This window comes from Beta vulgaris, chromosome 9 (assembly GCF_026745355.1).
Source record: "Beta vulgaris subsp. vulgaris cultivar EL10 chromosome 9, EL10.2, whole genome shotgun sequence".
Classification (NCBI taxonomy): domain Eukaryota; kingdom Viridiplantae; phylum Streptophyta; class Magnoliopsida; order Caryophyllales; family Amaranthaceae; genus Beta; species Beta vulgaris.
In genome coordinates, this window is record NC_079210.1 from 16,854,383 (window position 1) to 16,926,471 (window position 72,089).

The 72,089-nt window shown below is 37.2% G+C and overlaps 3 protein-coding genes across 4 annotated transcripts; 1 reads left to right on the forward strand and 2 right to left on the reverse strand.

Moving 5' to 3' along the window:
- Nucleotides 1–10,996: 10,996 nt before the first annotated feature.
- LOC130590165 (uncharacterized) lies at nt 10,997–17,070 on the reverse strand. Its single transcript, XM_057392182.1, has 7 exons — nt 17,064–17,070; nt 16,676–16,973; nt 15,475–15,663; nt 14,221–14,327; nt 12,285–12,477; nt 12,139–12,162; nt 10,997–11,204 (listed from the first exon to the last, which is right to left on the reverse strand). The coding sequence occupies exons 1-7, from the start codon at nt 17,068–17,070 to the stop codon at nt 10,997–10,999; spliced, it is 1,026 nt and encodes a 341-aa protein (XP_057248165.1).
- An 8,249-nt stretch (nt 17,071–25,319) lies between these two features.
- Nucleotides 25,320–29,176, reverse strand: LOC104907694 (transposon Ty3-I Gag-Pol polyprotein). The gene is given in 4 exon segments (XM_057392183.1): nt 25,320–25,706; nt 25,908–26,315; nt 27,954–28,976; nt 29,072–29,176. Coding segments are annotated over 4 exon segments (1,923 nt in total).
- A 4,328-nt stretch (nt 29,177–33,504) lies between these two features.
- On the forward strand, nt 33,505–51,746 carry LOC104903109 (hypothetical protein). Of its 2 annotated transcripts, none has more exons than XM_057392130.1 (6): nt 33,505–33,852; nt 34,777–35,960; nt 38,750–38,824; nt 40,223–40,437; nt 42,242–42,465; nt 50,715–51,746. In XM_057392130.1, the coding sequence occupies exons 2-6, from the start codon at nt 34,838–34,840 to the stop codon at nt 51,370–51,372; spliced, it is 2,295 nt and encodes a 764-aa protein (XP_057248113.1). In that variant the 5' UTR covers nt 33,505–33,852; nt 34,777–34,837; the 3' UTR covers nt 51,373–51,746. The 2 variants fall into 2 exon arrangements, with proteins under 2 accessions (XP_057248113.1, XP_010689399.1); XM_010691097.4 differs by having other exon boundaries at nt 33,505–33,679.
- Nucleotides 51,747–72,089: the final 20,343 nt, after the last annotated feature.

Below are 72,089 nucleotides of genomic sequence, written 5' to 3' on the forward strand. Positions count from 1 at the left end.
AAATTACTAAAATACCCTTTGCATAAAATATTTATTTTAGAAAATAAATAATTAATTATTTAAATAAATACTAAAAAATATGGGGTATTGCAAAGAATCTTCGGTGAAGAACTCTGAATGCTCAATACAGATCAAGTACATTTTAATCAAGGCTCAAGAGGCCTAATTCAAGACAAGCTTACCAAAACAGCTTTCGAAAATCATTCTATTTGGTGGTTCCTCCAAATCAAATCAAACTCAGGGAAAGTTGTAATATGCGGATCTCACTTGCCGACCTAGGTTATTTACCAAAACAGTTTTCGAAAATCATTCTATCTATTTCTGAAAATTTTAGCTCTCTACTTATCCAGATTTTTTAACCTTGCATAACCCTGACCTTGCATTACATTTCATCTTTCATTAGCTTTCCACAACCCTAATCCTTACATAGCATCTCATGCATCCTTAAAAAGTATAAGTTTGCATATTTGCATCATTATGTGCCTTCTCTGAGTTGTTTGCACATATCTGCTAACATCTTTTTCTACAGGTCATCAGATTGCTTATAGTTATTATCCTGCATATTAACTTTGTTTTGCAGAGACCAACTATATATAGATCAGTTCTTCATCCCGACACCGTATACTTTGGATTTTTGATTTTCTGAACCTAAGTCAAATTGGGGGCTCTATAGACACATAATTGTGTCTTCTCATTTAAGGGTCCAATAATGAAACATACCCGCAGTCTTAATTGGTCTGACCTAAGGGGAGAGCAATCCAAAGAGCCAGGCTCAAAACGATTTTGAAGTGTGAAAGCCGATTTTTATGAGCCAAATCCTATTTTAAAGCCCAATCAATTAACCCTGATAATTAATTGTATTTCGTGTCCTGTTTAAAATATTTTAAGCCCAATTATTTGAAAAAGCCTAATTGATTGTTCAATGATAATTGTTACGTAGTGCTAAACTCGTATATAAATACTACTATCCCTAACAGTAGGTTCTCTAATAGGAGACTTGTGCTACAATGTCTGGACTGAAAACCCGAACTTGAGCTCCGCCTTGAGACCTGCAAAAAGGGACTCACCTTGGAGGTTTGGGTGGTATTTCCCCCTTCGAAACTTAAGTCAGGTATCAGGAGTAGAAAGGAAACTTTTATAGAGAGAAAGTAGAGAGAGAGAATTTATGGCAGAATAACAGTACACTGCTCTGAAAAACGTACTTTTCCCCTGATTTCAAGGAATATTTATAGTGCCTGATTTCAAGCAATCATGTGATGACACATGGCGATCATTGATTGGAGAGTACACATCATTCACACCATAAAAATGTCCTTTGTCTTTACAGTGCCTAAGTATAGGTTGGGCCAGAAGAAGGGCTAGTACAACTCTCTTTATTCAGAAAGGTGTACTTTAGGCCATGCACCTTTCTGGACCATGTACTTTACTGCAACAGCAAAGTGCCACGTGTAGGGTTGTGATGGAGCCATGTGTCCTACTTATAGCCGTTGATTTTTAGGCTACAACAGAACCCATTGAATATTTAGTTTTTGTGATATTATGAATACTTAAGATATAGTCATAATAAAATAATATTAAACTTTAATTAATTAGTATAATGACAAATTATCTTTTGTTGGGTTTTTATTTGACAATTATATTATCGTTATATAACTCAAATTTTTGTGTTGACTTTTTTTGTTTTTTGCAGTATCTTCAAGATCTCTAAATCAAATTGTATCAAAACGAATTAAACAACAATGTGCAAGGCAAAAAAGAAAACTAATATTGTCACAAAGACGTGAAAAGTTTTCGACCAATTTAGGGACGCCGAAATCCCTATATAATTCCAATATTTGTTGTCATTCATCGAACGATATAGATTTGTACTATAAAGGTTACTATTATACGAAATATTATCGTAAGTTAAATGTAAAATTATTTTATCTATTCATATTATATTCAGATGGATCCATTTTTCATTCACCTTCAATAAGCACAGTATTTAATGATTCAAGTATCGTTTGTACTACTCCATTGGTGTATAAGGTAAATATATGACAAATTCCCTTTATATGCTAATTCAATTTTAATATTTTTATTAACATAAATTAATATACCAATGTTTATTGTTCTTGATTTGCAATCATCATCCTCTCAGTCGTCTTTTGAGGCACTATTAGACACAATTATTTCTAACAATAATCCTACCAGCTAGTATTGTTATTAATGGTATATGATTTACATATATTTCGATTTTTTTGGGATTATGATTTATAATTAAACGATAAAATAAAATAATATGCAAAATCTCATGATCATATTTATTTGAAATTTACTCTGGTGAAACAATCTCCTTCACATATCGCCAGAAATAAGAGAAAATTGATTTTGTTAGAAAAAACAACTAGAGGTATGCATTATCTACTTTTCAAAGTCATGATGGTATTCGATAATTACATCCATTTATTTGTTTCGATTAACTAAAACACAAAAAATAATACGCAACTTTATGGTTTCTGGAGACATGTTGGAATTGGCACAATCTCATAGTCAGGTTAGATCTAAGAGATATGTGGTTCGAAGTTCAAATATCCTTAAATCAGTTACACGCAGAATTACAAACGGTATTAATTTATTATTTATTTATTTAATATAAGTATGTATTATTTGCATTACTTTTCATATCAAATCTAAAATGTATTATTGTATATGACTGCTCTAGAAAGATGAAAATGTTGAATCAACTTCTCATGACCAATTCAATACTACCGTTCAAGATGAGTATGTTACAGAAGACGATAGTGACAATGACGTCAATTATATGTGTTATTTCCCTAGGAACACTACAAGAGGGGGAGTGAATTGTATGTGTAGAAATAAACGTAACTTTTTGCGGAAATTTAAACTTAAACAAATAAACAAGCTAGAGGAACACAGGGATTTTTACGAGGAAAAACTTCTTGGGCCCAACAAGAAGAAACAACCTCGACCACTAGGGATTTTAAACTCAACTCTTTCACTAATTAGGCCAAACAACTTTGTTACAACCTAATTATATTCTCGAGCCACACCTTGAGTTCCTAAACTGAAGTTCCTGAGCCACTGTTCCCTTAACAGTAGTTCCTCTCAACTTCACTCGAAGTTTTCTCACTCTTACTAGCTTTACTCAAAGCTTCTCTCTTACAGAACTTCACTCAAAGTCCCCTTACCCCAAAAACAAAATACAATTGATCGAAATAAGCTTAGTGGAATTAGAGTAAGAAAGCAAAGAACAAATGGCTATTATGAGAGAATGAAGGCACTGACACTTAATTAGTTAAACTCACTTAATTATTTAGTCAGACACACATTTGGAACTTTTTTTTGACTTCAATATTTATAGTGACAAGCATATAGAACGTGGGAACTAAAATCGAGTTCATGTTAAATCCATTATCCCATAATGTTCCTTCCCTTAAGGAACGCGTTCCTTAACATATCCCATGATCCCATGATCTCCTTTTGGACGTGGACATGTTTTAGCCACTGCTCCTAAAGATTAGGAGTTTCTTGAGCTTTATCCGAAAATCAGTTAACTTTAAAACAGATTTAAAAACTGAATTTTAATCTCTAAGAAAATATTATCTTTTAAATAAAATCCTCTTAAAAACAGGATAATTATTTGCTTTTCTTTTTCGAAAAACAAAATCTTTTCTAAAAAGATTTTCTATTAAAACTGATTTTCACTTAGATAAAAACGGTTTCCTATTATTTAGGCATGACTTACTCAACTTCATAATTGAACTATACTGCTTCAAGCCTAAGTCTAGTTCCTTTTATATGTTTAGTTCCTTTAACAGATTCGTTTAGTGCCATTTAGTTTGTTCCTTAGAAAGGAACCAACTCTCATTCTCAAATAAGACTACCAATGTTCCTTACCATCCTTACTTGTTCCTTTTACAATGGAACTAGAAAATAAAACGCCTTGCTTTTATCTTTCTTGATCCAATGCTGCTCCAGTATCACTTTTGGGAAACATCTTCACTTAGCCTTCGAAATCCTTACTTGACTTCTTCCTTGACTTAGTATTCTCTTTGTTCCTTTCAATGATACCTTAGAAAATCATACACTTAAATAACTCATTAGTTCACTACTTAGTTTCTTTGTCATCATCAAAACTAGGGTTCAACAATATGGATATCGTCACAGGTTGGCATATAAGAGCAACTCCAATGGTTGGGGTGAAGGACTTGCTAGCAATTAAAAAAAATATGGGGCAACTAGCTTAACCATTGGGGTAGGTTGCTGAATTTTTTTTTTTGCTTAACAACTTGGCTAAACTAAGCGAATTTGCCCAAGCAAAAGTATGTGGGGCCATGCTGATGTTGTGGAGAGAGACAAAAAACAAGCGTGAGTATCACATCATTGCTGAAGGCAGGAAATGGTAAAGGTGATGTACACGCACCTTTGGAATGCTGCAAATGCTCAATGAAAGCAAACGGTGGGATGGCCCACATGCAAAAAAAATTTCCATTGCAACATGATATCCAACGGCTAGAGAATAGTGTTATTTTCATTACTTTGTTCAATTTTCATTATTTTTGTAAAGGTGAGTATCACACCATAACGGATAGTTTTGTAATTTTTTTTTAATAAATTTAAACAGTAAATATTTTGTGTATATATAGTAGAAAATTGAGTATAAATTTATCTCCAATTCTAAATTCTTCTTTCTACAAAATAAATTATTTTACTTCATTTCATTAGTAAAGTTCCATATTCTATAATATGGATAATTCACAAGATTATTATGCTCAATACTACTCCTACTTGGAAAATTCTCCCAATTTAGATAATCAAAACACCCAAAATCCAACCCAGAATGTTTCACCAAATCTCCAAACTTCTCCAATTCGTCCAACTCCTCTACATTATAATATTCAACATCACTCATTTCCTCTTGACTCGCAAATTTATCACCACCTCGGATACTATCAGCCATAAAATATTATGTTGGTTAATCCTCCAATGAGGCCAAACTACTACTCCCGTGCTCCGTATCCTCATGAACCATATACAGTTCATGATAATTCAAGAAGGGAAAACTTTGGAGGTAGTAGCGTACACCAAGATTTTGAAACTCCAGATTCGGGTAGTGACCCTCAAACTCCTCAACGTGAAATCAGTGAAGAGGACAATATCGAAGGAGTCGAAAAAAATAATATGAAAGGGAAGGGCACAAGTGAAAAAAGGATCAAGTGGAGTCAAATACAAGATACAAATTTGTGCTTTGCTTGGTTAACAACTTCGAATGATGGTGTAAAGGGAACTGATCAATCGTTCAATAATTACTGGGAAAATATTGTGGCTTACTACAACCAATATAGGAAGGAAGGTCCAGTAATGACCCTAAATCAAGCCTCCAATCATTAGTACAAAATGAGTGCCGATGTTTCCAAATTTAATGGTTGTTACATACATGTGGCATATAGCCACCTAAGTGGTCATGATGATGATCAAATCATGGCTATGGCCTTGGATCTTTGGAGAAGTCATTACGTGATAGGCTAAAGTCGTATCACCTAATAAAAAATAACCTAGGGTCCACTAACTAGTAGTCAGGGAAGTCAGGATCGAATCCACAGAGAACGATATTTTTATATCTGAACTCTAGTATTACACTAACAAAATCAGATGAAAAGAGTTGTGTTACTAAACTAAGCAAATAACAGAACTAAATAAGAAGGTGTAAATATATTAATAAAGCACTAGAATCATGGATCACTATGCATACAATTCGGGAAATCAGGGACGAATAATAACCACCTAGAAAGTCAAAGTGTCTAGGGAACATGTAATTTCTCTCGAACATTACCTTCCTCAAAGATCACCGAGCCGCTCTCGCATAGTCAAGGGTCACTTTGCCTAATAATTGAAAGCCTATACAGTATCTCTCCTCTCAAAGCAGATTCGGTATTGCAGCAATAGAAATATAAATCAGGCCTAACTTATAATTCTAGCATGAAGATTCAACCATAGAAAACAATTGAATTACAAGGCAATCAAACTAATCTATCAATCCCTTATTGCATACATAGATCCCCATAATCCTAGAGATAAAACTACTCACTCATAATCATGAAAACAATAACAAAATTCATGTAAAAACTCATACTTTGAAACATTGTAAATAACTAAGAAAAGAATCTAATTAACAATAGAAGAAGTAATAAAGAAATAATGAAGAAAGATTACCGAATTATATTGAACTTGTGAATAAGAAAAGGTTTGATCTTGAATTGAAATCACAAAGCACTAAATTAAGGTTCTTTAATCACTCTCTAGAGAAGACTAATAATAAAAACCAAGATGTCATATAATAATTCTGATTTTTCTATTTATACAAGCCCTAAAAACAATAGCAAAAAGTCTCGAAAAACGGCCATGTATTCATTAAAAAGCGCGTGGCGGACTGTCTCCCGATCGGGCCAAATATGCCCGATGGAATCGGGATCCAAAACAGAGGAACAAGACCAAAATCCAAGGCGCCCGATGGAATCGGGCTGACCCGCCCGATGACATCGGGCGACCTCTAAACACAGCAGCTTCACTTCAATTAGCCAGGGGAGCCCGACATCGGGACATGTCGCCCGATCTGGCGAAACATCGAATCACGACTGGGAGTCCAGCTCCCGATCGGGTCCGCAACAGAGTCAGTCATCCTGCTTCTTTGCCAGATCGAGCTGTGCCACCCGATCTTATCGGGCCGGTTAACTTACGCTCGTTTCTTGGTTCTTCTTTTGCTCAAAGTCCCGGAAAGCATCCTAAGCTCGGGATCTTGAAACTCAGCGTCCAACTCTCTAATCCAGTGTGGGGTCATCTAGTCAGATGTAAAGTAGGTAATAGCTCCCTAAAACCTACAATCCAACACAAAACAACAAACCACAAGTAGATAGAAAGAGTTAGTACAAAATGGCTCCTAAGAGCACCATAAACATAACTTTTAGCATATAAATACGGGAGAAAAACACTATATAAAATCGTAACATCAAACTCCCCCAAGCTAAACCTTTGCTTGTCCCTAAGCAAAACCATGACATGAATATGGTTATGATTGCTTCACCCCTTTATATATGAAAACAAAGATCAAAATCTTTTATAAGGCTCATAAATCATTCAAGCAGGCACAATTCAAGTTCAACTGTTCAGATTACTCTAATTGCCAATCGCCCTAATAAACAATCAAATGCAGCTGCCTTATATGAAATGCAAGTCTCGAAAAGGCACTCACTAGGATGCCACTCCTCACAACATTTTTGTGGCAGGCGAAAGATGTGCCCGATCACTCACCATCCCGACCATAATAACCCGTCCCACTCACACTTTCATGTGTTTAGAAGGGTAATAATGCCACTCATCCTAATCATGTCGACTCAAGTAGCAAATGTATTCTTTAACCTTGACAAACTGACTCCATATAAATCCAATAAACAATGTAGGCACAAGCTCAAGATGACTTTTTCTGGGTTGTAATGGGGCTTAGGTAAGGGTAGGAAATGTGTATAGGGAATGTGGTGGAAAAAAACCAAGAATGGGAGAGCACAAGTCACTAGAAGTAATAACCAAAACATAGTCAATAACCATATCCCAATTCCATAAACCAACAATTTTCAATAAACCGAACCTTGAAGCAGTGATGAATTTTTATTTTATTACAAGGTTTTTCTTTGCAAGCAATTGTGAAGGGAGGAATTCTCAACTTTTTGTTCAATCTTTCAATCTTTCTTTTCTTTTTCCTTGCATCTTTTTGATCCAATAATCACATGTATTTCACTTTGCTTATTCTTTTCTTTTTCTCAACTTTTGAACCTTAATACAACCATCTCCATCCAAAGTAACTCATAAAAACCATCTCACATAGTAACTCAGACAGATGCTTCCCCAAGCTAGGCTTGGGATTAATATCAAAATAAGGGCCATGGGCATGTAATGAGGTTTAGTATCATGAAATAGTCATTAGGATAAGCGGCGCTAAGGAGGATAGTAGTATCAAAAAATCACTTGAGGCTCAAAATAGCCAAAAGAACGCCTCTATCACAGCAATTGCCACAAGTCATCAGATATCAATAAGTACGTTGTCAAAGTCAAGATCAGTCAGCTAATGAGGAACTAACACACAAGAAACAAAATGGATATAGAAATGAATCCATTGGCAAGAATGAATCCTCACAGTCTAACCAATTCAAGTATGCAGTCAAGATAAGCGTGCTATCATCAAAAACTCATTAAGGTCAGGCATTTAAAGTTCACATTCCAGCATCACAATCTCAAGTTCACTATCCAGATGAAGAGCCAAATACACTTTCAAAGACATCATGGGGCACAGGGAAGCCATCACACCAATCCAGTCAAATCGTATTTTTGGTTTTTTTTTCCAGCAATATTTCATTTTTTTTGTTGTTTTTATTTTTAAGGTAAAGCAATTAACTAACTTAGCTAGCCTAAGAACATAGTAAAACTAATCTATCTAAAAGCAGTAACAGTGAGAGTAGTACTTACAGAATTCCTCCCCCAAGCTGAACGTGGCAATGACCGCATTGTAACAAGGGGAAAGAGGGACATGGATATCAGTCATCCATGTGAGTTTTTCACCATCGTCATCTCCATCATACTCACCGCCGTTGCCTTGGTTACAGGAGCCCGAGTGGTTGTAGCTCGGGTTCCAAGTGTACCAAGAAGGGTGTGCATCATGCTCAGCAATGCGATGAAGGCGACAGTTCTCATCGTACATCGAATACAGAGCCAAGTGCTGATCATTGGCCAATGTATCGACCCGCTAACTGAGGTTTTGAAGAAGTACACCATTGGCATCAACCTGCTGGTTGATACCCTAGATGGCCGTCGTGTTGGCCGTAATGCCAGTCTCCATACGCTGGAGCATGCTCATCATCTCCTGAAAATCAAAAGAAGAAGGAATAGTAGAATATGGGGGAGGGGGAGCGTCAGAAGTGGAGGGGATATCCTCAATATGGGGTGGACGACGATGGTAGGTACGTTCAGGTATTGGGGGATGAGGGGTAAGAAAGTCAGAACCGACAATGGGAAGGTGGTAATGAGGTTGGCCAGGTTTGATTTTCACTAAAGGGTTGGGCAGTTCGACGGAGGGTCTTCCGTTAATGTGCCACTGGTAGGTATCCGCACTCCGATCCAACCAGTGAAGGCGAGTGAGGTAGGCGTAGTTAAGTAAGGTAGGTCCTAAGGCCGGTTGGTAACGAGTCTCATCGAAATGAGGGGTGGCCCGAGCAAACAGAGTAACCAACCCCCCATTCACGCGCCGCTTAGGGTAGGTGGTGGCAATTCGCTCCATTTGGAGCCCAACGTGATGAGGTATATTATAGTGAAAGCGGCGGGGAGTGCCTCGGTACATGTAAATACCTATCAGATAAAGCTCATCCCCCCGAATAAGTTGACCTTCAACCCGCCCAAACAAAGTCTTTGACATAAAGCGAACCCAAATTTTGAAGATGGGTTGGTGGATATACTTAGCATGACAATGTTGAAGGGTGAAATCAGTTTCATCACCCTTAATAGCATAGTAAATATCACGGTGATGGTAGTCAGGGGGATTCCCAATCTCCCCCCGATTGAGGACACGGAGTATTCGAGCAAACTCCGGGAGGGTGAGGGTGAAGTCCTAATTAAGGAGCCTATATGACACATGAGAGATCGGTCCCGTGCGAGGATGGGTGACATGTAGACTACTGTAAAACTCATAGACAAGCACCGGGTATGTGTTAACATGGACGAAAAAATGGTTCCATGCCAATTATCTTCATAAAGTCTTTAAATTCAGAGGAAATTCCCAATTTACTTAAAAACTCGATGTCAAGAAAAGTGGTAGGACTTACCTCGCTCCCCTTGAGGCGCTGAAATCGTTCTCGTTGTTCCTCGGTGGAGAAGATGACATCCGGAAAGATGTCGTCTCGGGGGATGACTGGTGGTGGTTGTGGTAGTTGTGAGCCGGTGGTATTTTTTCGCCGCCTGGTAAACATGGTGCTTGGATGTTCAAGATTGTGAAGCTTCTACTCACTCTTTAATGGTGAAAGGGATGAGAAAGCTTGTTCACACTCAACCTCATTTTAATGGTGGAAGGATGGGAAAAGGAAGATGGAGGTGAGAGATAGAGTGGAAGAAAAGTGAAGAAAGTGAAGTGAGAGATGAGTAGGAAGTGATGAGAGAGAGACATTTGTGAGAGTTTGAAGATGTGAGTGGGAGTCTTCAATGGTGGACGGGAAGTTTGGAGAAGAAGATGGGAGAATTTGGGGGTTGGGGTTTGGAGGAGAGAGAGTGTGTGAGAGAAAGTGAGTGGAAAGAAGGGGAAAAACCCCTTTAATTTCGTCAGCCGACCCCCGAGCCCGATCGGGCATGTCTTGCCCGATGAGATCGGGCGTCTTTTTTTCTGGAATTTCGCCAGTTTCGTTGCGGGCCCGATCGGGCGTCTGTCAGTTGTTTTCTTCCTAAACCTGGATTGGTTACGGGCCCGATCGGGCGTCCATTGCCCGACGAGATCGGGCATCATTTTTTTCTGTCTTTCCATATCTGGTTGCGGACCCGATCAGGCGAAGTCGTCCAACCCGATCGGGCGAAGTCGCCCAACCCGATCGGGCGTACCCTGCTTTTCTTCGATCTTGTCGCTGTTGAGTTTGACGGAGGTCCGCCCGATAGGCCCGATGGCATCGGGCGTTCGCAATTTTCATGAACTTCAGTTTTTCGTTGCGGGCCTGATCGGGCGAGGCCGCCCGATGACCTCGGGCTTTGCTCCAGTAAGCAATGGCGCAAATTTTTTCATGAACTTCTCCAGTTGGTCACCAATCCTGCACACATATAGTCTTAAAAGGGGTATCAGTACCCTCTCACTCTCTCACTAAACTACAAAAATTAACAAAAAACTACGAAAGAAAAGGAAAGAAATCGGGTTGCCTCCCGATCAGCGCTGGTCTATAAAAGGTCCCGCACGACCATAATGCTTCATCCCTCAAACAGAAGGGGATGGGGGTTGAAGGTATAACTCCTCCACAGACCCAACAGGAATTCCCGTATTGTACAACTTCAAACGTTGTCCATTAACTTTAAACTTCTCACCTGTTGCATTCATCACCTCAATAGAACCAAATTTGTTAGTATTAGTCACAGAAAAGGGACCAGACCACCTAGACTTCGGCTTACCAAGAAAAAGCTTTAGTCTAGAGTTGTACAATAAAACCTTGTCACCAATAGAGAATGTCCTGCTCAAAATTTTCTTATCATGCCATCTCTTAGTGCGCTATTATAGAGACGCGAACTATCATAGGCATTCAATCTAAGTCCATCAATCTCATTGATTTGCAGTAGGCGTTTTTCTCCTGCTCATTTAGCATCAAGGTTCAACTCCTTAACAGCCCAAAAAGCCTTATACTCTAGTTCGACAGGTAGGTAGCACGCTTTTTCATAGACTAGTCGATAAGGGATGGTGCCAATAGGGGTCTTAAAAGCGGTTCTATAAGCCCATAATGTGTCATCTAACTTATCACTCCAATCCTTTCTAGACTTAACTACCACTTTCTCCAAGATAGTCTTTATTTCACGATTAGACACTTCTACTTGGCCACTTGTCTGAAGATGGTATGCTAGGCCAGTCCTATGGTAGACACCACACTTTTTGAGTCGGGCTTCAAAGGTTCTTTTGTGAAAATGGGATCCACCGTCACTAATGACAACCCTTGGTACTCCAAACCTTGGAAAGATAATCTTTTTGAACATTTTCATGACAACCTTAGAGTCATTAGTTGGTGATGCAATGGCTTCTACCCACTTAGATACATAGTCAACAACAACAAGTATGAAATTGTTGCCTGAAGAAAAGGGAAAAGGACCCATAAAATCAATACCCCACACATCAAATAGTTCAACTTCCAGAATGGGGGTTTGGGGCATCTCATGTCTACGAGAAATATTTTCTGTTCGTTGGCATGCATCACAAGACTTAACAAAAGTGCTAGCATCATGAAATAGAGTCGGCAATAAAAACCAGATTGAAGTACCTTAGCAACTGTTTTAGAGGGCCCAACATGGCCTCCACATGGAAGGGAGTGAGAGTGCTTCAGATTTTCATGCACCTCCCACTCTGGGATACATCACCTGTAGATGATGTCAGCACAAAGCCTGTACAGAAGAGGATCATCCAAAAAGTACTTCTTGGCATCATGGAGAAATTTCTTCCTCTGCTGGTAGCTTAGCTCTGGAGGAGTTTGTCCACTCAAAAAAAATTGGCGAAGTTTGCATACCATGGGGTAACGGAAGTGACTGCCAGGAGCTTATCATCAGGAAAGGAGTCATCAATGGGTAGACCTTCTTCCATATCCTCGTACTGCAATCTGGACAAGTGATCAGCCACTACATTTTCTGCACCCTTTTTATCTCTGATCTCCAAGTCGGTCGAATGAGTCGAGGCTTTGCTTCCTTTTTGTCTAGGAGGTACTTCAATGCATCATGATCGGTGTAGACAATGACCTTAGACCCAAGAAGATAAGTCCTGAACTTGTCCAGTGCATAAACCACAACCAGAAGCCACTAGTAGAATAAATGCTATTTGCTGCGGTGATATTGCTGCGGTTTTACCTATACGCAGCAATATTACATGCAAAAAGAAAAGAAAAAATAGAAAATAACAATATTGTTGTGGTTCCCGCCCAAAACCGCAACAATATTGTTCAACGGATACATTTTGAAAAAATGTGGGGCCTGGAGAGACTATTATTGCTGCGGTTTTGTGCGGGAAACCGCAGCAATATAATGAAAAATATTTTTAAAATATATTGCTGCAGTTTCCCGCCCAAAACCGCAGCAATATTATCTGCTCTCAAAAAAAAAAAGGACGCGGCGGGTTTCCTTAAGCAAACACACCTAAAAAAAATCATATTTTAATATATTGTTGCGGTTCTTGACAGAAACCGCAGCAATATATGTTCTCAAGTATTAAAAGTCTGCTGTTAGGGTTCCTTATCTCTCAACCTCTTGTTTTTTCTCAGCCGTTTTTCACCATCACCCTCTTACATATCTCTCATCCTCTCACATATCTCTCACCCTCTCATCTCGCCGGTTTTCATCTCACCGGTGCCGATCTTCATCGCCGGTCTTCGTTCCATCACTCATCTCGCTCGCCGGTCTTCGTCACCGAAATCGTCTCGCATCTTTAGTCGTCGTTCTTCATTCATCTCTCTCGCTTCTCCTTCATTCATCTTCAGAGCCCAATATTGCGCCATGGTTCGTTCGTTCATCAGCCGTTCGTTGGCCGTTCGTTCGTCGGCCGTTCGTTGGCCGTTCGTTCATCGACATTTGGTTGCGCGTTCGTTTATCAGATCTGTTTTGTTTCTTTTTTTCGTTTTTTTTTCTTTTTTAATCATGTATGTAAATTTTTTGTTGCAGGATTTATTTTTTGATTTTTTTCGTTTTTTAGTTGTATGTAGATTTTTGTATTATGATTTTTTTTTTTATTTTTTCAGATCAGTTTCTTCATTTTTTGTAAGTAGTCAGTGAGTTCTAACAATTGTTTTTTTTTAGTTTTTTCATTTTACTTTCTATTAATTATATAACTAGTTTTTTTATTTTTATATATTAATGATATTCATATGTCATTTCATATTTGTTGGTTTTTTGGTACTATAATTGTCATTAGTTTCAAGCAATAGTGTTTTATTTTCTTTTAACTTTTTTACCTTTTAAATCTGATGGCAAAATGCGGAATTTTTTTTACCTATACAGTACCTATTGCTGCGGTTTTCCCAAAAAACCGCAGCAATATGTCTATTTCTTATTATTAAATATACCATATTGCTGCGGTTTTCTCCACAAACCGCAGCAATATTACTTTTATTATTTTAAATTAATAATATTGCTGCGGTTTTGGGCCAGAAACCGCAGCAATATTACGTGTTAGCCAGATAAAAAATTAAGATATTGCTGCGGTTTGGCCTAAAAACAGCAGCAATATTAGTACATATTGCTGCGGTTTAAAACCGCAGCAATATAATTAATACCTATTGTTCCCCCCTTGATTGCTGCGCGCCCAAAACCGCAGCAATAGGGCACTTTTTAACCGCAGCAAATAGCATTTATTCTACTAGTGAAGCTCTTTCTCCGTGGTGGCATAGTTAACTTGAGCTTCGTCTAGTGTCTTGCTCGCATAGTATATAGCATGAAGGATGTTGTCCTTCCGCTGACCAAGTACAGCTCCCACCGCATAATTGCTAGCGTCACACATAATCTCAAATGAAAGGGTCCCATCTGGGGATCGAATGATAGGAGCAATAATTAGTGCTTGCTTGATCCTGTTAAAAGACACAAGACACTCATCAGTAAACAGGAACGGGGCATCCTTGAGGAGCAACTGAGTAAGTGGTTTAGAAATTTTAGGGAAGTCCTTGATAAAGCGGCGATAAAATCCCGCATGACCAAGAAAACCTCGAACTCCCTTGACATTCACATGAGGGGGTAATTGCTCAATCTCTTGAATTTTTGCTTTATCCACCTGGATGCCTCGTTCAGAAATAATATGACCAAGTACCACTCCTTCAGTAACCATGAACTGGCACTTCTCCCAGTTCAATACAAAGTGGACATCCTCACATCTTTTCAATACTTTAGCTAGATTCAGCAAACATGCATCAAAATCAATGCCATGCACACTAAAGTCATCCATAAATACTTCCATAATGGACTCAATAAACTCAGAAAAGATGTCCATCATACAACGTTGGAAGGTAGCGGGGGCATTACATAGGCCAAAGGGCATGCTTCGATAAGCAAAGGTACCATAAGGACATGTAAATGTGGTCTTCTCCTGGTCATCTGGGTGGATAAGGATTTGGGAAAAACCAGAATAGCCATCTAGATAACAAAAATGAGAGTGACAAGCTAGACGTTCCAACATCTGATCAATGAAGGGAAGGGGAAAGTGGTTTTTCTTAGTGGCAACATTCAGTTTCCTATAGTCAATGCACATACGCCACCTAGTGACTACTCTTGTAGCAATTAGCTCATTTTTCTCATTTTTAACTACAGTAGTACCGCCCTTTTTAGGAACCACTTGAACTGGACTCACCCACTTAGAAACAGAAATGGGATAGATGATCCCAGCATCAAGCAGTTTCATAACCTCTTTTTTGACAACTTCCTGCATATTGGGGTTTAAATGACGCTGACCTTGTATACTAGGACGATGATCATCCTCGAGATGAATTTTATGCATGCAAAAGTTAGGGCTTATGCCTTTCAAGTCATCAATATTATATCCAATGGCCTTTTTATGTTGTCGCAAAACAGACAAAAGTTGGGACATATGACCATCATTTAGTGCATCACTAACAATCACAGGGTAATTTTCAGATTCATCCAGAAAAGCATATCATTAGAGAAGGGGGAAGGGGTTTCAGTTCAGGTTTCTTTATCTCTACCGGTTGAGTAGCACATACTAACCGTTCGTCCTCGTGAGTGGTAATACCGTCAAGCTCTACACAAGTAAAAGCTGCTTCCTTAGCATCCACTTCAGTATTCCGGAGACTATCATCACATGTGGAAGATGTAAAACAAAGCAAAGCCTCCAAAGGATCCCGCAGAAGGGATTTAGGCATGTCATCATGAACCAGCACATCAATGACATCTATTCTATAACAGGCTTCCTCTAGCATTGGACTTTTCAAAGCATTGGTCAAACTAAAAGTCACCTTATCATCTCCCACAGTCAAAGTCGATTTCCCATTTTTAACATCTATGACAGCTCCAGCAGTATGAAGGAATGGTCTCCCTAAGATGATTGGGATTTGAGTATCCTCTTCCATGTCAAGCACAACAAAATCCACAGGAATATAAAATTTACCTACCCTCACAGGAACGTCCTCTAAGATACCTAGGGGGTATTTAACAAAACGGTCGGCCAGTTGAAGAGTATTGTTGGTACATTTTAAATCTCCCATGTCAAGCTTTTTGCAAATAGTCAGGGGCATGATACTAACACTAGCACCTAAATCACGTAAGGCTTTGTCAATAAAAATGGTGCCAATATTACAAGGGATGGAGAAACTCCCCGGATCTTTCAATTTAGGAGGGGATTGATTTTGCAAAAGAGCACTACATTCTTCAGTAAAGGCTACAGTTTCGACCGCATTAAAGGCTCTCTTCCTAGTCAAAATTTCCTTTAAAAATTTAGCATATGCAGGTACTTAAGTAATAAGTTCAGTAAATGGGACAGTTACCTGAAGATTCTTCACTACCTCCATAAACTTACCAAGTTGGTGATCCAACTTATTTTTCGATAGACGAGTGGGGAATGGTACCTTTATCACCGGAGTGGTAGATGAATTTTTTTCTGGTACTATCTGCTTTTCTGCATTTGTGTTGGTGGGCGCCTCAGGAGTCGTCGAAGTTTCATTGACGTTTGCAATTTTTATTGGCTCAACTGGACCATCCTCAGGCATTGGGGGACCATCATAATGTGTTCCACTCCTAAGAGTGATGGCATTGGCAGTGTCCCTTGGGTGCATTGATTGTGAAGGTAAGGCCCCAGGTGGCCTACTAGCAGAAGAACTAGCCAACTGAGCTAGTTGAGTCTCCAACATCTTGTTATGCGTGCCCAAATTTTTCAGTTGAGCTTTTTGTGTCAGCTTGAAAAGTATTGAACCCTTTCGGCATCTGGAACATCATATTCTTCAACTCTGTCATGGCTGGGTCAGCAGTAGGAGCAGGTTGTTGAGGTGCTTGATTTCTCTGAAAACCAAGTGGAGCTTGCTGTGGAGGTTGATATTGTTGACCCTGTTGTTGAGGCGGATATGGTTGTTGAGGCGGAGGATTCAACACATTAGTACTCCTATTTGAAAGGTTTGGATGGTGTCTTAACCCGGGATTGTAGGTGTTGGAATATGGGTTGAACTGGTTCCTATGTTGTGACTGAAAAGCATTAACTGCCTCACAGTTATTCCCTACAGTAGATAGAAGCGCAGGACACTCTTAAGAGTTGTGCCCAGGTATTCCACAAGCATCACAAAGGTGAACATTATAGTTAGAAGCACTAGCCATCGCGTTAACACTCATGTGTAGGGATGGAAATGGATGGGATTCGGGCGGGTGGAGCATCACCCGCATCCATCAGCTCCACCCACATCCATCCATCCGTCACCCACCGGGTGAAACGGGTGGGTCGGGTGATAAACGGGTGAAACCATATAGTATATTTTCTAATGAAATTTGTGATATGATATACATGGTATAAAATATTTATATCAAAAATATAAAAAGTAAGTAAGTTTATATGTAAAACTTAATAAATGGGTGATGGGTTGGAGGTTAAACGGGTTATGGATCGGATGATGGGTGAAAAAATTCTCACCCACCACCCGCTTTCCATCCATTTAAATCGAGTTTTTCATCCATTTAAAAAACCGGGTTAAACGGGTGATGGATGATCCATCACCCATTTTCATCCTTACTCATGTGGGGGGAGTCATTACCTAGCTTCAAGGAATCAATCTTTTGAGTTCAAGCAGCGAGTTGCCCAGACAGTAAGGAAATGGCTTCAACATCATGTTTACCTCCCTTTTTCAAAGAGGAACGAATAGTAGAGGCTTGATTAGATGCTAGCTTCTCCAAAAGTTCATACCCTTCCTTAATCGCTTTATGTTTACCTCCCTTTTTCAAAGAGAGAAACCAAATAGGAGGAGTTTCATCTCATGAGGAGTAACACCAGCTTGTTTCTGAGTAGCACAACACTGTAAGAATCTCTACAGGTGCTGATTTGGGTCTTCAGATGGTAACCCATCGAACTGATTGTTCTGAACCATATTCAGAACATGAGACTTGATCACAAAATTTGTAGCAGCAACAGTAGGCATCCGTACCCTAGTAGGCACATTATCAGGAGATGGTTGTGCATAGTCTCGGAAGGTTTGTGTAATATTCTCACCCATATTGAGAGTAACAAGTGAGGTGGGGAATTCTTGGCTGGGTGAAGATGGTGGAGAAGGTGTCTTTTGGAAGGGTGTCCCTGCGAACAGCTTTGCTTGCTTAGTTTTCTTTCTGAGTTTATGAGCGGTCTTTTCATTCTCCGGATCAAATGGAATGAGGTTTGGGGATTTCAATTTCCTGCTCATACACCAAAAACACTAAAACAAACGTGAGATGCTCCAAAGAACAGGTGTTCTTCAGAGTAGAGGTTATTTCAATACTATAATTCAGACAAAATAAAATAAACCGTCTCCCCGGCAACGACGCCAACATTTGATAGGCTAAAGTCGTATCACCTAATCAAAAATAACCTAGGGTCCACTAACTAGTAGTCAGGGAAGTCAGGATCGAATCCACAGGGAGAACGTTATATTTTTATATCTGAACTCTAATATTACACTAACAAAATCAGATGAAAAGAGTTGTGTTTATAAACTAAGCAAATAATAGAACTAAATAAGAAGGTGTAAATATATTAATAAAGCACTAGAATCATGGATCACTATGCATACAATTCGGGAAATCAAGGACGAATAATAACCACCTAGTAAGTCAAAGTGTCTAGGGCACATGTAATTTCTCTGGAACATTTCCTTCCTCAAAGATCACGGAGCCGCTCTCGCATAGTCAAGGGTCACTTTGCCTAATAATTGAAAGCCTATACGGTATCTTTCCTCTCGAAGCAGATAATTCGGTATTGCAACAATAGAAATATAAATCAGGCCTAACTTATAATTCTAGCATGAAGATTCAACCATAGGAAACAATTGAATTACAAGGCAATCAAACTAATCTATCAATCCCTCATTGCATTCATAGATCCCCATAATCCTAGAGATAAAACTACTCACTCATAATCATGAAAACAATAACAAAATTCATATAAAAACTCATACTTTGAAACATTGTAAATAACTAAGAAAATAATCTAATTAACAATAGAAGAAGTAATAAAGAAATAATGAAGAAAGATTACCGAATTATATTGAACTTGTGAATAAGAAAAGGTTTGATCTTGAATTGAAATCACAAAGCACTAAATTAAGGTTCTTCAATCACTCTATAAAGAAGACTAATAATAAAAACCAAGATGTCTTCTAATAATTCTGATTTTTCTATTTATACAAGCCCTAAAAACAATAGCAAAAAGTCTCGAACCTATATTCATTAAAAAGCGCGTGGCGGACTGTCTCCCAATCGGACCAAATATGTCTGATGGAATCGGGCTCCAAAACAGAGGAACAGGACCAAAATCCAAGGCGCCTGATGGAATCGGGCTGACCCGCTCGATGACATCGGGCGTCCTCTAAACACAGCAGCTTCACTTCAGTTAGCCAGGGGAGCCCGACGTCGGGACATGTCGCCCGATCTGGCGAAACACTGAATCAGGACTAGGCGTCCAGCTCCCGATCGGGCCCGCAACAGAGTCAGTTTTCCTGCTTCTTCGCCCGATCGGGTTGTGCTGCTCGATCTTATCGGGTCGGTCAACTTACGCTCGTTTCTTGGTTCTTCTTTTGCTCAAAGTCCTGGAAAGCATCCTCGGGATCTTGAAACTCAGCGTCCAACCTCTCTAATCCAGTGTGTGGTCATCTAATCAGATGTAAAGTAGGTAATAGCTCCCTAAAACCTACAATCCAACACAAAACAGCAAACCACAACTAGATAGAAAGAGTTAGTACAAAATGGCTCCTAATAGCACCATAAAGATAACTTTTAGCATATAAATAGGGGAGAAAAACTCTATACAAAATCGTAACATCATTACGACAAGAAATTTGGTTATTTACATTCTTGGAAAATTCTTAAAGAGCAACCGAAATGGCAACAATTTGCAAAAAAGGAAGATCGTTCTTCAAAGAGAACAAAGAATTCTGCATCTGGTACGTACACTTCATCCTCAAACCCGGATGCTAGTGAAAATGATAATGTTGTTGAGGTTATGGATGTTAAACCACCAGGTCAAAAGGCAGCTAAAGTAGCAGCAAGAGGTAAGGGAAAGGCAAAGAACAAAAAGACTAATCTAGAAGCTATGGATCCTAAATATGCCATGTTGTTATTTTCCTTCAAAAGATTTTATGGCTTTGTAATTCAAGCATATTTTCAGATTTTTAACTAATTTTTAAATTGACTTTTTTTTTTCACAAGACGTATAATTTTTTTTTCCAATTTGTGTTTTTATTTACTCTTTATAAATTTTATATGTACTAAAAATTTATCTACAATTTAGTTCCAATTAATAATAAGTGAGTATTGTGTCAAAAAAAAATACAAAAGATGAATGACAAGTGGGACCTACTCAAACTAAATGGAGTTTGGCTAAACCATTGGAGGTGTTTTGGCTTAAAGTATAGTTTAGCTAGATAAATCTAGGTGGCACTTTAAGCCAAACTTCATTTTGCTTACCATTGAAGTTGCTCTATTTTCTACTAACTATTGCAAATCATGTGAAACGTCATAATGATTATTATCATTTGTTGTCTTTTCTTATTCTTAAAATTTATATCACATATCTTATTAATGCTTTTCTTTTTTTCACAGAGAGCTACTGAGATTTAGGAGATCTTACATATGTCTGTGAGTTTTGTGGTGCGAAAATGTGGTTTGACGAGAAAGTCAACAAGAAAAATAGAACAATCAAGCCAAAGTTTTCGTTATGTTGCATGCAAGGGAAGGTTCAGTTACCGCTACTAAAAACATCCACCTCAAATTATTTATGATCTATTGAAGAAGAAACATAATAGAAGCAACCACTTTCTTGAAAATATAAGAGGATATAATATGATGTATTCGTTTACATCGATGGGTGGAAGGATTATTCTACCTACGTACAATTAAAGGTCGAGGTTCATATAATTACAAAATTGGTGGTCAAAGTCATCGCTTGGTAGGTACTTTATTGCCTGCTGATGGTGCACAGCCAAAGTTTTCTCAGCTTTACATATTCGATACTGAGGATGAAATAAAGAACAGGAAAACAACTGCAAGGTACAACATACAAAATGGCTTTATGTATTATTTTCACTCTAATTGTTTAATTTGCATATTCAGTTTCAGATTGTAATTATTTTTCTATATGTCTCACTAGTACGTCAAACCCTGACAAGTTTGAAGATCGCTTAGTCGCACAATTACAAGATATGTTAGATCAGATTAACCCTTTAGCTCATAATTTTAGAATGGCTAGGGATAGGTTTGCATCTAACACGTGTGAGAATTTAAAATTAAGACTTATTGGAAAAAGAGAGTCTGATGGAAGAACTTATAATTTGCTAACTCATCAGGAGATATTGATAGTGCCGACAAAAGAGATATAATTATAGAAACGAAGGGTGGAAAGCTACATCAAATTTTCGAGCTTCATCCTTCTTACCTCGCTATGCAATATCCACTATTATTTCCATATGGAGAAGATGGATTTAGAACATATATTATGCATAGAGATAAGACTCCAACAGACAGTTCAACAGGAAAGAGATTTAAACTCAGAATGCGTAAGTTTTTTTGCATACAGAATACAAGATCGAGCTTTGGAAGTGGCAAAAGTTCTAATATCTCGGAGTTTATTACAACTTAGTAGATGCTTACACAATGATTGAAGCTGGAAGGTTGCCTTTTCATATACACAACCAACATAGCTTGAGATCCGCGAAAGTCAAGAATTTAAGAGGTGTTATCGAAAGAGGTGAAACAGAAGGATCTTCGACGGGAAGTCGTATAGTATTACCAGCTTCCTTCACATGAGGACATAGTTATATGAGAGAAAAATATTAAGATGCTATGACTATTTGTAGATGGTATGGGTATCTAGATTTATTTATAACATTTACGTATAATCCTAAGTGGCCAGACATCATACGCCGAGTTTTAAAGATGAAATTAGACCAGCTGGTGAAAGATTTGAAAGATCGTAAAATATTTGGCAGGGTTAGGGCTGGTATGTAGACATCGTCCTTATTTTTATTATTATTATTACTATATGTTTAAATTGGATTTTATCGTTATATATTGTATATAATTTTAATATGAAAACTTATTTTGTTATCAGCTGATTTTCAGTGGTTTATACAGGTGAATTCGAAAAGCGTGGTTTGCCGCATGCTCATATTTTGTTGTTCATGCATCATAAAAACAAATACTGTAACACCCCCAAATTTCTCCACTTTAAAAACTTATACTTTCGTGAAATACTTGGAGAAACTTAAGGGTATTACCACCAAATATAAATATATTTTGGCAACCCCCAAATTTCTCCACTTCAAAAACTTATACTTTCGTAAAATACTTGGAGAAACTTAAGGGTATTACCACCAAATATAAATATATTTTGGCAATACTATAACTTGATACACAAAATATGCAGCGGAAATTCTAACTTTATTTATAAAAATAATTATTATTATCCAAAAACCACAATACTAATATGAAAAGTCTAAAGACTACTAAAATAGTGATCTAATTCTAATGATCCCAAAGGGTTCCTCCCCCATGCATCAATGGAATATCAATAGACCTGCAAACTATCCCGTTAAGGAAAGTAGGGCAAAGCCAAAACAAATAGGAAATACGAGTCAGTTGAAATACGGAGTACAATTAGGTGCAAGACTTGTAAACTTGTAAATATATAATTCACATACTTTCATAAACATGCTTTATTTCACAATTCTAGTGATAACAAAAGATAAGATCAATCCATTATTAAATTCACGTTAACACCAAAGAATATATCTCCTTTAATAATTCCATTAAAAGTGGACAATAATAATATAAGAACTTAACTTAAACCCCTTTCCTTGATCCGCGGATCCTAAGTGTGCACACCCCCCAAGCTAGTATACCTTTATGAATACAATGACATTGGAGTAACCTTAATGCCAACTAGTGGACTTGGAAGAACCCTTCTTGAACAAGGCCAAGGGGTAATTGTAATAAGAATAATGTAGGGGTAAACCTTTCTTTTAATTCAAATAAAGAATTATGATAAACAAACTTAATTATAGGGAATAAAAAAAAAATTTAAACTTTTAAAACTAAAACTCATGTTAATATTTTTGAGTTACTCAAAGCCACTGATTTGCAAAAGTGGATTCCTTCATAAAAAAATGGATTATACATGAAACTGATTTTTTTATTTACTTTTCTAAAACAAACAAAACAATATTTGATTGGTTTAGCATATTACGAGTCAACAAAGCAAGAGAAAATACAAGCTTTAATTTTATCTAGCCTAAATGATAAGAAGGTTTGATTAAACCAATTGCATATACCAATTCATATAATTTATACTAAAACACATATAACTAATGTATACATAATAATTAAAGATCAAGCCACGTAAACGTACCTTGATAATTCACGAAACAAGAAAATCAACTAGTAAGGGAATGTTCACGAACGAAATCCTTCTATTAATTATAAATTAGTTCTAATCAAAACGATGAACAATATATGAACTCTAAAAGAAAATTATGTTAACTAACTAATTATAGACATGATTCATGCTCAAACAATTAAAACATGTTTTTATAAAACTCAAAAAGATCAAAAACTAGGAATTAAAACAACTTTATAAAAAATGGAGTACTTACAAAACCTCCCGCTAAAACTCCTCGGTGAAAACTAAAACTACTCAAAGAGACCACTCACTTTAGGGAAAACTTTATAAGGAACTCTCAATTTTTTTTGGTGAAGAGAAAGTGAAGGTTAGAGGGGTATTTATAGTGTAAAATAGGGTAGAAAAGAGGTAAAACTTTTCTAAATTATTAAAATAAGGGTGAAAGAATAAAAAAAATAAAATAAAAAATTTTGCAACATTACAAGCTGCCGGCAGCAGCTGTGGAATGCAGAATTTTTTTTCTTTTTCTTTTTTTTTTTAAAAGAACTCTTTCCTTTATTTGTAAAAATTCTTTGCAAAAATCAATTTTGTTTGATTTTAAAGAGATTGTTAAATCTTCCCAAATCAATTAAAATCCCATACTTTCTAACTCAATATAAATCTCATAAAAATCTGATTTTATAAGATTTAACAAAATATTTTAAATATTTGAAGTTTTCGGTTTTATTTAAAAGAAATCGATTTTTTCCAAAACAACACTTAAAAAAAATCCGAAAATTACATACTAAAATGTATAATCTAATTTTATTACCCAAAAATGAATTTTGGATTTTATAAAATTATTTATCAAATATTTGTTTAAATAACTAATTAAATAAATAAGATAATGACAAGAGCAACTATTGTTAAAAATTACTAAAATAACCTTTAAAATTCAAACTATATTTCCCTCCAAATGATTCCCTCCAATGTGAATTTAAAATATTTTAAAATGAGTTTTGAAGATAAAATTTAAAATTGTTTTAAATAATCTCAATAAATGCCTAAAAATACGGGGTATTACAGTCTACCCCCTTAAAAGAAGTTTCGTCCCGAAACTTACAAAGATTTTAAAAATATTTGTTTTCATGCTAAAATTATGAATGCGCATGTAAGATGCAATATAACGACTCTATATGCTCTAAGAATGTAAAAGCGTGCAAAACTCTATCGCATTCTACCCCCCTTAAAAAGGGAGTTACGCCCCCGTAACTCTACTAACCTCAATGAACAACTCTGGGTACTGCCTACGCATTTCGTCCTCAGCCTCCCAAGTCGCTTCCTCGGTTTTGTGATTGGACCAAAGAACTTTCAATAACTTTACATCCTTGTTTCTAGTACTACGGACTTTGCTGTCTAGGATCTTAATCGGTCTTTCCTCATAGGTTAAGGTCTCATCCAATTCGATAGATTCAGGCTGCAACACATGAGAAGAATCTGCAATATACTTCCTCAATTGTGACACATGAAAGACATTATGTACCTTGCTTAACTCATTAGGTAACTATAAACGATAAGCCACCTTGCCAACCCTAGTCAAAATTTTATAGGGTCCAATGTACTTTGGGCTTAGCTTGCCTCTCTTTCCAAACCTCATTACCCCTTTTGTCGGGGAAACTTTGAGTAAGACGCTTTCTCCAACCTCATACTCCTCATCCATCCTCTTCAAATCGGCATAGCTTTTCTGTCGATCTTGGGCGGCTCTTATCTTTTCCTGAATTAATCTGACTTGCTTCACGGTGTCCTCGATAAATTCTGGCCCAAGTACAATCGTTTCACTTATATCATTCCAACATACCGTGCTTCGACATTTTCGACCATACAAAGCTTCAAATGGTGTCATTCCAATACTTACATGATGACTGTTGTTGTAGGAGAATTTAATCAAATCCAAGTAATCTTCCCATGATCCTTGATACTCCATTACACGAGATCTTAACATGTCTTCCAATGTCTAAATAGTTCTCTCAGTTTGCCCATCAGTAGCTGGGTGAAAAGCGGTACTCATCAGTAGCTTGGTCCCCATTGCTTTTTGCACACTTTGCCAAAAGTTCGATAAGAACCTAGAATCTCGATCAGAGATGATGTCCTTTGGTACTCCATGATACTTCACTACAAACTTCACATAGGCTATAGCCAGTTGATCCATCGACCAAGTATTCTTCATTGGTATAAAAATTGCGGTCTTAGTCAAACGGTCCACTACCACCCAAATAGTATCATTTCCTTTCTTACTTTTAGGCAAGGCTCCCACAAAATCCATTGAGATAGAGTCCCATTTCCAGCTAGGCACTTCCAAAGGTTGGACCATCCCTTGAGGTCTCTTATGTTCAATCTTTACCTTTTGACAAGTAAGACACTTAGCCACAAATTCAACAACTTCTTTCTTCATGTTTGACCACCAAAAAGTCTTCTTCAAATCCTTATACAACTTATCTCCCCCTGGATGCATTGAGTATGGTGAATTGTGAGCATCCTCCATCAATTTCTGCTTAAGATCCCCTTGATTCTGAGGCACCCACCATCTTCCTTTGAATCTCACACTGCCATCATCAAATATTTTGAAGTCTAGTGCTTGGCCCTCTTCAATTTTCTTCTTAATTTTCTCCAATTTATCATCCTCAGCTTGACTTTCCCTGATCTCATCAAGAATAGAAGGTTGGATCGCTATGGCACCTAGTAGTTCTTCTACGCTTCCTAGCTCAATGACTTCCAAGTGCATCTTCTGAAACTCCATACATAACTGATCTGGCAATATTATTGCATTAATCGAATGACTAGTCTTCCTACTCAAAGCATCAGCCACAACGTTAGCCTTCCCTTCATGATACTGGATATCCAATTCATAATCTTTAATGAGTTCTAACCATCTCCTTTGCCTCATGTTCAACTCCTTTTGAGTAAATATGTACTTCAAGCTCTTATGATCTGTATAAATCTTACAAGTTCACTAGTAGAAAAATGGTGATTTGCGTCCCCTAATTTGCGTCGCACAGAAACGGAAATGACGCAAAAGGGTCATTTGCGTCGCACGCGAAGAAGGGTGCGACGCACATCATGTGTAAGTGAGCACCAGTATGAGTTATATGCGTCGCATGTAACATATGTGCGTTGCAAAAACCCAATTTGCGTCGGACATCATGACCCGTCCGACGCAGATTCGCGGCCCATAACCCGCGTGTTTTTGGGTTTAAACCTAAAAACTAGAAATTCCAGCATGTAACCTAAACATTTCAGCGCGCTTCCTATCACTCTCCTCTCTCTCTCTCCTTCTCCCTCCCTCACTCACTCCATTTCTTTCCTTAACCTAAAAATTCCAGCGGCCGTCATCTCTCTCTTCTCTCTCTTCTCTCTCTTCTCTCTCTTCTCTTCCTCCTTCTCCCTCTCTCACTCCATTTTGTTCGTTCTCACATCAACAATTCCACAGTTCGAAGAGCATTCGTCTTCCGTGAACAACATTCGTCTGCATCCGTGAACTTGTTCGAAGAACGAACTTCATTTCGTTCGTTTTCACATCAACAATTTCGTCTGCATCTTATTTTCTCATCAACAGCAGCCGAAATCATAATCAGACAACAAATAACGACTGATGTTTGACACTGACTTTGTTTTAATTTTTAAATAAAGCCAAAAATTTCGGCTATAAAACGTGACTAAAACCGAAGGTAACTTGTTTGTTTTCTCATCAACAACATTCGAGAAGCAACTTCGCACTCCAAAAATAAGGTAAGTTATTTTTTTTTCTTTCTCTTTTTCTTGTTTTTCGCCTGTTTTAATTGTTTGTAATTTGTCATTTTTTTCAGATCTTGTTTGAAGACCTCGTTTTTTCATTTATCGTGAATTTTTCGTTTTTCGCTGCATCTTCGTTTTATTTTTTCATTGTCTTCGAGTTTTATACTTCTGATGTATTTTTACTTTTTAGATCTGATTTTTTATTGACTTTTTTTTCTTACTTTCATTTGCAGATCTGATTTTTGGTTTCTCTGGAAGTTTTCTTCGTCAGAAATGGAAGGAAATTGATAGAATTTTGCGTCTTTCTACTCTAGATCTCTGATTTTTTATATTATTTTAAGTTCGAGCTGTAAATTATAGAATTTTGGTGGTGTAGTGTTTTGTGTTGGACTTGTAAATTATAAAATTATTGAATTTTGCGTCTTTCTGAAATTTATACTCTACTCTAGATCTGCGTTTCGTTTCCTACTTCGATTTCAATCTTCTACTCTTCTACTGTTCGAGAATCATCTCTGCAGTATATTGTAGGTCTAAAAAAAAACTTTTTTTTAATTAAAATAGTAATTTGCGTCGCACATAGCCCGAGGTGCGACGCAAATCACTAATGTGCGTCGCACCCTAGGCAATGTGCGACGCACATTACCCTCTGCACTACTCTGAATTGGGCTGGGATAGCCATCTGCGTCGCACCGTATACGAGTGCGACGCAAATAGCTGAACCATCTGCGTCGTTTCCGCGTACGACGCAGATCGTTTCTGAGTCATTTGCGTCGAGGGCTTTGGTGTCGCACCAGAGTCCGACGCAAATAGGCGCCTCACATCCGACGCAAATTGCCTTTTCTGTACTAGTGGTTACTCCATATAAATAGTGTCTCCAAATCTTCAAGGCGAACACAATGGCAGCTAATTCTAAATCATGAGTTGGATAATTCACCTCATAAGGTTTCAATTGCCTCGAAGCATAAGCAATCACCTTTCGATTTTGCATCAGTACACACCCTAAGCCATATTTCGATGCATCACTATAAACCTCATATTGTTGACCTTCATCTGGCAATGCTAAAACTGGTGCTGAAGTTAACATGTTCTTCAAGTTCTGAAATGCCTCCTCACACTCTGAACTCCAAATAAATTTACACTCCTTTTTCATCAAGTTAGTCATAGGCCTTGAAATCCTAGAGAAGTCCCTCACAAATCTTCGGTAATATCCGGCCAATCCCAAGAAACTCCTTATATCAGATACACTCTTCGGAGTAGGCCATTCAGTAACAGCTCGAATCTTAGTGGGATCCACTGAAACACCCTCTTTCGAGATCACATGGCCCAAAAATGCAACTTCCTCCAACCAAAACTCACATTTAGAAAGCTTAACATATAACTGATGCTCTCTCAACTTTGACAAAACTTGTCTTAAATGCTCCTCATGTGCCTCCCTATTCTTAGAGTAAACCAGAATGTCGTCGATGAAAACAACAACAAATTTATCCAAGAACGTTCTGAAAGTTCTATGCATCAAATCCATGAAAACTGCAGGTGCATTAGTCAAACCAAAAGGCATCACTGTGAACTCATAATGTCCATAGCGAGTCCTAAAGGCTGTCCTTGCGATATCATTCTCCGCAATCCTTAATTGATGATAACCAGACCTCAGGTCTATTTTAGAAAAGATTCCAGCCCCCTTGAGTTGGTCAAACAGATCATCTATTCTCGGAAGTGGGTATTTGTTCTTGATAGTTACACTATTTAGTTCCCGATAGTCAATGCATAGCCTCAAACTCCCATCTTTCTTTTTCACAAACAGTACTGGTGCACCCCATGGTGAAGAGCTTGGCCTGATGTAGCCTTTCTCCAACAGCTCATCCAGTTGGACTTTTAGTTCCTTCAATTCATTTCTGCAGGTGCCATTCGGTATGGGGCCTTAGAGATTGGTCTTGTTCCGGGCACTAAGTCTATGGTGAAATAAAGATCTCTCACTGATGGCATTCCTGGAATCTCGTCAGGAAAAACATCTGGAAACTCACTCACCACTGGTACCTTGCTAGGTTCAACCTCTTCTATTATTTCTTGAACACTACACATAAATAATGGGTATCCTTTCTTTATACAAGACTGTAGTTGCAAGGCAGAAATTATCCGTAGGCCCTTTGAGTAGTTCCTTATAAAGTTTTCCCTAAAGTGAGTGGTCTCTTTGAGTCGTTTTAGTTTTTCACCGAGGAGTTTTAGCGGGAGGTTTTGTAACACCCCCAAATTTCTCCACTTTAAAAACTTATACTTTCGTAAAATACTTGGAGAAACTTAAGGGTATTACCACCAAATATAAATATATTTTGGCAATACTATAACTTGATACAAAATATGCCGCGGAAACTTCTAACTTTATTTATAAAATAATATTATTATCCAAAAACCACAATACTTATGAAAAGTCTAAAGACTACTAAAATAGTGATCTAATTCTAATGATCCCAAAAGGTTCCTCCCATGCATCATGAATCATCAATAGACCTGCAAACTACTCCCCGTAAGGAAAGTAGGGCAAAGCCAAAACAAATAGGAAATACGAGTCATTTGAAATACTGAGTACAATTACGTGCAAGACTTGTAAACTTGTAAATATATAATTCACATACTTTCATAAACATGCTTTATTTCATAATTCCAGTGATAACAAAAAATAAGATCAATCTATTATTAAAATTCACGTTAACACCAAAGAATACATCTCCTTTAATAATTCCATTAAAAGTGGAAAATAATAATATAAGAACTTAACTTAAACCCCTTTCCTTGATCTGCGGATCCTAAGTGTGCACACCCCCCAAGCTAGTATACCTTTATGAATACAAAGACATTGGAGTAACCTTAATGCCAACTAGTGGACTTGGAAGAACCCTTCTTGAACAAAGTCAAGGGGTAATTGTAATAAGAATAATGTAGGGGTAAACCTTTCCTTTAATTCAAATAAAGAATTATGATAAACAAACTTAATTATAGGGAATAAAAAAAAAGATAATTTAAACTTTTAAAACTAAAACTCATGCTAATGTTTTTGAGTTACTCAAAGCCACTGATTTGCAAAAGTGGATTCCTTCATTAAAAAAATGGATTATACATGCAAACTAATTTTTTTTTTTTTTACTTTTCTAAATCAAACAAAACAATATTTGGTTGGTTTAGCATATCTACGAGTCAGCAAAGCAAGAGAAAATACAAGCTTCGATTTTATCTAGCCTAAATAATAAGAAGTTTTGATTAAACTAATTGCATATAACAATTCATATAATTTATACTAAAACACACATAACTAATGTATACATAATAATTAAAGATCAAGCCACGTAAACGTACCTTGATAATTCACGAAACAAGAAAATCAACTAGTAAGGGAATGTTCACGAACGAAATCCTCCTATTAATTATAAACTAGTTCTACTCAAAACGATGAACAATATATGAACTCTGAAAGAAAATTATGCTAAACCAACTAATTATAGACATGATTCATGCTCAAACAATTAAAACATGTCTTCATAAAACTCAAAAAGATCAAAAACTAGGAATTAAAACAACTTTAAAAAAAATAGAGTACTTACAAAACCTCCCGCTAAAACTCCTCGGTGAAAAACTAAAACTACTCAAAGAGACCACTCACTTTAGGGAAAACTTTATAAGGAACTCTCAATATTTTTTTTGTGAAGAGAAAGTGAAGGATTAGAGGAGTATTTATAGTGTAAACTTGGGTAGAAAAGAGGTAATACTTTCCTAAATTATTAAAATTAGGGCAAAAGAATTTTTAAAAATAAAAATAAAACTATGCAACATTACAAAGCTGCCGTGCAGCAGCTGTGTAATGCAGCAAAAAATTCATTTTTTTTTTTAAAAAAAATAACTCTTCCCTTTATTTGTAAAAATTCTTTCCTAAAATCAATTTTGTTTGATTTTAAAGAGATTGTTAAATCTTCCCAAATCAATTAAAATCCCATACTTTTTAACTCAATATAAATCTCATAAAAATATGATTTTATAAGATTTAACAAAATATTTTAAATATTCAAAGTTTTCGGTTTTATTTAAAAGAATCGATTTTTCAAAACAACACTTATAAAAAATCCGAAAATTACATACTAAAATATATAATCTAATTTTATTACCCAAAAATGAATTTTGGATTTTATAAAATTATTTATCAAATATTTGATTAAATAACTAATTAAATAAATAAGATAATGACAAGAGCAACTATTGTTAAAGAAATTACTAAAATAACCTTTAAAATTCAAACTATATTTTCCTCCAAATGATTCCCTCCAATGTGATTTTAAAATAGTTTCAAATGAGTTTTGAAGATAAAGTTTAAAATTGTTTTAAATAATCTCAATAAATGCCTAAAAATACGGGGTATTACAAATACCCTTTTGCTTCAGATATTGATAAGATTATTTGTGCTGAGTTGCCCGATAAATATGAAGATCCAGACCTATATCAAGCCGTCAGTGAGTACATGATGCACGGTCCATGTGGTTCAGCAAATGCAAATGCTCCGTGTATGATTGACGAGCAATGCACTAAGCATTTTCCCAAGAGGTTCAATGATGCTACTAGAGTGGATGGTGAAGGATGTCTAGTGTACAGGTGAAGCTAATGGATCTACAGTTAAGAAGACTAGGGTTCATCTTAATAATCGGTATGTTGTTCCATATAATGCTGAATTTCTTCGTAAATATCAAGGACATATAAACGTTGAATGGTGTAACCAATCTAGATCAATTAAATATATATTTGTTCAAATATATAAACAAGGGCTATGGTAGGGTTACAGCTGCGGCTTATCAAGTTAAACAGAAAGAAGGTGAAGCCAAAGAAATATATGAGATAAAGATGTACTATGATTGTCGATATATTTTGGCGTGTGAACAATTTGGAGGATTTTTGAATTCAACACACATTATCGAACACCTGCTGTTGAAAGATTAATTAGTTTTCATCTACTAGGAGAGCATACTATTTTGTTTAATGACCATGCGAATGTGGAATCTGTACTAGACATACCTCATATTGATAATACTAAATTCCTATCTTGGATGCAATGTAACCAAAATTATGAAAAAGCTAGGGAGCTTACTTATGTGAAGTTCCCTACAAATTTTTTTTTGGAAATAGGCACAGAGAGAGTGGACACCAAGAGCTAAAGGTTTCACAATAGGACGAATTTATCACGTCTCAGCAGGATCTAGAGAGAAGTTCTATCTTAGAACTTTATTGAATTTTGTAAAAGGCGCGACATGCTAAGAAGACATTAGAATGATTGATGGTGTAGTGTATCCTACATTCAAGGAAGCTTGCTACGCAAGGGGGTTACTTATGATGACAAGGAATATGTTGACGTAATAACATAAGCAAGTTTTAGAGAATCAGGGCATTACCTAAGATATTTTTTCTCCATGTTTCTATCATCTGGTAGCATGTCGAAGCCGGAGGAAGTTTGGCAGAAGACTTGGCGGTCATTGTCTGATGACATTCTTTACAAGCAATGTTCTGTTAAAAAAATAATAAAGGTAAACAACTACGATAACATTTTTGAGTCAAAAGTGATATATATTTTTTTAGCAATGTGCATACTTAATATAGGTTACTGTATTTTTTTATATGTTTTCACATACCTCCATTTAACTGACGATCAAATTGAAGCTTTTGCATTGGCTGAAATTGAAACCATGCTCCAAAGTAATGGTAGCAGCTTGCGTAGATTAAGTAAAATGCCTTTTCTAGATGAACTAATCATGTTTGAAGGATAAAACAAGCTCATAGGAGATGAAATTTCTTATGACATTGAGGAAATAACCTTGGAACATGACAGATTGTATAAAGGTTTAACTGATGAGCAGTTGATGATTTATCGGGAAGTATTGGATGCTGTGTCGAATAAAGAAGGATGTTTATTTTTGGTTTACGGCTATGGAGGGACGGGTAAACATATGTTTGGAAGACATTATGTGTTGCAATAGGAAAGAAGGGCGAAATTGTATTGCCGGTAGTTTCGAGTGGAATTGCTTCTCTCTCCTCCTTCCACGAGGGTTGATTTGTAATTAACGGTTTGATCACTTATCTATGATGATTTTATAGTGTTGCGTTATTTGCATCATTGTTATTTTTTGATTGTTCCTTAGTTATGTAATAAAACAATTAATACTCTCATGCATTATGCATGAGCCCTAAAACTAATTGGTATATATAGTAATAGTGACAAGGAAGATCTTTTGAAACCCGAGAAGCATAAAGTAAAAAAAAGACTCCCGTACATACCTAAAACTAGTAGATAAATTACTTTTTATGCACCTAGTGCGGCGTGACTAAGCATGTTGCTGGGAGGCGTCATAGCCCCACAAACTCTTTCACCTTTCCAATTGCGCTTACTTCCTTTTGCATGCAAATTCCCTTGTCCTGATTCTCTTTTCTCTCTCTTCCTCACACTTTCTGAGACTAGAAGTAACAATTAACATAAACTATTCTCTCATAGTCATATATATTCTTCTCTGAAATCCAAGTTGATGCTACTTCTATAGCTGGATTACCAAGTGTTAGGTACAGTTCTACAATATTATTGCTTCACTGATAATCTCTCAGATTTATCCCTTCCAATTCCAATATTCTATCCCTTTTTTCAAATATTATTCTTCTCATTTGCCCTGTTTGATTTTGTTCTGGTTCATTGTAATTCAACTGAATTTTGTTCTGGGCAATTAGATTTTATTGAGGTAAGTACTCATCTTGACTGAACTTATACATATGCTTCTATATTTCACTTCCAATTTTATGATCATTTAGTTTGGACCCAGTTTAGGTGATTGAAGCTGAGGCAATATAATGATGTTTTTGGGATGAAATTTGATATGCGAGATTCATACATCACTCAAAGACTTGATTTATGTCGGTTGTTAAAGATTTTATTTTAAATTTTGCAGCTTTTTTGAGTTTAGGGATCTCAATGTTTTTCACTATGCTTTTGAATCTATTGACTTTGAATATGGTAATAGAAAGTGTGTTTGTACTAGATTACTTATTTATCTCTTGCAGTTATGGCTGTGTTGTTTCATCACATAATTCTAATTATTTCTAATTGAAAGTTGTTCATGTTTATATATTATCTGTAGATACGCATGTGGCTGTGGGTCGTTTTGATTTCATAGTTAGCTTGTTGAATTTTGAAAAGTTTAGAACTTTTTATGGTGGAATTTTGGTTGTCAATGATGGAAAGAGCATTTACTGCAACAGCATGATGATTCATGACTGTGTAAATGATATATATTCGATGAGCTAAATTCATGGTTCGAGTGCTACTCCAATCTACAACAGTAAATACATTGTAAATGTATTGACTTTGTGCTTTATCTTGTCCATTTTTCAGTCTGGTAACATGTGTTATTTTCATTGTTAATTGTTTTGCTTTGTTTTGACCCAATCCCAACAATGAGATATTTATACGATTTACATTTTAAAAAAAAAAATTTATTGGAGTTGCAATTTCTCCATTGTAATTTGGCATCTGAAGAAGCATTTGGTGGAATTTTTTACTGTGGTTGTGTGCATGATAATAAAATCTGCCCTCGGATGTTTGTTGGTTTCCTGTGGTTGTCAATGATTACTGACATGCTGGCTTTTGTGGGCTACTGAACTTATAGGGAGAAGTCTCTGCTGCAGTTGCTTTTCATGAGTGCGGTGCTGTGTTAGTGGTCTGGAGATATGGGGGCAGCAAGCTCTAAGGTGGAAGATGACAAGGCCCTGCAGTTATGCCGTGAAAGGAAGAAGTTTATTCGGCAAGCTCTTGATGGAAGGTGCGCCCTAGCTGCTGCTCATGTTGCTTACATCTATTCTTTGAAGAGTACTGGGACAGCAGTTAGAAAGTTTGTGCAACCAGATGTTCCAGTGGAGTCTTCCCTGTATACCTCCACCAGTGCTACTCCAGAACCACTTGCTTTGACTGAGAAGTCACTTTCTCGATTTTCATTTCCTTCCCCATCAGTTTCACGTGTGGAGGTTAATGAACATCTGGCGCCGACTCCTTCTCCTCCAACTGCAGGCCGCTATCAGGTTCATCGTATGAATTTTAGGGGCAGCTTCACCAGAAAGGTTGAAGAAAAGCCTCCGGTAGTTACCACTGGGACTGTTACTGCATTAAGCACACCGCATAATACCACTCCTCGATCTCTTGGGAAAAATGAGCGTAATCCGTCAGAAGCCCCAACTCAGGATCCTGGAAGTCCGCCCCACCTACCTGAAAATCCACCTTGGGATTATTTTGGGCTTTTCCATCCGGTTGACAATCACATATCATCTCATGAGGAAAGAGATTTAGACCACAATTTTAGAAACAATGGTGACCTCGAACATTTTAAAAAAGATAAGGAAGCTCTTGAACTGGAACATGGGGAGGAGGAAATCCTCTCTGATTCAAGCCAAGGATCCGAGTCAGATGAATTTGATGATCCCTCTTCAGATACACTAGTTCGAAGCTTTAAAAATCTTAACCGAGAAGATTACTATGGTGCCACTGGCGCTTCGCCTACAGTACAGATTGTGGATAATGCTGAAGCTGAGAATGAATCATATGATGAGGAGACGGTCAACTCTCCACTATTGTCACCCTTGAAAACAAAATCTTCAGAAGCTACAGCTACTCCTGAAGCTAAAGTGGCATCAGGGAAAGATGACGATTTTGAGCATAAGATTTCCCCTAAAGATTTCTTCTCTAGTATTAGAGAAGTCGAGCTTCTTTTTATTAAGGCTTCTGAAGCTGGAAAAGAAGTGCCGAGAATGCTAGAAGCAAACAAGTTGCATTTTCGCCCTTTATTGCCGGGGAAAGAGTGTAAGGCCCTTTCTTATTACTTCTTTTCGTTTAATCAACTTCTTTCCATTTAATCTAGAGAAAGAGAAACCAGTCATTATTCTTTCTTCATTACTATTCCTTCAACTTTTGTTTTCATGTGCCATTGATGTTTTTGAGATTCTCTCAAGAGATAATCTTTTGAATGTCAATCTCACTTTGAAGCTTGGGATAAAAGCTCACTGGTATAAGTCTTTGAAATCTATTTTTTTAGTTTTAACACTTGGATAAATTATTGATTAATGAGTACTCCGTCCGTCCGTTTAAGATTGCCCCAACTCTTCTTCTTCTCCTTATTTTTTCTTTTTGTCCCTTTGAGTTGGCCCCATACCATAAGTGCAATGAGGGACCACCACTTTACTCTCATGTACACTACTTGTGGTCCCACCACTTCTCTCTCATCAACTCCAACCAACAAAAATTTAAATAAGTAAAGATACTCCAATGGAGCAATCTTAAAAGGACGGAGGGAGTACTTCCTCCGTCCCATAATATAGTGCCTACTTCATTTTTGGTGGGTCGAACTTTAAAATCTTTGACCGAATATTCTCATTTGTATATATAAAAAAACACATTCATGTGGGATCTTGTTAGATTCTCTCAATGTGTAGTTTCATAATATCAACTTTTTATATTTTTTATTAATACGGAATTGAAGATATTAAAGGTCAAAGTTACGTCTTGGAGACCGTGTAAAAAAGAAACAAGCACTATATTATGGGACGGAGGGAGTAGTATCTATTGCATCAGGTTAGCGTGGTTAAAATAAGCTTGTGTGGATTGGTAGGTTTTCAAATTTGGCCTGCCTTCACTGTGTGTACAGTATAATATATGTTAGGAAGTAAAAGAAATAGAGGTCTTTCAATTTCATATTATATAGACTTTGTTACTCAGGTTTGAAACACGGAATCTCATCACTCATGAGTCTTCCCACCCTACCCAAAAAAGCAGTTGATAGAGGAAAATAATGATGTAACCAATGTTAGAGGAGTTGAGAGCTCTGATCCCTTTTTAGGGGCCCTTTGGTTAACACATGGGAAAGGAAAGGAAACAATAAGGGAAATAAGGGGAACAAAAAAAAAAAAAAAAAGAAAGGGAGTTGAATGTTCTTGTTTGATAAGTGGGGAATAGAAAACCTTATTCCTTCCTTCCTTATTTGGTGTTTTAATATATAAGAAATGGAAGTAACATTCTGCCTGCTTTTACTTTCATTCACCACCACCTGTAATTATCCTCTCTCTCCCCTCCGTCCAAACAAACAATTTACCATGATGACCATCTGCTGCCGCCGAGGTTTTCTTTTTCTGCCATCATCTCCCTTATCTGCCGCCATCTTGGCGGCGTGTTTCCTCATCTTTCACCTTGCCTTGTTATCTCTTCACTCCGTTCAAAAACTTTCTGTTCATGGTCCAATTTGACCCGTCAAGACTCCGATTGGAGAGTCTTGAAGGTGAAATTTGACCACATGATGATTAGTCATTAGAGCATGGTGGTCTTCAGCTTTGTTGGCTAGATCAATGTATAAAAAAGCCAAGGCAAATTGAAGCAATAAGGATCCTAGTGCGCTTCATTAATAGCCAAGGCGCATGAAGCAATGGGGATTCTAGTGCGCTTCATTGAAGTGAGGCGCAACTAAGGAAGATTAAAAAATTTGATGTAAACATGGAATCTGCCTTTTATACCCTCAGTGCGTTTTTGTGTGCCTCGCTGAGCTTTTTGTTCCTCAAGTGCGCCTCTTTGAAATCGCCTCGCCTAGCACAAATAAATGCTCGATCCCAATTGCCTTGCACCTCTTTTTCTCTCTCTATCTCTTTCTAGTCTACATTAGAGTTAGTAATGGGTGGTGCATCTTGATTCTTGACTGTTGGTAGTGGTTTTTGATCAGGTGCACATAAAAATGGTGCTTGTGAAGCTTAAGCGGTGGTGGCCTTGTGGGAGACATTGTGTTTGGGCTTAAAGTTTCCACATTGGTGACGAGGTTGGTGATGGTTGTGGTAGACTGGTAGTACTAATGATGGGGTGCTATTTTGGTGGTGTCAGTGCTGGGTTTAGTGGTGCTAGTGACGGAGGTGTTAGATTGGGTTGGCTGGTGGTTGGGTGGATGAAAATTGTGGGGAGGCAGTGGGAGTGATTGTAGATGTGCTAAATCTTCCTGTGTTAGTGTGCGGAGTTCACCATCAGTGACGTAAAGTCACAACTTGCTAGTTGTGGGTGTCGACAGCAAGTGCGGAGCGGTGGTGGCGCAAGTGGTAGGGGTGAAGTTAGGATGGTGGTTTTGGTAGTCAAGGTTGTTGAGGGATTTAGGGGACTTGAAATACTTTTTTCTGGGGGCGGGTGATTAGTGTACGGAAAATTCGGGTAACTAATTGACCTAAAGTGGGGAAAGGAAACATACGGAAGTGCACCAAGCACCAAACCAAATACCCTCTTATTCCTCTCATTATCTATTGTACAGGACTACGCATATGTATTGTGAATGCAGAAGACTGCTTGGCTGTGCTCCATAGATTATTTGCTTCTGAGTCATAAATAGCTTAGATTTTCAGATAGCATCCATTTATAGATTAAACAAATCTGTATTTCGCTGGATTGAGAAGGCATGAAATGGATTCTATTATGTGTTGAGAAGGGTAAGTAAATGGAACAATTGTAAGTTTGGACATCTTGTGAAAGTATTACAATGTAATCCTCTAATGCCATATCTTTTTCTTTATGGTTACTTTTGTAATCTTTTCCCCTCCCCCCTAAAGCATGTCACTTCTCTTTTGCAGCTGGTGGGATTACAACAGCTACTCTACTCAAGGCCTGTTTCTCCTGTGGAGAAGATCCAAGCCAAGTTCAAGAAGGTAATTGTTTCATTTTTGTGCTTGTACAGTGGTATGTATACCCTTCCGTGGTGCTTTTAGGTGCCTACTAGTGGGTTTGCCTTATGTTTGTCCTTAGTTACCCTCAGCTCTCCAGCATATATGGCACACTCTTTCTTGTCAATGCACTGCAGTGGTGAGATTTAGGTTTGTTGTATTATTCAAGCAGAAGTCGCAAGTCCAAATGGCCAACAAAAGAGCACTTAGCCGCTGTTCAGCCTGAGTCTATGCCTCATACATTAAAGTGACTAATGAAAACATAACTTCAAGCCCTAGTGAGTGCAAGAGAGAAAGAGAGAGAGAGAGAGAGGGAGGGAGGGAGGCAGGGAATAAAAGATTTCAGTCGCCACAACAAAAAGAGGAGGGGAGAGAGATAGAGGAGTATGGTGCAAAATAAATGGACTGGACAGCTTCTGCCACAGAAGGGAAATGAAACCAGATGCACCGGATAAGAAAACTATTGCTCTGGCCAGAACCAATTGACTTGTCTCTCCCCACTAGACAAAAGCCTCAATGTTTTATTGCTTTTTTGGTGGCTTTAATTTGAATTAATACTGCTAGCAATTTTTTCGCAAGCCCTGAATTTGATAATCTTAGCCTTATTATGGAAGTCTTGAAGACCAATTCTTATCCAGATTTACTCTCCCCCTTTTTGTGATTTCTGTTTTGTGTGCCAGTTGTGTCTGAGTGCAAACTACCTGACCCGAATTTAGTACCAGGTTTCACGTCAGAGCGTATTGACACTAATACTCTGGCAAAGTTTTAGTGTCTGAGTAACATAGATGGACGATAAACAAAGAGATTCATGAAAGATGCCACACATTCTATCGACACTAAGTGGATTACGTTTATTAGTGCGTCTGTGCAACAAGAATGTTCCTGCCAAACTCAAGAGAAAGTGATATGAAGTGGCTTTTAGACTAGCTATCTTGTATGTATGAGTTTTGGCATGACACAATCTGTTATTTAAGCCTATACAGCTAAGGGACTAGCTGCTTAATAAGAAAGAACAGCTAGTAGAAAATGTAGATGGTATTATGCCAGGTCCCTTATGAGCACAAGAGAGAACTTGGGTTCCTCCTACTCAAACTGTTTCGGCTCAGGATCCAGCAAGATGTGCGCCAAAATAACAGATTAAAAGCAGAACAAAAGATCTTGTATGAGTGGCGGGTCTTGAAATACTATTTCTATGACTCCTTGACCAAATACCCACATTAAGCTACCTCATTAATAATTGTTTGAATTTGATGTTGTTGATGTGAAAGAGCTAAATGCTTTACACTAGTTCTTCGTCCTTAACTAATATAGGACTCGTGTTATTTATCAGAATGGGAGTATTGAAGTACTGACTACTGATGTATTATTATTTGTATGCTACAGAGCCTGTTCACAACTCAGTGAAGTACTTAACTTGGCATCGTACTACATCATTACGTTCGTCATCCTCCAGGACCCCTCTCGAATCACATTCCAGGGAGGACGTTGAGGACCTTACAAATGATCTCTTTGAGGATTTCTACAGAATTTCTGGCAGTCATGCGTCTACTTTAGATAGGCTGTTCGCATGGGAGAGAAAGCTCTATGATGAAGTTAAGGTATTGATTATTCCCAGAGTTGTACCTGCTGGAGCTTTCTCATATTTACTTCCAATCAATATGTCATTGTCCGTCCATTTTAGGATTGCTTTTCTGCTATCTTTGTACTTATATTATGCTATTAGTCGGTGATTTGATACAAAGTTCAGAATTAGGAGATACTGTTTTATTGAATCTTTTCTGCTAACTCATTGTGTGGCCTTGAAATTGCGTGACGCATCAATTTTCAATATTAGGAGATACTTCTCTATCTGGTTGTATCCTGTTGTCGCAAAAAGGGTGGTTCATTTTTTTGTTGAACATTTATTGTAAGTTCTTGTGTGGCTTTGAGTTAGACCCTATCCATCCAAGCTAATAAGCATAAATATGTCAACAACTCCAAGTTCCTTCCTGTTCTTCCTCGAACAAGGACAAAAGAAGTCATTAAATCCACCAATATCGAAGGGGATACACAGCCTTACCTCTGAACTGGAGATTTTTAGAGAGACAACTACCAGGAATTTATTATCATGACTAGATAAAGGTGGACTTACAAGGATTCATTTCTGTGTAATGATGGTTTAGCAGGTGTGCATGTACACCATCTCTAGAAACTGAAAGAGTTAGTTTCATAGACCTACATTACTTGTTCTCTTCTTCAGGGCTGATCCACGATGGACTTGAATTCTGTCAGTAACTGTGTTCATTTTGATGTGTTTCCAGCATTTATATAAATACTTAACTACATATGAACACTGCAGTTTGACGAACCGTTAATAAATTATCAGAAGTATGCTAAATATGAAGGTTTTTCTTGTGTTTGAATGTCTTCTTAATATGTGCTTTTAGCATGTTAGTTGATGTGCTCTACTATAAATTATGATTCCTATCTAAGGTGAAGTTTTAGATTTTCATGTAAAGATATTAGACCGCTGGCCAGTCTGATGCCAACAACTTGGCTGTACTGCTGCCATAGTAGGATATGTTAGATTTCACCTCAAAACTTTTGCCATTTGGTCAACCAATGAGTTAAAATTACTCGTACCACTTCTTTGTTTGCCCATCATTCAGTAACAGGTGAACTTTATTGTAATAATGATCGTTAGTTAGATTCTAATCAAGTGATATTCATGTTAAGAATGCTTGGGACTTTGATTTGGAGACCTTTTAGGATGTTATGTGAGAATATATTGAAGATAAGTTACCATGGGTCCTTTAAGAGACAGGGAAAGGTGGAAAGATTTGGGCTTGGGTATGTCATATACTGAATAGCTTATTAGAAATTAAGCTGCCTTAAACTATGATGTGTATTTTCCTTTGTGGTAACTCCAAATTTCCCTGTTCAGTTACAATTGGGCTTCATCTTGGAAACTGTCCAATTACAAGGTTTTTTTTATTAGGCCAACCTTTTTTTTTGGGATATATTAACTTTAGATTTCAATTTAGTGTCATGTAGGTCGTATACTTGATTTTGGGTTCATAGCCTGTCTTTATCTTGGGGAATCTGAAGACAGGGACTTGGCTTAGATACTCTTTGCTACATATATGACTAATTGTCGTGGTCGTTCAATATAATTAGTTTCTCCAATCAAATGTGGTTGTTTTTCTTGCTTTTGGAGTCATATGCTGTTTAATTCTGCATGATAATTGGTTAGTTTCCAGAAAAGCTACTGTTTGAAAATTACTTTCTATATAATTTCTGAATAGAATGCTTCTTCTGTCTGACTAACTGCTTATTGAGGTATTAAAAGGGCTTTAGTGATGGTTTGTGTACATTCTTCATTTTTGTATTGTTGAATTTATTTGAAACTTTTGTTACTTTCAGGCTAGTCAGCTTGTAAGAAGGGAGTATGACATGAAATGTAAGCTTTTGAGAGAACAAGAATCTAGGTGTGAAGGCCAAAACAAGATTGACAAGACTCGTGCTGTCGTCAAGGATTTGCATTCTAGGATCCGAGTTGCGATTCACAGAATTGATTCAGTATCAAGGAGAATTGAAGAATTGCGGGACAAAGAGCTGCAGCCACAGCTTGAGGAATTGATTGAAGGGTATGTTCATCTGATTTTCTTAAGTAGAAAAAGTATTATCCAATTACTTTAATTTTCTTTCATTTTCATATAAATTGATTTTCCTTTAAGCTCGATATCATTTCATTAAACAAACGTAAAAATGCACTGTTGGGAGCTACAACCATCACAATGAGAAACAAGATACTTTACAAAATATATGGAAAGCTTGTTACTCTTGAGTCCTTCCCTTGTTCAGACTCTCAACATATTGAGTCCTTGATCTTGGATCTCGGATATTGGTCTATATCAAAAACTATATCTTTCCTAGGGGTGCTAATGAGCCAAGGTGGCTCGCAAACCGTTCGAGTTCGGCTTGATCAAAGCTTGGCTCGAGAGGGCTCGACTCAAGTTCGGGATCGGCTATCGAGACTTTAACATGCCAAGCCTGAGCCTAGTGGAGTTCGGCTCGAAAGCTCGCAAACATGTTCGATATATTAAATATTACTATTTATATATTGATTTTCAATCCCAACTTAAACCTTAATTAGACTCTACTAACAAAATATGAGCCCAAACTTTCTACCCAATTCCCAGCCCCTAACCCACTTGTGGGGCGATTTTCCCAAGAATGGTGATAGTAAGAGGGCCATATGCCTTTAAAACGGTTTTTCCGAGAATGGAGTAAAACAGCCTCGAAGCAACCCAAACGGCCAAACCGTCCCCCGATACTTGGCATCAGGGACAAGGGTGACTATGTAGTTTTGTGGTACGAATTGAGGAGAAAGTTATTTCGGGACCCCTAGATGCCCCCGTTTCGGCCAAATCGTAGGCTATCATCCACGTTTTTCTAGCTCCAGGGCCCCGGGAGGGAGTCGGCCCAAAATTGTTTGGGACACTTTGTGGGACATAATAATCATATATTGAGAATATGCCTTATAAATAGTTTATTTCCGAGAATGGTGTAAAACGGCTGGATAACAACCTAAACGGCCAAACCGAACCCCGAAAAGTGGCGTGGGGGACCCGGGTGACATGAAATACTTGTGGGGCGAATTTGGGAGAAAGTTGTTCAGGGGCCTCCAGCCAAATTGAATAGTAAGAGGGCTATATCCACGATAATCCGGCTCTCGAGACCCGGGCATGGAATTGGCCCGAAATCGTTAAGGACACTTTGTGGGACATAAGAATCATATATTGAGCGATTTTCCCAAGAATGGTTATGATAAGAGGGCCATATGCCTTTAAAACGGTTTTTCCAAGAATGGAGTAAAACGGCCTTGAAACAACCCAAACGGCCAAACCGTCCCCCGATACTTGGCGTGGGGGACAAGGGTGACTATGTAGGCGTGTGGTACGAATTCGGGAGAAAGTTGATCCAGGTCCCCCGGATGCCCCCGTTTTGGCCAAATCGAAGGCTATAATGTACACTTTTCCGGCTCCAAAGGCTTTGGGACGAAATCGGCCCAAAATCGTTGGGGACACTTTGTGGGATATAAGAATCATATATTGAGCGGTTTTACCCAAGAATTGTTATGGTAAGAGGACGACGATATACGAAGAATCCCAAGTCAGAAACTCGACAAAAGACGGCAAAAAAAGGCTACAAAAAAATCCCAAAATTGATAAATTCCAATTGGCCTAAGTTATTATCATAAGATAAGATGTGCTTTGGTGGTTCAGTTGTAGATATTTCAGTTTCGAAACCCACTAAGCTACTCTTTTTTGCTATTTTTCTTTACTTGCCAGGTGTTTAACATGTAAATTTTTGGCTCAAAGTCATTGAAACATGGTGGCAAACTCCCTCTTTCCTCTCCTCACACTAACAACCCTCCCAATCTCCACCTCCCCACTTGCCACATCATCACCCTCCCCAAACAAACCCCCATACACAATCCTAACCCCACTCCTCTCCTCCCTTCGGTTTCCACGACTTATCCGTCGCATCCCACGCCCTCATCACAGTCTTCACTATTTCACCTCTCACTATTTTTACCAACTTGTAGAACTCCTCTGCTGTGCAACCCTTGCGAAGTCCAGCAACAGCAGCGAAGCCCGCACCACCACCACGCAAAGCTTAACCGCCTCATCTGACGTCGTCCTTTATCATCCCCATGTTTAATTTAGCTAATTTACAATTTTCAATCAAAATCCCCAATTTTCGAAGGCTATAATGTAATCCCCATGTTTCTGGGAATGGGAAAAGTTCTTCCTACGTGCAAGAAGAATTAGACGAGTTTTACTTTATTTAATTGAGAAATAATTTTATATAGTGTTTGAAGTGATCCCTCTCTTAAAGTGGACAACACCACACACATTGTCGTAGACATTCGGTTGGCTTGTTTCGTGTTTGTGGCACGTGTACGGTGTGGTTTGGCTGCTTTTTTGGGCCGTTACGTTTCTGAGAGACACCTTTTGAGAGACTCGTCAATTATGTTTTGACCAATCTAACTTTAAGTATCAGTTGAGATTTTGTAACAGTTCATTTTGTCAATCTATTCAGATCTTTTGCTGACGCCAAGCTTACAAAACCTGCTGTAACCCTTCTTCATTATGCTTTCTTGAAAACAATTTTTTACCACATATCCCTGACAATTTTTTTTTTTTTTTTTTTTTGCACCGTATAAAACTTTCCAAATTCACCATATACCCCTCACTTTTTGAAAAATACATCAACTTGCCCTTAATGACTAACGACGTTAATGTCCATTAGTCATTAACCCCCTAGTCCCCCATAACCCTAATTAGCTAGTCTAAATCTAAGTCAAACCCTAACTCTAATACCCAAAATCTAAGTCCCTAACTCTAACCACCCCTCCCCACCCCTTACCCTTTCCCCACCAACCCCCTCCCCTCCCCACCACCCTGACCCCAGCACGCCCGCGGCAAACCCCGACCCCAGCACCCCCGCAACCCCTTACCCCTTGCTCGCGCTGCACCCTCGCGCAGCAGTCGTGACACCAACACCCTCGCTGCTGGCAGCCTCTAGTTAAACCCATCCACAGTTGTGCCGCCTTTCACCCCCTGCTGCTCCGCCTTTCTCCCCCTGCTGCTCCGCCTTTCTCCCCCTGCTGCTCCGCCTTTCTCCCCCTGCTGCTCCGCCTTTCTCCCTCGCGCACTCCTTCGCTCCAGTCATTGGCTGCTGGGTTGCGAGAGAAGTGGAGGTTACAATATTGCATGAGATTGCCGGGGAAGGGGTGTTAGCGGGGAGGGAAGGGGAGGGGGTGTCAGCTGGAAGGGAAGGGGAGAGGGTCAGCGGGGGAAGGGAGGGGGTCGACGGGGAAAGGGGAGGCTTCGAGGGTGGTGGTGGTGAGGGGGAGGGAAGGGTTAGGATGGGGCAGGGGGTGGTTAGGGTTTGGGTATTAGATTAGGGCTAGGGTATTAGATTAGGGTTTGATTTAGGTAGTTAATTAGGATTAGGAGAGGATTACTGTCTAATGACTAATGGAAGTCTAACATCGTTAGTCAAAGGGCAAGTTGATGTATTTTTCAAAAAGTGAGGGGTATATGATGAATTTGAAAAGTTGAAAGGGTATACGGTGCAAAAAAAAATTTATCGGGGTATATGGTGAAAAAACCGTTTTTTCAATATACTTTACCATGAAAACTTGAGTGAACGATTTAAGTTTCTTTTGTGAGTGCACACTAAAGAAAGATGTGTTAAACGTCAAAAGTGCTATAAACGACACCATTATTTGATTGCCCCGTGAGTAATATTGCTTCTAATACAGTGGTATAAACGTCACATCAAATTCTTATCTACAATAATTTCATTGGTCTTCATTCTGCCATTACAGTGTTATTATATACTAGAGATTTCTAGTTTCCGTTACAATTGAAGTCGCATTATCATTTCTACATCAAAAGTTATTTGTAAAATGGTGAAGAGGGGTCACTTTAGCACAATTGTGGAAATCTTTTTGCATCTCCTTTTAACTTTAGTTCATTTTTGACATATGGCATATCACTTTAAGTCTCATCCAAATATCTTCATCCTCATGTCTTCACATAAATGTCCAAAGTATTTGAAATTACAGGAAAACACCGAACAACTCGATGAAAGTTACAATGTTTACAAAAGGGACCAAATTAGCACAAATCCAATGCAAATGCTCTAATAATATATTAAAATATTTACTAATATACAACTAAATGATGCTAAAATTTGCACTTATCATTTGATACACTAGCTTAAACGTTAGGCCTAATAGCTTTGTATGGCTTCTAAACATGCAAGTTATCCCTAAGACTAAACTTCACCTTATTTCAGTATTACTTATCCTTGTTAGAATCAGATCAGACTAAAATATTCATACTAGACTTTTATTTATTTCTGTTTACTTATTATTAGTTATATTTAATTCTGTATTAGTAGAAGTTAGGATTTTGACAAATACATGACGAGATGAATTCAACATGATTATTATTATAGATTAGCATCAAAATATGGTCAAAGTTTAGCTAGGATAAGTGACCACATCAGACTTGAAAAATTCTGACTGAACTAGACCGAACTAGTTGAGGTGCAATTTGGTTTATAAGGGAAAATATTTGGGTGATCCTATGGGTTGGTAACCCTTATGAGAGAGATAGAGTGAAAGTAATTTTAAATTCAATGTTTTTTGAGAGAAAATCTCTAGTGATGTCTGCCAAAAGGCGGTGGATGTCGTCGGTTCTCTTTCTCTCCCTTCGGTCTCTGCCCCTTCCTTTCTCTCTCTCCTTTCAATGTTCTCTTATTAACTCTTATCTCACTCTCTATCTTCATCGTCTGAATCTATCAACCTCCCCACTTTCATTCCTCTCTTTTGATCAACCTTTTTCTTTTTTCTCCTTCTCTTCGAGACTTTGAGCTTTACAGGAAGCTTGAAGGATTTCTAGTTTCTTTTATGGTGAGTTAGGATGGTATCCCACTTCCCAGTTTTCCCCTGCCCCTCTACGAGTGAGTAGCCATGCGGCCTTCTCATATTATTTACGGTTTTTTCACCAAGTACCCCCGAGTTTTCAAAAAATTCACCTGGTACCCTCCAAGTTTTCAAAATTCACAGGGTACTCCAAAGTTTCAAACTAATACACGGGGTACCCTTAAATGCCCTTAATGACTAACGGCGTTAACCGCCGTTAGTCATTAACCCTAATTTTCTGTTTTCAACTCTAATTAACCTCTAAACCTAATCCTAACCCTAATCCTAACCCTAACACTAACCCTAAACCCTAAACCTAACCACCCTTCCCCCACCCTCCCACCACCCCTACCCCCTGTCCCACCCCCAGCCCCCTCCCTCACCCCAGCAGCCCCCCCTCCCCCACCCTCGCAACCCCCACCCCCACCGCAGCCCCCACTCCATGCAATTTTCGCTGCCCCTGAAATCTTACCCTCCCCCACACCCGCAGCCCCACAGTACACCCCCACACCCGCACCACCACAACACCACCTCGCTTCCATTTTCGCACCCCTCCCCCACCCCGTTGCACCACCCTCCTCCAATTTTCGCGAAACAAAAAGTCCCCCCATAGCGAAAAAAACAGAGGGAAGAAGGGGTTGCAGGCGGCGCAGGGGGTGCAGGCGGTGGGGTGCGAAAATGGAAGGGGGTGGTGCTGTGGTTGACGCGGGGGTGGGGGGAAGGTCGGGGGCGCGCGATGGGGAGGGAGGGGTGGGGGGCTACTGAACTGAACTTAGAGGGGGAGGAGGGCGGCGCGAGGGTGGGGGAGGGGCTGCGGGGGGTGGGGGAGGAGCTGCGGGGGGTGGGCTGGGGGCAGGGGTGGTGGGAGGGTGGGGGATGGGTGGTGGATTAGGGTTAGGGTTAGGGTTTAGGGTTAGGGGTAGAGGTTAGGATTAGGGTTAAGATTAGGGGATTAATTAGGGTTAAAGCATAAAATTAGGGTTAATGATTAACGGCGGTTAACGCCGTTAGTCATTAAGGGCATTTAAGGGTACCCCGTGTATTAGTTTGAAACTTAGGGGTACCTGGTGAATTTTGAAAACATGGAGGGTACCAGGTGAATTTTTTGAAAACTCGGGGGTACTTGGTGAAAAAACCGTATTATTTATATTTTATTTTTATTTTTAAGATCTTTTCTAATTTTGGAAGAAAAAGGGTTATATCAATTTCCTTAAATATACTCTTAATTACCACTAATGCAAAAAATGAAATAAACATGAATAAAAGGTGCGCTGGCTCCAGGAACCCTTTGTGCTTTGGTGGGCCTTGTGCCAAAAACTATACTTCAGGATCAAAGGAAGCCTTTCTCTGAGCACGCCGTGCATACTGTCTTGAAAGAAGTTGAACTAAATTATGCAACAGCTAAAAAAATTCTTAGGCACTAAGCCATGGATAAAACAGTAGGGTTGAGTCAATCAAACACATCAAGAAAAGAATAATAATTCCAAAGTTTTGCTGGGGAAAACAGGGACCTGTCCCTTTTTGGCCCACAGAAATGTAAAGAATTAATGGAAGCCAAGGATCACCAACACGACTACACAGTTGCTTTGATGTTGGTTTGCTGACTGTCTCTGCAGCCTCGATATTCGGGGTCCAATTTCAAGTTTACTTTGTTACTTTGCGGTCTTCATAACTGAAACACTTATTCGTGCTTATTCCCGTGCATGTTTGAAGGATGAAGTTGGGAATCAATTTCCAGGAGAAGGATGTTGTGTACCATTCGGCACCTAAAGGAAACAAAAGTGATAATGGAAGGACTCAAACAACTTTAAGGATAAAAACTGGCTTTTCACCAAAGTACTATGTACGGAACATATTCCTCGAATTCCTGGTTTGAACATGGAAATGAATGAAATATAAACCTGGGAAGGAACTCAACCACAAGGAATTTAAAGAGAGAAAGCAAGGTATAATGAACATGGAATCTAGAGTACTAGAGATCCTAAGTCTAGGTGAAATGTTCACCAAGGATTTAGGCTCCTCCCTGATCATCAAATCTCTTTCACACCATTATAATAAAATTCATAACCCTAATTAAACCTCAATTGACTTGGAGTTGGCTAGATTTGATGACAGTGGAATTTCTAATCTGAGATAATTGGCTTGTCAATGAGTGTAGATGACCAAATTATTAATTGAACCATATACAATACAAACTAACTCTATTGCTGACTGAACTCTCATCCTTGTTTTAGGGGTCCTAAAGTAATTGTCTGATTGATAAATTAAGGTAAATTGTGTTTGCTTTCACTCTTAAAAGTTCATCTGAAAACGTATTATCATAAATTTATAATGCTAGTTTAGTTTTTGATTCTACTTCCTCTATTCACAAATAAGTGCAGCATAGGGGGTTAACACAAATATTGAAGAGACAATGAGATGAGGGCTGTGATAGTTACAGATAAGAAGAGGTGTCCATGTGACGAGGTTGGAGAGAGGGAAACCACAATATCTTAAGACTTAAAGGGATGTTTTATTTCTTTCAAAACGGCAAAAAATGGAAAGTATTTTACTTAATATCAGATTGGAGGAAGCGGTAGTTGGGTTGATTTAGAACAATGAGGAAGTGGAAAATGATGCTAGAGCTTGGAATGATGTTTGATATGAAACATGTAATGCATAATTAACACAAATCGAAGAGTGCAAAAAAAAAAAGGGTGATATAGTGACTGGATTTTAATGTTCTATCAAACCTTTACCCCTGTAACTTTTATCGTCCAAATTAATATTGAGCCGTTATTGTCTCACTTATTCTGACGTTAACTTGACCCGTATCAATCTGACTAAAAATAGTATAGCTCCTAATTATACCGGATGATAAGTATTGACTTGGCGTGGTAACATCGTCAAAGGTTTGGATCGGGCAAAAGAATACTCTCATATTCCTCTTCTTTGTCCTTCTTGGCCCTTTAACTAGCCTAAAGCATTCTTAGTCATGATAATACTTGATCTGTGCTGCACAGTAACTTTATAATTTCATTTTCTAATCTGTTTAACATGGAAACTCGAGGAAACTCAAGGGTATTAACCAGTTATCTCCTCTTATGGATCATTAAAGTCTGAAAATGACCTTTTCTCTCTAATAATCTTCTGAAATAAAATACCTTCTTTATTCTTGAGTTCTATGCAAGATGTCGAATTAATTGTTTCGATCATTGTTTTCCACTTTTCTTAGCTGTGGAAGAACTGCTTTTTTTGAAATTTCTTACCGTACTGAATGCTAGGCTCACCATCTTGTTCAATTTTTCTAGATATGATTTAAACATTTTGAAATTGTTATCTGCCTATCTGGACTGTTCTTTGTTTCTGTTTTGATAGAATATCTCACTTATTAAGTTCATCTCGTGACAGATTACGAAGAATGTGGGAAGTGATGTTTGAGTGCCACAAACTTCAGGTGCACATAATTACAATTGCATTTAGCAACGGCAGCTTAAAACTATCCCTACAATCAGAATCACGTCGTCACATCACCCTCCTCCTTGAAGATGAATTGCGCAATCTATCCTTGAGTTTCACGAAATGGATGAATGCTTTGACCTCCTATATTCAGGCAATTAATGTATGGCTAAACAAATGTGTCATTCAGGAGAAATCTTCAAAGAAGAGAAGGTGGTCGTCGGGTTCCTCACATGATAAATTGAGAACTTCAGGCCCACCAATATACACTACCTGTGGTGCTTGGCTTGACTCACTTGATAATTTGCCAGTGAAGGAAGTGACAGATACAATAAAAGGGTTAGCGACTGAGATTTCTCACTTGATACCGCACCAGGATAAAGTCCAAGGGAAGAAGGCCCATGAAGGAGCAGATTTCATGCTTGAAAGGCGTACTCATGAAGCCTTCGACGAGTGGAATACAGGATATGATCAATTCCAATCAAGTTTTATCATTTTTCTGACCCAGATTTGTAGCTTCGCAGAGCGTTCACTGAACATGTATACGGAACTTCAGACTAACATTGAAGATTCCAAGAGAAACTATGAGCACAAGATGTCCCAACCATAATTTTTATCTGTTTGATAGGGACCATATGGTACAGATTGGGGGTTTCACCACAGTTTCAGGTATATATTACAACTTGTTATCATGGAAGTGGTATAATCTATTGGATTCTGGCATATGTACAGGGATGAAGAATAAAGATGTACTCCTATCTTGAAGGTTCGTTGGTTTTCCAGAGTTAACTAATAAAAGGAGCTGAGTGTTTTATATAATTTCATACCTACAAGATTATATGTAGTCCAAGCTTTTATCAGCGGATGAGATTATTGTTTGTAGAAAAATGGTAGAATGAATTACTTTTTTGAATTTTTTCTTATACGTGCAATGTATATCTTATCTTAGATTTGGTTGAAGCAAATTGTACTGGATAGTGGATAGCCCATTGTTTTTTTTTTTCCCCAACAAGTACAAACAAACATAGAAATTAAACAAGCATACCTTGTTTAGCCTTGGTGGCTAGATTAGAGCTGTCAATTTGGTTAATGAACTGCTGATTGAATAAAAACAATTGAAATTGAATTGAATTAAACTGAACTGAGAGTAATTGTAACTGAAACCAACTGAAACTAAAATAAATTGTAAAAAAAATCAAAACTGAACTGCAACTGAATTGAAACAAATTGTAATTGAAAATAACTGTGAAAAAATGAAAAGTTGATTGATCAATAGAATAGAATAGAATTGAATATGTAATTGAATTACCTAAACTGATTTAAATTGAAATTGAATTGAACTGAAACCAATTCAAATTGAAATTGATTATAACTGATTTTTCTAACTGTATCCGAACCGAATTCACATATTACCCAAATTTATGATAGTATTCCAATTCACATACAAAATTTATCATGAAATTTTTAATTCGTACTTGAATTTATGATACATGGCTGAATTTCTTGATAATTTTCAATTATTTCAAGTTCACCGCTTGTATACTCAACACTCAATTTAAATTTTACTCAACTTTATAATATACTCTCACTAGGGGTGCAAGACGATCGCAAGCACACCTCTTCTCGACTCGACTCGTAAACTTTTTGATCCTACTCGGCTTGTGCTCATCAAGCTCGTTAAAGTTTTGCTCGACTCGTGCTCGTTAAGATTTGTTTCAACTCGAGCTCGAGCTTGGTTTGCTCGAGAAACTCGATTCGAGCTCGGTTTGCTAGAAAAGCTTGACTCGAACTCAGTTTTCTCGAAAAACTCGACTTGAGCTCAACTCGACTTCTTAATAAGAAATTAATAAACAATGTAAACATTCTTTTTAGTTTTATTTTTTATATATTCCTTAATGAAAATAACAATAATTTTACGATTTCAATTCCTCAATTATTGTCCAGTACTCCATCCCATCATCTAACTAGGACTATATGGCTTCGGAATTATTGAGTACGCAAGTGTATTTTTTATGGATGCTCTAAACTCCTTTCTATAGTATTTCATCTCTCATACTCTTTATCACACGTCGATGTGGGACTCTAGGAACATAATTAATTTACTACAAAACTTTCAACAATTCTCCATTCCATTTTAGTCTTTAATATGTTGGATGTGGGAGTCCAGAAGTAATATAATGACATGGATTGGCTTGGCTTGAGCTCGAAAAGATAGTCAAGCTCGGTTCGTGAACTTGAATACCAAAAACTAAAAGAAAATTCAACTTAACTTACATTCACCGGGCCTTTGTTTAGGAAAAACCCAATAAAATCTTGTCAAACTCATAAGTATAGTATAATTGTCAGGCTAATCCTTATTAAATATATAAGGCCCAACAATCATACATTACACTCCTACCTATACAAGCCTCTTTAATATACAGGTGCCTTGTTACTCTTGCTTTCTCTCCCGCGTGGGACTTCTAAAATCGCAACTGAAGATTCCACTATTGATGTTACAGCAAGAGCCAAGAAAAAGTGTATGAGATGCTTGTCTGGCTCAGCCTTATATAAGTAATTGTAATGTTCGTCCTTTCATTCCTCCCCAATGTGGGATTTCTAAATCCAACTAAATAAATTCGCTGCATCACCTGCCAATGTACAGCCATCATGCAAGATGTTTACACAAATAATGTACTGCCATCATGCATGTGTTTTGCAAGTGTTTTCTAAGATGTTTACACAAATAATTACAATGATAGAATTCTAGTAGAATAATTAATTTTATACTAAGTTTAAGTTTTTGAATATTGCATATTTAATGACTGTCTGATAGTATAAAATAAGACAAATTAAATAATAATTATAGTTAAAGACTTAAAGGGTAATAAGATTATATAGGAAAAACAAGGTTGGTGTTTTCTTTTTTTTTATCGATGTGGGACATTACTTTTCTATATAAAGACTATCTAAATTATTTTCGAGCTTGGTCACACACTCTCGAGCCGAACTTAAGGAAGCTCAAGCTCGGCTCATTATGGTCTCGAGCTGAGCTCGAATAGTTTGCGAGCCACTTAGGCTCATTAATACCACCACTCACTTACATCATCTAACAGAAACTAATCGTCCTGAGTTGAGATTTCACAGAAATATGAAGTTAGATGTACTTAAGTATTTTTTTGTTAATCTTATGAAGTAGATGAAACATAAATTTGAGAACTTAAAGCAATATGTAAATCTAAGAACTTAGAGACGACTAATTTAAATGGAGTAATGTTATATTGAACCAATCTATTGAGTTACATTGTTCTATACATTTGTTGCAACTAAATTAGATGCTTTCGAATCCGAAATGAATTCAACTTAAAGATGATTAACTTAAGTAAAGTATTGTTATTATCTTCAATTAGTTTATCGACTTACATGTTGATACATTCATCTAATATAACATCAATTTCTTTCAGTTTGACTAAGATACATGAGTTTCAAATTGAATATAACTTGTTAACGGTTAACTTAAATGGAGTATTGTTGTCTTGATTTAACTTATCGATTCACATAGATACTTTGAACTAATCCACTATTAAATTATTTTACGTCGATTATATGTTTTTAGTTTTCAAATGCATTGGCGAGGCCTAAGTCGTGTCGGCTAACGCGCAAATAAATCAATACTACCCTACACAAACGTAGTATAAGGGAGTAAGGTTCGAATCCTCGGAGAAGGTAGGTTTGGTTTGACTAGGCATGTGCTATGGTAACAATGGGGGGGGGGGGTTTGAGGAATGAAATTGAAACAAATGAAGCATAAACAAGGAAAATCAAATAATAAACGAGAACTTGGCAATCGATCTTCACAACCAAATCAACCCTTGATCATTGAACAATTCAACACCTAAGTTACTTGAACGCCCTATTGTGAATCATAAGATTCAATCTCCCCAAACATAGTGGTAAGACTAAGCAAGCGCTCTAATCTGACCCTTAATGGCGTAACAACCTAGCCCGAGCGTTCTAGGTTTAATTAAGCAATTAGATAACAACTAGGGAGATTTGAATAGGGTAATCTAGCATTCACAAAAGCGGTCGAATGCGAAATTATATGATGATTCTTCTTATACTCAATCATCCACGAGCGTGCGATAATTGGGCATAAACTACAAACCCTATATAATCCCAAAGCAGACAATTATCTAGATAGTAGAGATTGTAATAAGCAAAAAGTTAATTGATCAAGTTAACTTAAGCACAAAAACAATCAAACATGAAGAACATGAAGAATCATCAACATTCAAGCAATTTAAAGGAAGAATTGAACTCACAAGTTGATCTAAAGGGGTTGAGGAATGAAATTGAAACAAATAAAGCATAAACAAGGAAAATCAAATAATAAACGAGAACTTGGCAATCAATCTTCACAACCAAATCAACCCTTGATCATAAAACAATTCAACACCTAAGTTACTTGAACGCCCTATTGTGAATCATAAGATTCAATCTCCCCAAACATAGTGGTAAGACTAAGCGAGCGCTCTAATCTGACCCTTAATGGCGTAACAACCTAGCCAGAGCGTTCTAGGTTTAATTAAGCAATTAGATAACAACTAGGGAGATTTCAATAGGGTAATCTAGCATTCACACAAGCGGTCGAATGCGAAATTATATGATGATTCTTCTTATACTCAATCATCCACGAGCGTGCGATAATTGGGCATAAACTATAAACCCTAGATAATCTCAAAGCAGACAATTATCTAGATAGTAGAGTTTGTAATAAGCAAAAAGTTAATTGATCAAGTTAACTTAAGCACAAAAAAAATCAAACATGAAGAACATGAAGAATCATCAACATTCAAGCAATTTAAAGGAAGAATTGAACTCACAAGTTGATTAAAATGGTTGATTCGATTGATTCACCAAGATGGAAGATTAGCTCTCCATAATATAAATGATTACAATATTTCTTTGAATTCTTCTCAAAAACAGATGAACAACGATACTAAACACAAAAGACGAAAATGTTCTTTTTAATCAGCAAAATAGGGGAAGACGAAAAGTTGATTCCTCGTTACAGGGGTCCGCGACCGCGGAGGAAAGCACCGCACCCGCGGAAGGGGTCCGCGCCCGCGGTGAAGCCGCGGAGGAGCTCTCGGCTCTTTTCTGCCATAATTCGTCGCGGCCGCAATGAAATCTCCCGCGACCGCGGAGACTTGGCCGTAGCTTATCATCTCCCTTCTTGAAAATGACTTACTCATACCAAAAATACTCATGAAGCACGCATTTCACTTCCTTACTTCACTATGATAACTCTTCAAAGAGTTTCTTCGACATGCTACTTTCCAACTTGAACTTTCTCCAACACAAATGAGCTCAAATGATTCAAAAGAGCAAATTACAACATAGTAGAGAAAAAGATCAATATCATTACAAAACTTGTGTCAAATCCCATTAGTAAGTAGTGAAAAAGTGTCAAGAATGCCATATAAACATGGCATATCATGCATAAAGCTTAATGACTAGTATAGTTACAATAATCCATTGATCTAATATAGTAAGAGTACGACATTCATCTAATCGACTTTATAAAAAACGTCTAACTCGTCTTTCGAGGAAGTTTATAAGGATTTATATTGATATGAGACGTCCTTTTTAACCAAACATGATTTGCATAGAATTAAAAGTTTGAATATCGACTTATATAAAATTGTATTATTCCAAATTGTCGAATATATCAGACTTGTACACATATATTGATGTCACTTTCATACACTTTTTTGTGAAGTACGACTTAATTGGTTTTTTTTTTTGAGATAAGTGTCAGACTACACGTATTTGTCCCGTTAATTTTAACCGAACCCAAAAAATAGTTGGCCAAAACCCGATATGAAGTTTCATTTTTTTTCAAACAAATACATGAATGTGACTAACTTCTACCAGAACCGATGCGATTATTTCGAAATTATGTGATTTTCATCAATAACTGAAATAAACTGAAAATAATTGCAACATGTTTCAACTGCTATGGATTCAACCATTGGTTGATTTAACTGTTCAGATAAAACTGGTTTACTCTGCAACTGAACTGAAACCGAAAAGAAAAATAACTGAACTGACAAGTTTGTTAACTGAATTGAACTGCACTATTAATAATTTCAACTGTTGTAAACTGAACTGATATGAAATGAACTGTTTGAATATAACCTTAATTGAACTGTTGAACTAAATTGACACCTCTAGGCTAGATCATGACTTTCTCTAATTAGACTCATATCCACCTTAACAATTTCATAACAATACTCATAAAAAACATTACAAATACTAACTACTTGAAAGGGGAAAGATTTCTTGATCAGAATATGAACTAGAACTCATGATACTGTTAAGATTTTAACATTCTCCTTTCCTCTTGCTTGAGCTTCCTTTATTGACTTCAGTACAGCCAAACCCTCGCATTACAGCGTTAAGTTTACCTTGATCATGATATTCCCTCTAAACATTAAGTCCATGTGATATGATTACTAAACCAAATAGCTTAATAATCAAGTATGAATAAGAATCTTGAAGAAAAGACTCCAAGAATTCGAACAACTTATGATATTAGTCGAAACTAGGGATATTTCTTACTCTCAAGATCACTCCTGAACTTGAATAAAAGAATCTAAACGCTTTTAAAAACACTCCTAAATTTAAGATGTTTAACACTAAAAACTCAACCTTCCGGAAGAATCTTTAATGGTTTGATTTGTTAAGCTCTCAAGCAAACAATCAAGAAGATGTATAAAACACGAAAATAATCTATGTATTATTAATGAAAGTAACGTCCCTTATATAGGGTACAACCTATGCTAATTCAACTAGGAAAACATAACTTAACAAGATAAGAATTAAGCTAAAACTATCCTAAACCACATGCCTAAAGATAACCATGTATAATCACATGTTTATCCTATATAACTATAAAATATATCTACTATATATATATATATATATATATATATATATATATATATATATATATATATATATATAACATAGCAATCCCAACAGAACTAGGATTCTATGTAGCAAGTAAGAAGTAATCCTAACAGAATTAGGACTCCTCTTCACTCCATCCCACGCCACTTTCCATGCTCCATGTCACCACACAAGCCAAGACTTGATTCTTACTCTTGATTTCAAACCCTAGAGTGTCGATGATCAAGTCAATAGGTTTATGGATAACAAGTGCCTTTGCATCCATATCATTCTCCCCCTCCATAAAATAATTTGCCATCAAATTCTCATCATCATAGTAAGGAGACAAATCACCCACATTAAAAGTAGCACTCACATTTTCAAACTCACCTGGCAAATCTATCTTGTAAGCACTATCTCCAATGACTCTAATTACCTCAAATGGACCATTTGCTCGAGGCATAAGCTTATTCTTCTTTTTTTGCTAGGGAACCTTTCCTTCCTCAAATGTATCCATACAAGATCACCAACCTTGAACCTATGTTGTTTGCGCCCTTTATTAGCCCTTGTCTTATATTGGATGTTCATCTTCTTAATTCTGGCCTTTACTTGCTCACAAGTCTTGTAAAATGCTTCCAACCTCTTCTTTTCATCCATATGTATGTCATGTTTAGGCATAGCAACAAAATCAATAGAAAGCAAGGGATTAACACCATACACTACCTCAAATGGAGAATGAGATGTAGTAGATGAATGTGCCCTATTATATGCAAACTCTGCATGAGCAAGCTTGATGTCCCAATCCTTTTATGTCTTACTCACCAAACCTCTTAATAAAGATCCCAAAGTGCGATTGGTGACCTCAGTTTGGCCATCTGTTTGGGGGTGATGACTAGTAGTAAAGAGTAGCTTAGTACCAACCATGCGCCACAAACACCTCCAAAAATGACTTAGGAATAATTTAGAATCCCTATCAGACACGATGCTCCTTGGTATTCCATGTAGCTTTATGATCTCTCTAAAGTATAAGTCAGCCACATGTGTTGCATCACCAGTCTTGTGCATAGGAACAAAGTGAGCCATCTTAGAGAAACGATCCACAACTACCTTTATGGCATCCTTCCCCCTTTGAGTTCGAGGCAACCCTACTATGAAATTCGTGCTCACATTATCCCAAGGTTGATTAGGTACTGGTAAAGGTGTATGGAGACCCTTATAAAAGGTACTCTTAGCCTTTTGACAAGTAGCACAATGTGTAACCACCAAGTGAACATCTTTGATCATGTGTGGCCAATAGAAATTCTCTTGAAGAGTATCAAGAGTCTTTTGCACTCCAAAATGACCAGCCACACCTCCACTATGGACCTCCCTTAGTAGAAGACCCCTCACACCACATTTAGGCACACATGGCTTGTTCCCTTTAAATAGAAAACCTTCATGAACCACATATAGACCCTCTGGATGAGCTATCTTCTCCCCAAAATCAACATCTTCTTTGTATAGTTCCTTCAAACACTCGAACCCTAACACTTGTGCATCCACAATTATCAACAAGTAGGAACGTCTAGATAGTGCATCTGCCCCCACATTTGCCTTACCTTCCTTGTATTTTGAAGAAAATGTGAAAGATTGGAGAAACTCCACCCACTTAGCATGTCTATGATTGAGCTTTTGTTGTCCATGGATATATTTCAAAGCTTTATGATCAGAATGAAGTATAAAAGGTTTGGTCTCAAATAGTGTGACCAATGATCCAAAGCACATACAATAGCATAGAATTCTCGATCATAGTTAGAATAATTGAGCTTAGCATCACTCAATTTCTCACTAAAATATGAAATTGGACGCCTCTCCTGCAAGAGAACAACACCAATCCCTACTCAACTTGCATCACACTCCACCTCAAATAACTTGTGGAAATCTGGAAGTGCTAACATAGGAGCACAACATAGCTTACCTTTGACATCTTCGAAGGCTTGTTGTGCTAAGGAAGTCCAAGTAAACTCTCCTTTCTTCAATAGCTCTGTGATAGGTGTCATGATAGAAGAGAAGTTTTGAATAAACCTCCTATAAAATGATGCTAATCCATGAAAACTTCGATATTCAGAGACATTCTTAGGTGCTAACCAAGAGGAAATAGCCTTCACCTTCTCAGGATCAACATGAACTCCTTCTTGTGACACAATGTATCCCAAAAACGCCACTCTAGGTACTAGAAACTCACACTTCTCTATCTTACCATAGAGTTGTTCTCTAAGTTTCATGAAGAGGCTACGCAAATGTAACAAGTGTTCCTCCACATTTTTTCTATAGATTAGTATGTCATCTAAGTAAACAACCACAAACTTGTTAAGGAAAGGACGAAGTACCTCATTCATCAACCTCATAAATGAACTTGGCGCATTGCATAAGCCAAATGGCATTACCATCCACTCATACAACCCTTGCTTGGTCTTGAATGTTGTCTTCCACTCATCACCTTCTCTAATCCTCATTTAGTGGTAGCCACTTCGAAGATCAATCTTAGAAAAGATTGATGCACCATGTAACTCATCCAACATATCCTCCAATCTAGGCATATGAAACCTATACTTGACTGTAATGTTGTTGACTGCTCTACTATCTATGCACATCCTCCATGTACCATCCTTTTTAGGAACTAGTAAAGCTGGCACAACACATGGACTCATGCTCTCCCTCACATAACCCTTCTCAATGAGGTCTTCAATTTGGCGTTGCAACTCCATAGAAGCCACTGGATCACATCTATAAGTAGGCTTGTTAGGTAAAGCGGCACCAGGCACAAGGTCAGTAGCATGTTCAATGCCTCTCAAGGGTGGTAATCCTTGTGGTAGTTCCTCAGGAAAGACATCTTCAAAGTCCTTCATCAAAGCTTCGAGTTTCTCATTGTTAGGAGCCTTGACACTTGTGGCAACTTGTCTTACAACCAAGGCATTAGAACAACCTTCTTCCTCCACTTCTTGTTCGAACTCCCTTGAATTTAGAAAGTAACTTGGTGGTTATTTTGGCGCCATAGACTGCAATGATACACATTCTCCCTCCACAAGTTGCATATGAGAATTTTAGCTCTCCATTTTCCTTGCATGAACGTGTCATGCTCTTATTGATGATATTTTGTGATCCCTCTATCCATAGTCTCTCCTCACAAACCAATTCTTCTACCATACGCATAATTTGATAGGGGTTTGGGTTTATACCACGAAATACAACACTATTACGATGAATCCATATTTCCCAAAAAATCGCACAAAACCATATGCCACGTTCACTTTCCCTACCCTCTTCTTCCCAAAACTTCTTCATAAAGTTACCAATCCATTCCTTCAATAGGATTAAGTTGCTACTTGAGCTTGGATTCCTAAGCATGACCCCATCCAGACTCTAGAGATCAAACCACAATCTCTAAACAAATTCTCTTCACTTTTATCCTCTTCATGACATAGATAGCACTTCCCTTGTGTTGCAATACCACGCGCGCTTTTCCAAATTTGTATTCAATGCCAAAGCTTTATCAAGTATACTCTCTAGATAAAGACCTTCCCTTTTGTTCTTATGACCATATTCCATAATCTACTCCCGAATGTCCTATTTAGCACGGTGCAACCTCGAGGTTTGCGCTTCTTTAGTAGCATCAAATATGTATCTTTAGCATTTTTCTTCCAGATGCATTTCTACACCATACTATATATCATCTTCAGTTTTCCGAACCTGCGGAATATAAGTGCCTAAAATCCTACTAGCTGACTCCTTTTTGAAAAGTCTCTACGCTAACGAACAGTTCCAGTTCCTCCTCTCACTGTCCACCAGGTCCTCTACATTTTTTAAGATTCATGTCAGCAATGGAAATCACATCTTTTAGTGTTAGTGGCCCTCCATTAACCCACTTATCCTCCATTATTTTTATGCTTCGTCCATTTCCTATCACTCTTCTAAAACCTTCCCTACATTCAGATATTGCTCTGCTCATTCCTTGAAAACCCCATGAAGCGCTAGCAAGTCTTTTCCCTCACAGGCCTAGTGTAACTGGCGATAGCTTATATTTAGAGAGTAGGACTTTAGAAACTAACATTGCCTTCCTTTTATGGATTCTAATTTAAAGTGTAGCTTATTGGAGAAAATTCATGGTGTTCTCGTGTTACGACTTCGTTGTAGGACGATCACGAGGAATATTTAATTCAACTATTTCTAGGGTTTTGCGCTTCAAATTGGAGTTGCTGATTGAGGAATTTTGAGGAGAGAGAGAATTTAGAGATTTATAAATGATGACGCCATTTACAGGGCTTGGATACAGAGATGGAGGTGGAGTTGCTATAATTGCGGTAGATCCTTCACATCCGAGTTCGTCACCATCGAAAGTTTCTTTGAAGACTTCAGCTCAGAATTCTCCAATTTTGATATTTTTGTTCTTCCGTAAGGCTATTAAAGCCGAGCTACTGCGATTGATTTCGCTACGAATCAAGGAAGTGACATCAAGCCGTTGTTAGAGCGTTATCACTTTCTTTGCTGCATTTACAAGCATCACTATAATGCCGGTTGTGGTTTCTGGATGGGGGGGGGGTGTGGGGGAGGGCGAAGAGAGAGAGTGGTTGAGGGAAGGATGGGCAGGGTCAGTGGCCAGGGGTGGGGTGGGTGAGGGAGAAAGAAAAAAAAAGTTTTTTTTGTTTTTCAAATTTAAATAAAAATTTAAAAAATCAACCAATAAAAAAGAGACACGTGTCCTAGAGAGTGCCACGTTAGCTTGTTACCTCCTACAACAAGTTACTAACCGGTATTGCGCTACTGGAGAAATTTTGATTTAAAGTTTGTATTATTAAAAAATAATCAAAAGTTTATATTATTACGAGAGAACGGCCAAAAGTTTGTATTATTTTTGTTAAAAAATCTAAAGGAAATAATCAAAGCATCACATCATAAAGAATGATCCAACTAAGACTTGTAGTGGTGATAATAGAAGTCTAAAGTCAATTATATCCTACTTGCCAAACTTTTACAGCGCATTCAACTAACAAACCACACACAAAGGCAATAATAAAACACAAAAGAACGAAGTAATCAAGGATTCAAAAGAATAGCGAGATAAATTATGAAGGAAGCAAACAAAAATTGATAACAAAAAAGAAAGAAAGCAAGAAGCACCTAGTTCACGTCTTTTAGGAGTATTAAACAAACTTTTAATTCTTCAAACTTTCTAACAATTTACCAACCAAATTTTGGATTCAATTCAAATTGAAACTAAAATTTGAGAAAATTAATTAGAAGAACGAAGGAGAAATAGTAAGATGTTGGGAACATAAAAGGAGAATTATTTATAGGCGAGTGTTAATTGGAGATGGGGATGATTGATTGAAGATATCCTCTTAAGTTAATTATTTATAGGTAAGAAGACTGTTGATTGGGGAATGCAAGAAGTTATATCGAGATTGGATGTTTTTTTTTTGGAAATTCATTCTTCAATTTTGAATACTGGAACGGTGAGAGAAGAAAGTGGATTTCCAACCAGGAGTACGTTCAGACTTCAACAATATCTTTTCTTTTTCTTTCACTCTTTGCCATTAGTGTACTTTGGGCTCCTCCCCTTTGAGAACTGGGCGGACGCCCCCTATCCAAGCTTATGGACGGGCCTGGGTAGGACAAGGGAGGGTGGGTTAGGGGTTAGATTAGAGTTAAGGATTAGGATTTAGATTAGGGTTAGGGATTAGGATTTTAGATTTTAGGGTTAGGGGTTAATAATGGCAAAATGGTAAATAAAACTAACGGCAGGTTAACGTCCGTTAGAAAAAGGGTAGATGGTGCACAGTTTTGAAAACTCAGGGGTATATGGTGAATATATGAAATATTGAGGGTATATGGTGAATTTCGTGATTTGTCGAAGGTATTTGGTGAAAAACCAAAATTAAAATTAAGAATATGAAACAAAACATAAAAATAAAAAAAAAACGAACCAATCACATTGTAACATGCATCATATGTAATTTACTAAATAGGTCACAAACATCTTAAACTTAATAGAAGAAAAAAACTATACAAGCTTAACTTAGTGTGGAAAAATCCAAAATTTGACTTAAAATCGGAAGACCGTGCAAAACTTAAATTATTTAAAATAACTTTTACTAAGGTGCTGTTCTCTTCGGCATAAAACAACTGAACTAAACTGAATTGGATTGAATTGAATTTAACTGAACTGAACTGAATTGAACTGAACTGAAATGAATAGTGATATGTGAGAGTAAAAGTATTGTCCAGAGCTGAACTGAACGGAACTGAACTGAATTGTATTGAATTGAATTAAACTGAACTGAATTGATGAACTGAACTGAAAATAAGCTTGGGAGAACAGGGCCTAAGAGTTAAAAGGGAAATTAAAGAAGGAGAAGAGAAAAAAAACGACTAGGTTAGTGCAAAAATATTAAAAGGCGTGCATAAACAAGTGTAACACCCCGAGAAATTTAAATAACCTTAATCGTCAGCGGAAGCATAACTTAAGTCTGTGGGTTCTGGCCCATAAATAAAATGATAGCCTAAAATTGAAAATTCACTATACCATTACTCATCGTAAATTAATATTTGTTTATCCATCATACAAAATATCCTAAAACCTCATAGAATCATACTTAATCTCCATTACGCAGTATATTAGTGATCCACAATTGTTCTTCCATACCTAAAACATAGAATAAAACGTCATGAACCAAGGCTCGGTAACATACTACTCTAACAACGTAAATTCATTTCACATCTTATTCATAAACAAGGAGGAGAGAATAAGTAAAACTATTTCACAAACATATCATATCATGTTATATTATCTTCTTTATTATGTTCATCATCATATATATATCTTTTACTTTGGTAACTTGGCTCGTACAACGGAAGGGACGTCTCCCCAGAACATAATAACATCGTAAACGGAAGGCAGCCACCCGAGGACAAAAGCCTTCACTAAACGGAAGGTGGCGTTATTTTCCCAGAATGCGCGGTGCCACCCGAGGATAATAGCCCTTACTAAACGGAAGGTGATCAACCGACCGGAAGGTACGTGCACGACCCATGATAATGGGATACTTGCCAAGAACCGTCTTTCACTTGAATTTATCATGTTTCATTTCTTTTAAGCATATCATCATCATCGTGAATATTTATATTCTTTCATTTCATCATAACATCATCATCATCATCATTTCATAGCATCATAACCATCATAAAACATTTCATTTCCCGCTATCCATATATAAAACATAATATTAATCATGACCATAAAACATACTTCGAAAAGGAATGCGGGTGTTAGCAATAGACGTTACCTGAATTCCTGCTTACCAACCATGATAGCCTGGGGGAGGCTTGTAATATCCTTTAACTTCTTTAATCTATTCAAAGAATAATTTTATTAATGAACGTTTCGTTATTTAGCTTTTAAGCCCTAATATTATTTAGCGCTTATTAAGGTCATAAAGTTCATTGTTACGTCGTAAATGTCTCATTAAAGGTCATCATTAACTTAGTTGTTAATAACTTCTTATGGTGACTCTTTAAACCACTAAATAGGTAAAATAGCTCCTTTAGTTATACTTTTAGAAATTATCGAAACATTAAAGTTATATTATTACATATTATACAACTATTCGAAAGTATATTATTATTCGAGTTCATAGTTAATCACCAATTAATCGTCTATTATTAAACTAATTAAGTTTCTTACTATACTAGAACCATTAACATTATTTTAATATTATTTAATCTTGTAAAACTAGAAGGTCAAGCTATCTTGTTATTATAAGTGAACTTAAGTATTAGTGAAGTAATAATAACTTAAACTCATATTATAAATACAATCTTATTGGATTTTAATTAGTTTCAAACAACTCAACTTTATTTAGTAATCATGAAATATAGCCCAATACTAGATTTTAAGAAATCATATTAATTAAGTGGTTTAATTAAACTAGCTAAATCAGGCCTTTAAGTCCATTAAGTTAAAGATTCAAATTAAACTAAGTTGCTTTATCTAAGATTAATTAAATTAAATTCTAGCCCAACAAGTTGAAGTAAATAATTAAACAAAATGATGTAACCAATTTAACTAGGATGGCTTGATTAAGGATTTAAATGAGATCTAGGCCCAACTAACTCTAGTTAACAATTGGGCTCCAACTTTCAAAACAAGAAGTTAGAATTAGAAAAGAGGTATGTCTATACCTCTGCCCATAAGAGCGACGAAGAGTAGGGCATCAAGGAGCTCGGAGCTCCGGCGAGGCTCGACAGTGGGACCCGGAGAGACGGGACAACAACATGGCGGTGACGGCATCAGGAGCCCGGCAACGCAGCGCGCGTCTGGCAGCGCGGTCAGTAGCGAAGCAAAGGAGAGCAGGAAAACAAAACTCCGGCGAGAAGCGGTGAAGCACCGGGGAGAAGGAGACGGCTTGGGCAAGCGGTGCGACGTCCAGCAATCTGGTGGTCTTCAAGCTTCGGTGCAGCAGCAAACTGGAGTAGCGGCAAAGAACACGAAGCAGGGGAGGGGGGAATCGAACAGAGGAGGTTGAGGAAGGCTATCGCATGGTGGAGGACTGGTGAGACAAGCCAGAGATTCGGTGGGGTGGTGGTGGCACGATGGTGCCGAGGAAGAGGGAAGAGGACTTTATTTTTTTATTTAATCTGATTTTTGTTGTGAGTATGTGATTGAATTGCCATGGCTATTTATAGCCAAATTTAGGGGACGAATTAGAGGTGTTTAAATGGTGATTGGAGGGGAAATTTCTGCCATTGTTGACTTAGAAAGGATATGGGTGTAGGTTGGCTTGGGCAGAGAAAAAAAAGCTGAGCAAATTTGGGCATGTTTGCCATGTGCCCATGGAAGAGTGAGGAAGGAGGCAAAGTTATGGAGGTGGTTGAAGCTTTTACTCATTTTATTTTTTTTGCAAATCCAAAAATTCAGAAAATTGCTCCATTGTCCATCAATCTCACGTGGCTTTGTAGATGTTTTGTGAAATGTGAATATTTGTGCTTTATTGATTTAACAACCAAACTAACATTCTTGCTTAATTCATGAAATCGTAAAATATAGATTATCGTCACTAGTATATCAACATTTTTAAGTTGGAAATTTTTTATATTCGTTTTATTATACGTTGCTTCATTAGTGAAACGATAAAATAAAACATATTTTAACTACTCTTAAAATTAATTATTTAACTTAAACACGTTTAAGATTTGAGGATATTACATCCTTACCTCTTAGAAAAAGTTTCGTCCTCGAAACTTCAATACATAGTCAGGTGCAAAACGTCATGCATTTTGTTCCATAAATATTTTCGGAATCACATATTCACATATACATAGCATATATTCTTGGTCAATTAAACCTTTGTTGAGTCAAAACAACACATATTTGGATGAACTTATACGTTAATGTCTAGAGCACACCTATAAACAAATGATTATTCATATCGAAATGTCTTAAAAGTCAATGAAAAGCCCCACTTTGTTGGCAAAATACTTTCCATAAATTGATCAGTTATACTTTCTTCCGACACCCACTCATATCTTAAGGATTTCTTTTAACAACGATGTACATTCGTCCATTGACCAAGTACAAGCCTAAGTTCTCGAATCATGTTCTGCACCAGAATAGAGCTATCTCATACTTTTATTCATGCCTCTCCTTTTATTGATCTATTTAGAGGATGGCAAGGTAACTACTTCCCATAAATGATTTCTCAAAATTCCTTGAACCTCTAACATATATCATCATCAATAACCATTTCATAATTAGTTTATACATCCATCAAATAGGAGCTTAGATTCTCGTACTATTTCTATCATTAGTTTCTTTCGCTCCAAATCTAATCATTCACATATTCTCGATACAACTTTACTTTCTATCATATATGTTGAATCCTCATGACTTCAAATATCCATGACTCAATTCCATACTTGGTCCGCCAGTTTTACAAGAAAGTCTAAACTCAAATTCAATACGCTAATATGCCCTTTAATATATCAATCCCTTCTTCTCAAACTCATAACCCTTTGAAGAGTCTAATCGTGCTTTGTATACATTCTCGAACTTCGTGGGACAAATAAGCATCGCAGTTTACCCTTGTCCTCATAATAACAATATCATCCATTAAGGTATTTCCCCAAAATGACTAAATTTAATATTTATACATTTCCAAATTCTCAATCATCACATTATCACATCAAATCCATATTATTGTCATAGCCTCAAAGTTAAGTGCTTACTTTTCCGACAATATCATAACATGTGCTCCTAACATCATTGTTCAAGATCTTAATTGTTCAAGGCTTTACCGATCTATTAGTGGTTTCATTTTCATACCAATTTTAGTTTCCTCAACATTCTTCTCTTACCATCTTGATGATCACTTGAATTCATTTTTAGATCATCTCAATACCTATACGAAGAAGCCATTTATTTAACAACATTTCAAACTTAGAAATTCTTTGCCCCAAATCTTGGTAAAAATAGAAAAAAAAATCAAGCACTTATGCACATTAAGTTTCGTTTCGACATAAATGCTTATTTCTTAGTTATATTCTAATAGCTATTACGTCTCCAAGTAGCATCTTCCTATTCCTTCAAGATATCAAGTTGTCTAACTCTTCAATTATTGCTTTACTTGTTAGTCATAATTTCTTTTTTTTTTTTACTACAATCCCATAACATCCTAATAAGTGGTTCGCATCACATTATGAAGTGCTTCAACTATTAAAACTCAAATCCTTAATAACTGAAGTAATGGTAATTACTTTCTAATTCATCGAGTAGAATCCCTTCAAAAATTTTGAATCTCCAAAATCTTCATATGAACTCCCATAAAGAAAAATTCAATCTCAACTTATTACCATCAGGATTTCATGCAGCTTGGCCTTTTTATCATCCCCCAAAAAAAAAAATTATAACCCTACTCATCTAAATATTATTTCATGTATTACCTCGAGCATCAAATATTACCACTCATACCTCAAAAGATCATTCACCTTAGTCCTTATTACTCATATGACCATCATTTTATCCTCAAGTTATTCAACATCAATCTTTTCAGATAATTCATGCCAAGTCTAAATCGCAAAATTTTCCATTTAACATCTTACTCTCTAGTAACCCCAAGCTTTAGGTTGTACTAATTTTCAACTAAAACCTCAAAAGAGCATAAGTTCGAATTCTCATTTCTGTAAAACCCAAATAATCCTCAACTTCTACTAATTCATTCATAGAAGTAAACCTCATACTTTTCATTCATTGCCTTATATCCCAGCCTATATTAACCCAAATGGTCATTTACTAACCTCGAGTTTTCCTCAATATCTAATTTCCCAAAAGGACCACTCATAGGCGGTGCAAAGTCTATCACTCCGCACTTTCGGCTAGGTTTCAGCTCTGATACCACTCTGTAACACCCCGAGTAATTTACATAACCTTAATCGTCAGCTGAAGCATAACTTAAGTCTGTGGGTTATGGCCCACAAATAAAATAATAGCCTAAAATTGAAAATTCACTATACCATTACTCATCGTAAATTAATACTTGTTTATCCATCATATAAAATATCCTAAAACCTCATAGAATCATACTTAATCTCCATAACGCAGTCTATTAGTGATCCACAATTGTTCTTCCATACCTAAAACATAAAACAAAATGTCACGAGCTGAGGCTCAGTAACATACTACTCTAACAACATAAATCCATTTCACATCATTTTATTCATAAACAGGGAGGAGAGAATAAGTAAAACTATTTCACAAACATATCATATCATGTTACAATATCTTCTTTATCATGTTCATCATCATATATATATCTTTTACTTTGGTAACTTGGCTAACGGAAGGGACGTCTCCCCATAACATAATAACATCGTAACCGGAAGGCAGCCACCCGAGGACAAAAGCCCTCACTAAACGAAAGGTGGCATTATTTTCCCATACTGTGCGGTGCCACCCGAGGACAATAGCGTTCACTAAACGGAAGGTGGTTAACCGGCCGGAAGGTATGTGCACGACCCATGATAACGGGATACTTGCCAAGAACCGTCTTTCACTTGAATTTATCATGTTTCATTTCTTTTAAGCATATCATCATCATCGTGAATAATTATATTCTTTCATTTCATCATAACATCATCATTTCATAGCATCATAACCATCATAAAACATTTCATTTCCCGCTATCCATATATAAAACATAATATTAATCATGATCATAAAACATACTTCGAAAAGGAATGCGGGTGTTAGCCGTAGACGTTACCTGAATTCCTGCTTAACAACCATGATAGCCGGGGGAGGCTTGTAATATCCTTTATCTTCTTTAATCTATTCAAGAATAATTTTATTAATGAACATTTCGTTATTTAGCTTTTAAGCCAAAATATTAGTTACCGCTTATTAAGGTCATAAAGTTCATTGTTACGTCGTAAATGTCTCATTAAGGGTCATCATTAACTTAGTTGTTAATAACTTCTTATGGTGACTCTTTAAACCACAAATAGGTGAAATAGCTCCTTTAGTTATACTTTTAGAAATTATCGAAACATTTAAGTTATATTATTACATATTATACAACCATTCGAAAGTATATTATTATTCGAGTTCATAGTTAATCACCAATTAATCATCTATTATTAAACTAATTAAGTTTCTTACTATACTAGAACCATTAACATTATTTTAATATTATTTAATCTTGTAAAACTAGTAGGTAAAGCTATCTTGTTATGATAAGTGAACTTAAGTATTAGTGAAGTAATAATAACTTAAACTCATATTATAAATAACAAGTTTATTGGATTTTAATTAGTTTCAAACAACTCAACTTTATTTAGTAATCATGAAATATAGCCCAATACTAGATTTTAAGAAATCAGATTAATTTAGTTGTTTAATTAAACTAGCTAAATGAGATCTTTAAGTCCATTAAGTTAAAGATTCAAATTAAACTAAGTGGCTTTATCTAAGATTAATTAAATCAGATTCTAGCCCAACAAGTTGAAGTAAATAATTAAACAAAATGATTTAACCAATTTAAATATGATGGCTTGATTAAGGATTTAAATGAGATCTAGGCCCAACTAACTCTAGTTAACAATTAGGCTCCAACTTTCAAAACAAGAAGTTAGAATTAGAAAAGAGGTATGTTTATACCTCTGCCCATAAGAGCGGTGAAGAGTAGGGCATCATGGAGCTCGGAGCTCCGGCGAGGCTCGACAGTGGGACCCGGAGAGACGGGACAACAACATGGCGGTGACGGCATCAGGAGCCCGGCAATGCAGCACGCGTCTGGCAGCGCGGTCAGCAGCGAAGCAAAGGAGAGCAGGAAAACAGAACTCCGGCGAGAAGCGGTGAAGCACCGGGGAGAAGGAGACGGCTTGGGCCAACGGTGCGACGTCCAGCAATCTGGTGGTCTTCAAGCTTCGGTGCAGCAGCAAACTGGAGTAGCGGCAAAGCACACGAAGCAGGGGAGGGGGGAATCGAACAGAGGAGGTGGAGGAAGGCTGTCGCATGGTGGAGGACTGGTGAGACAAGCCAGAGATTCGGTGGGGTGGTGGTGGCACGATGGTGCCGAGGAAGAGGGAGGAGGACTTTATTTTTTTATTTAATATGATTTTTGTTGTGAGTATGTGAGTGAATTGCCATGGCTATTTATAGCCAAATTCAGGGGACGAACTAGAGGTGGTTTAAATGGTGATTGGAGGGGAAATTTCTGCCATTGTTGACTTAGAAAGGATATGGGTGTAGGTTGGCTTGGGTAGAGAAAAAAAAAGCTGAGCAAATTTGGGCATGTTTGCCATGTGCCCATGGAAGAGTGAGGAAGGAGGCAAAGTTATGGCGGTGGTTGAAGCTTTTACTCATTTTATTTTTTTGCAAATCCAAAAATTCAGAAAATTGCTCCATTGTCCATCAATCTCACGTGGCTTTGTAGATGTTTTGTGAAATGTGAATATTTGTGCTTTATTGATTTAACAACCAAACTAACATTCTTGCTTAATTCATGAAATCGTAAAATATAGATTATCATCACTAGTATATTAACATTTTTAAGTTAGAAATTTTTTATATTTGTTTTATTATACGTTGCTTAATTAGTGAAACGATAAAATAAAACATATTTTAACTACTCTTAAAATTAATTATTTAACTTAAACACGTTTAGGATTTTAGAATATTACATCAAGAAATTATGCCACGTGGCGCTCTTCCTAGGGAGTTTTAGTTCATGTAATCCATGTGTACAATAACAAAATTTAGAAAGTTTGTAGTATAGGGTTTGATCCCGAGATCTCAAGTACATAGAACTGAATTAAATTTAAGTGAACTGAAATGAATTGAACTGAAATGAATAGTGATATGTG

What these genes read in the sequence shown, in the direction of transcription:
- LOC130590165 (XM_057392182.1), bottom strand. An exon ending in ACCACTCACGAGGACGAACG is followed by an intron (nt 14,328 to 15,474) that starts GTTAGTATGTGC and finishes GTCTTTTAACAG; the next exon opens with GATCAAGCAAGCACTAATTA. An exon ending in TGCGGTGGGAGCTGTACTTG is followed by an intron (nt 12,478 to 14,220) that starts GTCAGCGGAAGG and finishes GATGCATTGAAG; the next exon opens with TACCTCCTAGACAAAAAGGA.
- LOC104903109 (XM_057392130.1), top strand. Translation starts at nt 34,838, where the DNA reads ATGGGGGCAGCAAGCTCTAAGGTGGAAGATGACAAGGCCCTGCAGTTA. An exon ending in TCCAAGCCAAGTTCAAGAAG is followed by an intron (nt 38,825 to 40,222) that starts GTAATTGTTTCA and finishes TGTATGCTACAG; the next exon opens with AGCCTGTTCACAACTCAGTG. An exon ending in CTTGAGGAATTGATTGAAGG is followed by an intron (nt 42,466 to 50,714) that starts GTATGTTCATCT and finishes ATCTCGTGACAG; the next exon opens with ATTACGAAGAATGTGGGAAG.